The sequence below is a fragment of the Drosophila suzukii genome, chromosome 3, assembly GCF_043229965.1.
Source record: "Drosophila suzukii chromosome 3, CBGP_Dsuzu_IsoJpt1.0, whole genome shotgun sequence".
NCBI classification, from domain to species: Eukaryota; Metazoa; Arthropoda; class Insecta; order Diptera; family Drosophilidae; genus Drosophila; species Drosophila suzukii.
In genome coordinates this window covers 58,378,965-58,451,053 of record NC_092082.1, presented here as the reverse complement: position 1 = coordinate 58,451,053, position 72,089 = coordinate 58,378,965, and the positions used below count along the sequence as shown (strand labels likewise).

The window sequence follows — 72,089 nt, the reverse complement described above, 5'->3', positions numbered from 1 at the left end:
CCACCACCAACCTTCTGGAATTGTCATCTATTGTAATAAATGGATTTAAGAATAAAATGCAGACTGACGTTATATACACAGATTTTAGTAAAGCCTTTGACTCTGTCAACCACTCTCTTCTCTTATTCAAATTAAATCAGCTTGGGTTTCCATGTAATCTATTAACTTGGATTTCAAGTTATTTGAATGGTAGGACTCAGAGGGTTATATTCAAGAACGCTGCCTCAAAACTAATCTATGTGACATCTGGAGTGCCTCAGGGTAGTCATTTGGGCCCTTTGCTGTTTACTTTGTTTATTAACGGTCTTCCCTCTAACATAACACACTCTCGTGTACTAATGTATGCTGATAATGTTAAGCTTTGTTTATCACATAATGATATAGCGTCGGGTTTCAACTTACAGTTAGATATTGATTGTTTTCAGGGATGGTGACAGTATAACCTTTTAAATTTGAACTGCCTTAAATGCAACGTTATGACTTTTCATAGGGGTACTCATACTTTTGTTAGTTACTCTCTTCAAAATACGCCACTCGACCGTATATATTCAGTTAATGACTTAGGCGTTCGTCTGGACCCAAAACTTAAATTTGACTGCCACATAATGTCCACTGTCAGCAAGGCCATGAGTGTTCTTGGGTTTATAAAGCGTTGGTCAAAAGAATTTGATGACCCTTATACAACCAAATTATTATTTACCTCCCTTGTCCGTCCTATTTTGGAATATTGTTCTTCGGTTTGGAGTCCACAATATCAAGTGCATATTGACCGTATTGAGTCGGAACAAAAAAAATTTCTTCTTTTTGCCCTTCGTAGTTTGAACTGGGATCAAAACATAAGGCTACCTTCCTATCAGAGTAGATTACTATTGCTTAATTTACCTACCCTTGCAAATCGTAGAACAATGCTTGGTACTATTTTTATGCAAAATCTTATAAGAGGTGATATTGATTCTGTAGAACTTGTAAACCGCCTAACTTTCAATGTTCCTGTTAGACTAACACGAAATTATTATCCCCTAAATTTGCCACGATGTACATCTAATTTTTGTCTGCACGAGCCCTTTCGCGTTCTATGTAATAATTATAACAACCTTTATCATTTAATTTGCACTTCAACTTCTATCCCGGTATTAAAAACTAATATTTTAACTCATTTGCTTCATTCTTAGATGCTTCTTTTATTTTCATTTGTGTCCCGTCTCTATTTGTTTTTTGTATCTTCCTCGCGAACTCGAATTTTTTGCCCAAATTGATAAAAGGGCCCCGCGCGTAACAAGCACGTGCTTGGTGTCGTTGGGCCACTTGTTTGTACTGCTCGAAGTGCATCAACTTCCATCATTAAATATATCTTCTCAGATCTCAACGTTCATAAGGACGGTAAGACAGACGGACATGGCTAGATCGACTCGGCTAGAGATCCTGATCAAGAAATATATATGATTTATAGGGTCGGAAACGCTTTCTTCTACCGTTACATACTTTTCGACGAACCCTTATATATAATAATTTACACGATCATTTCGTGGCGTTATACAAAGATTTCATAGTTTGCGTTTATTTCATAAGTTTACGCGCGGTACGCTCTAATATAACACGATCGGTCATACCTAATAATAAACAAGGAAGAACGCTATAGTCGAGTACCTCGACTATCAGATACCCGTTACTCAGCTAAATGGAGATATGCAAGCAGCAAAACGAGATTAAAATGTGCCACCTACCGCCGGTAGACAGATTTAAGCGTTATGCGCGTTAGAATGGGCGTGGCAAACTTTTTTTGGATCAATCGATAGATATTGACGAGACCAAAACATTTCAATTAAAATTTTGTATCTAGCATGAAAATTGTGGGCGCCTCAGGTTAGGGCGGTTTGTGGGCCTTGGAGTGGGCGTGGCATGTTCGCGTGACAAAGTTGCGCTGCGTACAAGGCTACGGAATCTAAATCTGAAATCCCAATTCTCTATCTTTGATAGTTTCCAAGATATCCGCGTTCATATTTATGATTTTTTGAAGTTTGTGGGCGGTTTGGTATTGATGGATAGGTATTGATGAGAACAATACATTTGAATTAATATTTTTATTCTAGCATCAAAACTGTAGGAGCCACAGTTTTGGGCGTTTTGTGGGCAGGAATCTCAGAAATCTGCATGCCTAATCCCAGTATTTCAGATCTTATAGTTTCCGAGATCTCAGCGTTCATACGGACGGACGGACAGACGGATATGGCTAGATCGACTCGGCTAGTGATCCTGATCAAGAATATATATATACTTTATGGGGTCGAAAACGCTTCCTTCTGCCTGTTACATACTTTCCGACGAATCTAGTATACCCTTTTACTGACCGAGTAACGGTTATAAATACAGAAATTCGACTATCAAGAAATGCATCAAAAGCTGCCAGCACTTCCATCCCTATCCGAACTCCTCACAAACTCAAGCCAACAAAACCAACCTGGCTTATGGACATAAGAGTAATATACATCCAGTCAAGCAGTGTCAAACAATCGACCACTAATAAGGATGTCTATAATAAAAAAATCCTGGATATCAAGGATAATCTTATAAATAAGAAAACAAGAAACAATTGGTCTTGCAGTTACCACAGAAGAGCAGATTATCAAGCAAGCTGTTACTCATCAGTATACGCGGCAGAGGCAATTGCTATTTTGGAAGCTATAAAAATAGCCGCGAAGAAAACAGTTAAGTCCTGATGTCCTGAACTGCAAGAAAGCATAATTTTACATTCCAACGATCCGAGACTACTTATAAAACACACCCCAAAAATCATGTTGCTGGACCACAGTCACAATGAGATCTTAGGAAATTAATGCGCCGGTACAGAAGTTAAGGAAGCAACAATATCACACCTAAGTACCACCCCAAATCTAAAACGCACAGATATTAATAAATTTATAAAAACGAATCTACTAAGAAATAAAGCAAATCTACTTACCAAGAAGAGATATAACATGATCAGGTTTTGGCTAGGACACACTAGACTGACACACGAGTATAGATTTTACCAGCCAATAAAATGCCAGTGCTGATTCTACACCACCGACGCATATCGATCTCACGCATCCTTAGCGACTGCCCCGTACCTCAAGCACATAGAACAAGTAACTCAAAGACAACACTAACTGTCCTTTTAATTAACCCCTCCTTTAAAAATTCGCAGCAAATTATTTAAGTTGTCATGCTGTTTTCCTTCACATGTAAACACTAGTTACTAAGTAAATCTGTAAATATCAAGATAATCCGACCGAAAGTCCCAGCAATTATGGCCGGTTCCTCCTTGTACTATAGGTTTTGAACTTTTGGCTATAGTGTACAATAAATAAATAATCAGAGCCAATGCAGAGTGGATCCGCTTGTATGGAAGAGTGGCCAAAAATACTAATAATAGCGTGCTGAAATTTATAACAAAACAAGAAAGAACGCCAAAGTCGAGTACCTCGACTATCAGATACCCCTTACTCAGCTAATGGGACCAAAGGGAAATGGAGATATGCAAGAAGCAAAGCGAGATTGAAATGCGCCAATAAGTGCGTTTGTAATTTTTCCAAAAAGTTGCAATTTTTTTGCAGAGGTTCTCTAATTTTATGACACTTTGCTCAACTCTGGAATAATGTAGCCGTTGCTTTCAATGTTCACTTGCACATCGAAAATAAATTTCTTCAATTTTTCTGCGTTGGTTCCATTTTCTGTGCACCACATATTACAAATATAAAAGACGTGGGAACACACACTTTTGCGATGCACCTACTAAAATCAAATACGATTCAAAAGGGAAAAATAAACAAAATTTATATAGTAATTTATAAATTAATAGTTTTACAAAAACATAAACCACGACAGACGAAGACAAAGCAACAGCACAATAGGCAAAGAGTCACCTTTACTGCTTTGATATTTTTACTAGTAAACACACATCTTTAAGATTCTGCAGCTCATTTTAAAACATTTAACACCTTAAAAGTAAGACAAACGCAAGGCATACATACAAATTTCCGGATTTTCTTGAAACACAACTAAAACATTAACTAAACATAAATTAAACTCTCACAAATTACACAAAGAAGGCTTATTCGATCAAATTAGTTTTACGAAAAAACTTTGACAGGAAAGTTGACTATTAATATCTCAATTTAGAGTAAATACCTGCAATTTCAAAATTCATTTTAAATAATTAAATTTTGAGCACTCCAGCTAAAGTGTGATCTGTTTAAAGGGCGATTTGAGTTAGAGAAACCACTTCCTGAGCGCAGCTGCTTTGCGAAGACGAGCACGAGTTCATAATTGCAAAGCTATTTTAAGAAAGTACCGTTCGATTTCCAGTAAAGTCTGGTATGCCAAAGAGTAGCTTAGATTTTTAAGAGACAATTTCTTTAAATTTAGTTTAAATTATACGTCATCACATTTTTTGATTTTTGGCCTCTGACGGATACACTGTGCAATGGCCCTGATCCATTGCATTATGTTACAAACAAGAGGGAACGCTATAGTTGATGCCATCGACTATCAAATACCCGCTACTTAGCTAAGGGGGATAACAAGATAGAACGCTATATTTGACGGCTTTGACTATCAGATACCCGTTACTCGGCTTGGTGGACTGCGAGGGAGTTGGAGATATACAAGCAGCAAAGTGAATGTTCCCAAGATTGTACACTTGCGATGCGCAAGAACATCTGAATCATCATAGTTTCCGAGATCTCACAGACAGACACACGGAGAGACGGACATCGCTATTTCGAGTCGGCTAGTAATCCAAGAATAAATACAGTTTATAGGGTCGGTAACGCTTCCATCTACCTGTTACATACCTTTTGACGAATATAATATACCATTTAACACTGCGAGTAACGATTAAATTAACCTGTTAATATTTGCAAGGCAAATAAATAAATAAATATGTTAACAAAAAAAAAACAAGGGAGAACGCTTTAGTCGAGTACCTCGACTATCAGCTACCCGTTACTCAGCTAAAGGGACCAAACGGAAATGGAAACAACACATTTCAACACAACTGTTGGTGCCATAGTTTTGGGCGGCTTGTGGGCGTTAGAATGGGCGTGGCACCCTGCTGAAAAAAACTTGCGCTGCGCAGGAATCTCAGGTATCTGCAGGCCTAATCTCACTATTGTAGCTCCTATAGTTTTCGTGATCTCAGCGTTCATACGGACAGACGGACATGGGTAGATCGACTCGGCTAGTGATCCTGATCAAGAACATATATACTTTATGGGGTCGGAAACGCTTTCTTCTGCCTGTTACATACTTTCCGACAAATCTAGTATACCCTTTTACTCTACGAGTAATGGGTATAATAAACAAATCTAAATAATAGTCGGGGAACATATAAAATTAGTTAGTATCAAAATAATAATCATTCAAATTATTATCGCACTAACCAAAATAGAAAGCATACTGAAGCTCAAAATAGGGAACCGGATGGAATAGTAAATCAACCAGCCAATGAATATAATTTTTTAGACTAGACGCTTACAGGGGAAAGATTCTTTAAATATTCCACTCCACAAAAAAGTGCGAAGGTGGATGTCCAGACTTAAAGAGGGACTTCTAAATTGTCTGCAATTCCTAAAACATTTGAACGCATTATTAAATCTCATTTGCAACATATGTGCTCCTCTCTGATTTCAACGTGTCAACGTGGTTTTGTTAAGCGAAGATGGACCACCACTAACCTGATCGAATTGAAATCTTTTGTAATAGACGGATTAAAAAAAAAATTGCAGACAGATGTTACATGTACATATTATAGTAAGGTCTTTGACTCTGTCAACAACCCTTTTCTTTTATTCAAATTAGCGAGACCTTTGCATTAGTCGATGCAAAGTAATAGAACATGGTGGGAAGATAATGTGGGTACGCCGGCGAATGCCCGCAATTCGATTTACAGCAAAAATAATTAGGTTAAAACTTACAAAATCAGTGAATGACTTAAGCAAGTGCATAATTTATTTATTATAATGAATAAGTGCCACGCTAAAAAAGCTCAATGAGCAACGAACAAAATAAAGAGCGACTAAAAGACAAAAGATTTAGCGTCGCTTGTGAACGGTTGTGTTTACTCTTGTGCTCTGAATTTTTGTCTATTCTGTGATTTTTTGCGAGTGTTTTGTGTTTGTTTATTAACAAAGCTTAGTCTAACCGCTGGGTTAGTGTGTTTAGTGTTTATTTTTACTAGATCTCCCAGTGATTATAGTTATTTTAACATTTATATTAGATTTGTTTAATCTCCTAGCTTTGTTAGTGTAATTCTTATACTCACTAAACTTGCTAAAACTCTTTGATTCTCACTCTCTCTCCCGCTCTATATTACAACTGTAACTTAAACTCTCTCTGAACCTGCCAAATTTCTGGTAGACTTTTGGTGTGCTATTCTCTTGTCTCTCTCTCTCTCTCTCTCTCTCTCTCTTGCTTGCTTTACATTGTAACTGTTCCTGCGTAAAGTTGTCAGTGTCCCACAAGCAACGCTCAATCGATAGAAGATTTTTTCTCTCGTGCTCTCTTACATTTAAATTATTACGCGATCTCGCGCTCTTATTTTTTTAGTGTTTTGTGCCTTTGTGGTTTTGGAATTTGATCCCAGTGCCAAATTTACTCGAGGTATTTTTCATATATTATTTTATTTTATTTAATTTCCTTAAAATGGCTCCTGTCTGCTCTAAGAAAAATTGTACTCTTTCGTCTTCAACTAAAGACCCTTTTATTTTCTGCTGGCTCTGCGAGTCGATAATGCACGTTAAATGCGCAGGATTTACTGGTAGAGTCAAAGACTTCATTGATCAGAATTCTGGACTCATGTGGTCATGTGGATCCCGCAAGGAAATGGTTGTTGAGATGAGCAGCTTTATGAAGCAGACTCGAGACAGCCTTTTGAATCTCTCTGGTGCTTTTAAACAGCTCAATGAGGGGTTCAATTCCGTTTGTGCCCAATTAATTAACAAAAAATTACTAACTGAGTCGCCTAAACGTAAAAAAACCAGCTTAGCAGCAGTTAATACGGTCACGGTATCCACCCCAAATCCGAACTTGGTGGCTGCAGCAGTCTCTGTTGACACTGTGGTAAGTGAACCTACTGCGCCTATGGATACAGCTGTTTTAGGTGAAGTCACTGCTTCTCGAAGTCGGGTGGTAAAAAAACCTTCAGTGCCGGCTACGGTGCCGACCGTACCTATAGGTACAGAAGTTACCGTTTCTGGCTCTCAGCTTAGTGAGGTGCAATCTGCTGCTGGGGGACGTAAGAAATTATCAGTTGTTCCACATAGAAAACAATTATTTGTTTCGAGATTCACCCCAGAGGATGTTTTAGAATTTATTCGTGAAAAATTCCCATCCGAGAATATTTCAGTGGAACAATTTAGATTTTCATATGCTCGTAGTATATCGTCGTTTAAAATATTTGCTCCGCCTGATGTGTTTAAGGTACTACTTTCTGAAAGCTTTTGGCTTAATGATGATTTAGTAATAAAAGAATTTGTTCCCAATAAACCGAGAACAAATAACAGACCTTCCACTGCGCCAAAAAACTAAAAAGTTTATTTTTGGCTTATCAAAATGTTAGGGGACTAAATATGAAGCTACCCAAGCTTTATGCTGACTCCTCTGCATTTACTGCTGATATTTTGGCTTTTACGGAAACTTGGCTGAAACCAGAGATATTTGACAATGAAGTTCTGTCAAACAATTTTAATGCCTATAGGACCGATCGCTCCTCACGTAGGGGAGGCGGTGTGCTGATTGCCGTTAGCACTAGCCTAACATCCGAGAGAATTCACTCTGATACTCCTAATGAAATTGAATTTGTTAGTGCGAAAGTTTCCTTTCAATCATTCTCAATATTTGTTACATGTTCCTATATTCCACCTGGCTCTGATTTAATAATTTATGAGCCCCACCTGTCTGCGATTAAATCTGTTCTATCCCTTCTTTCTAACAGTGACCTTTTGATTGTTTTGGGTGACTTTAATCTCCCTGATATTTCTTGGTCTCCTCCTACTGACTCACTAGTCGCTGTACCTCTATCCGCCCATGATTTTGTTGATGGTCTTCTAGAATTATCGTTACAGCAAGTAAGCTTTATACGGAATTCATTAAATAGACAACTAGATCTTGTGTTTGTTTCAGACCCGTCTGAAGTCACGGTATCTAGAATTGACGCTCTTGTTGTACCTGAAGACCGATATCATCCAACAGTGGAATTGGCAATCTGCCTCCCATGCGTTGATACCCTCTCTCCTTTAGTTTCTCAAACTAAAGTGAGATGTTTCCGAAAATGTAACTATAAAAAACTTAACGACATGATTTCTGAATATAATTGGACAGAATTGTACAATTGTATGGATATTGAAAGTGCCACTGAACACTTCTATATAGTGTTAAATACCTTTTTTAATAAATGCGTTCCTGATAGGTTTCCTTCAAAGACAAACAGGCCACCTTGGTTTACCAATGCGGTTCAAAGACTTAAAAACCTTAAGACAAACACTTCTAAAAAGTATAAGAAATCGGGTGCGCCATCTGATTTTTCGAAATATGTGGTGGCTCGATCGGATTTTAATGTTCTCAATAGTCATTGCTATTCTATGTATTTAATTCGATGTAAATTTGAATTTTCAAATGATCCGAAGCAGTTTTATAACTTTGTCAATGCCAAGCGTAAGTCGTCAGCATTGCCTTCATCGGTACGTTTTAACTCAATGGAGGCATCGACGGATTCTGAAATTGCTGATTTATTTGCCGAGTTTTTCCAAACTACTTATAGTTCGGCTAGTTGGTCAAATTCTAACTACCCTAATCCCTTTAATAAGGCAAATTGTATCTTTACCCCTGAAATTACGGAAATTTCTCTCGTAAGAGACTTAGAAAAAACAACGCCAACTTATTCTCCCGGTCCTGATGGACTCCCCGGGTGTGTGCTTAAGTTTTGTGCGTCAACCATATGTAAACCGATTCTGAAACTTTTTAATTTGTCTATTTCATCGTCAGTTTTTCCTACATCTGGAAGGACTCTTTTATCATTCCACTTCACAAAAAGGGTGCGAAGGCGGATGCCCAGAATTACAGAGGTATTTCTAAATTGTCGGCAATTCCTAAAGCATTTGAACGTATTATTACTTCTCATTTGCAACATTTATGTTCCTCGCTAATATCACCGTGTCAGCATGGTTTTGTTAAGCGTAGATCGACCACCACCAACCTTCTGGAATTGTCATCTATTGTAATAAATGGATTTAAGAATAAAATGCAGACTGACGTTATATACATTGATTTTAGTAAGGCCTTTGACTCTGTCAACCACTCTCTTCTCTTATTCAAATAAAATCAGTTTGGGTTTCCATGTAATCTATTAACTTGGATTTCAAGTTATTTAAATGGTAGGTTTCAGAGGGTTATATTCAAGAACGCTGCCTCAAAACTGATCTATGTGACATCTGGAGTGCCTCAGGGTAGTCATTTGGGCCCTTTGCTGTTTACTTTGTTTATTAACGATCTTCCCTCTATCATAACACACTCTCGTGTACTAATGTATGCTGATGATGTTAAGCTTTGTTTATCACATAATGATATAGCGTCGGGTTTCAACTTACAGTCAGATATTGATTGTTTTCAGGGATGGTGTGAGTATACCTTTAAATTTTAAACTGCCTTAAATGTAACGTTATGACTTTTCATAGGGGTACTCCTACTTTTGTTAGTTACTCTCTTCAAAATACGCCACTCGACCGTATATATTCAGTTAATGACTTAGGCGTTCTTCTGGACCCAAAACTTAAATTTGACTGCCACATAATGTCCACTGTCAGCAAGGCCATGAGTGTTCTTGGGTTTATAAAGCGTTGGTCAAAAGAATTTGATGACCCTTATACAACCAAATTATTATTTACCTCCCTTGTCCGTCCTATTTTGGAATATTGTTCTTCGGTTTGGAGTCCACAATATCAAGTGTATATTGACCGTATTGAGTCGGAACAAAAAAAATTTCTTCTTTTTGCCCTTCGTAGTTTGAACTGGGATCAAAACATAAGGCTACCTTCCTATCAGAGTAGATTACTATTGCTTAATTTACCTACCCTTGCAAATCGTAGAACAATGCTTGGTAGTATTTTTATGCAAAATCTTATAAGAGGTGATATTGATTCTGTAGAACTTGTAAACCGCCTAACTTTCAATGTTCCTGTTAGACTAACACGAAATTATTATCCCCTAAATTTGCCACGATGTACATCTAATTTTTGTCTGCACGAGCCCTTTCGCGTTCTATGTAATAATTATAACAACCTTTATCATTTAATTTGCACTTCAACTTCTATCCCGGTATTAAAAACTAATATTTTAACTCATTTGCTTCATTCTTAGATGCTTCTTTTATTTTCATTTGTGTCCCGTCTCTATTTGTTTTTTGTATCTTCCTCGCGAACTCGTATTTTTTGCCCAAATTGATAAAAGGGCCCCGCGCGTAACAAGCACGTGCTTGGTGTCGTTGGGCCACTTGTTTGTACTGCTCGTAGTGCATCAACCTCCATCATATAAGCTCCGTGAGCCGAAGAGAAGGGTACTTCTCGTATGTCTCAACGCGTGATAGCGAAGTGCACAAATCGAAACTACTGACGGTCGATAGCCAAAAAGCACGATCTTGCTCACCATGCCTACTTAATGTTACTCTTACTAAGACGGCGTGGAGTTGTCAGTGCAAGACCCTCCCCCACCATTAGTTTCAACCCCTAGCGCACCAACAACATGCAGCGGTAAAAGTTCTGCAATCGCACTAAATGTATTGGCAACAACTACAGCTACGGCAACAAAACCAACAACATCCACAGCTTCGGCCGTTATTTCGAAATCGACTGCGATATCGTCGACCGAAGCGCTAAATACAACGGCAACAAAAACCACTACAACAAATCAAAATCAAAAAAAAATTCAGCAAGCGGGACCGGTGAATCAGACCGGATTAGATCTCTACATCCATATCAAGTTTAGCCCGCAAAACACCGCGGTATGTAACAAGTCAAAAATAAACCATGTCCACATAGACAATACGTTACCAGGGAGACCCAACAGTAATAGATTTGCGCTTTTAGCAGAAAATGAACCAGAACAGACCCAACCGAACCCTAAGCCCCCACCCGTTTACATTAGGAAGAAAATCTCGAATGTCCTGGTCAACAAAATTGTTGCGCTGACCGGGGACGGAAACTTTCACGTTGCTATGGTCACAATAGGGGATATACATAAAATCACGCTTCAGACCAAATCTGAAGAACATTTCCGAGCTGTATCCAATTACCTGGATGAAGCTAGGAAAAATTACTACACGTACCAACTAAAAAACAGCAAAGGGCTTGCAGTGGTACTTAAAGGAATCTAGCCCGACGTAACCCCCAAGGAAATCATCGATTCTCCCAAAGAAAACGGGTTTTCTGCAAAGAACGTCAGTAATATCGTCGAACTGGAGCCAGACAGCATAGTCTTGAAGAAAAATGATGTGCACCCCATTTATAACCTCCAATACTTATTGAACCGAAGAATCAACGTGGAAGAGTCATAAGAATACCCAAAATGAGTACACTTACTTGCGTACGACGACGGAAGTATTTTTCGGCACGGCTGCAAGATCCTTAGTTGGTCAACTAAATACCCAGAAGGGCTTCTCATACGCCGATGCCCTTCGATAAGGAACGGAAAACCCACTGCAGTCTTATCTAGGAAACGCTCAGCAGATCCACTCTGGAATCTATGATGGTCACCATGCAACAAAGTATGATGGAATTCATGTCATTCATGAAAACGACCATGCAAACGGTGGTTCAAAGCCAGAACATGGTGTTACAGCTACTTGCAGTTAAGCAGTCCAAATAATCAGATGGCAAATCAACGAATAACAATGTGGAACTCCAATGACGTTTCACGGCACAACCTTGAAGTAACACAGTTCCTGAATGAAAATCATATCGACATTATGCTACTGGTAGAGACGCACCTCACAAACAAATACAACGTCCAAATCAGAGGCTACACTTTCTACCGCACAGACCATCCAGATGGTAAAGCCCAAGGCGGAACCGGCATCCTAATCAGGGAACGCATCAAGCACCACTTTCACCAAAGGTTTTCAACTAATTACTTGCAAGCCACGTCTATCAAAGTGCAGTCAGGCAACGGAAACCTCACCATAGCCGCTGTCTACTGCCCGCCTCGTTTTACAATTTCTGAAGGACAATTCATGGACTTCTACAACTTTCTTGGAGATCGCTTTATAGCTGCAGGGACTATAATGCCAAACACACGCACTGGGGATCACGCCTTGTGACTCCCAAAGGAAGGCAATTATACAATGCAATCATAAAACCGAACAGCAACATAGACTATGTTTCCCCTGGCAGCCCCACATACTGGCCAACAGACCCCAGGAAAGTTCCAGACCTAATAGACTTTGCGGTGACAAAATACATTCGCCGCAATATAATAAGCGCCAAAGCGCTTTCGGACCTGTCGTCAGACCATTCGCCAGTGCTAATAACTCTTCTTCAAAGCACAAAAACCACAGATCACCCCCTCAGGCTGACGTCGCACAGAACCAACTGGTTAAAATATAAAAAGTATGTAAGCTCATCAAATTAACCCCTCACTTCAACATCGAAGCGTACATCGACTGCTCTACCGATGCTCTTGAAGAAGTATTTGTGGAGGCAGCCACTATCTCAACACCACAAGGCAGGGACGTGCAAACCAACCACTTCAAAACTAATCTGCAAATTGAACGGATAGTCCTAGAAAAGAGGAGCCTGCGTCGTGCCTGGCAAACCAACAGATCGCCGTCATCAAAACAACGTCTTAAGGAAGCCACTCGCACACTAAATCGAGCTCTAAAGCAAGAAACAAAAAATGCACAGCTGCAGTACATTGAAAAACTATCGCCAACCAGTACAAAACATCCTCTGTGGAGGGCTCACCCAAATCTGAGCTCTCCAATCGAAACAGTCACTCCGATAAGAAACTCATCTGGCATCTGGGCCCGCAGCGACGAAGATAGAGCCGAAGCTTTTTCTTTACATCTAAGAAACGTCTTCCAGCCGAACCCTGCCTCTGGTTCATTTTTCCTACCACAAATCGAATCTGAATCTATTTCCCTACCACCATTGTTTCAGCCAAAGGAGATCGCGAAAGTCATTGGGGAACTGAAACCGAAAAAGGCCCCTGGCGGTGACCAAATAACCCCAAAAATGTTCATTGAACTTCCAAACTCTGCCATTGAAGTTATTTGTAAGCTCTTCAATGGGATTATAACTCTCGGCTACTATCCGAAAAAATGGAAAAAATCTATTATCATTATTATACCGATCCTAAAGACCAATTAGTTTATTATCGTGTCTGTCTAAGCTGTTCGAAAAATGCCTTCTTACTCGCATAACACCATATCTAGGAGCACACAATGTTATCCCTGCTCATCAATTTGGATTTCTTCAAAACCATGGAACAATCGAACAAGTTAACAGAATAACATCAGAAATACGCACAGCCCTTGAGCATTGGGAATACTGCAGCGCAACATTCCTCGATGTATCTGAAGCCTTCGATCGAGTATGGCTAGATGGCCTCATGCACAAAATCAAAACACACTTACCTGATTAGACTCACAAGCTTCTTGAGTCGTATCTATACAACAGGACCTTCGCAGTAAGGTGCAATACAACAACATCCGACGACTACATACTACGACTATCCGGGACTCCACGCAAGGAAGCGCGCTAGGACCTACTCTGTTCCTCCTATTCACAGCGGATATTCCCACGAACGAGCAGCTAACAACATCTACGTTCGCTGACGACACCGCAATTTTAAGTCGCTCGAGGTGCCCAGGCCGAGCCACAAAACAGCTGGTTAACGGATTAAAATAAATGAACAAAAATGTAAACACATAACGTTTACTCTAAACAGGCAAACATGCCCTCCACTATTATTGAATAATACGCAGATTCCCCAAGTCAACGATGTAAAGTATCTCGGCGTCCACCTTGACAGATGACTAACCTGGAGAAGACACATCGAACGCAAGAAAGTACATCTAAAACTAAAGGCCAGCACCTTCCACCGGATTCTTAACGCTCGTTCGCCCCTGCGTCTGGACTACAAGGTTTTGCTCTACAACTCCACCTCAAGCCCATCTGGACATATGGCTCCCAGCTATGGGGGAACGCCAGCAGAAGCAACATAGACATTATACAGCGCGTTCAATCGAAAATCCTGCGAACTATCACTGGGGCACCATGGTATATTCGCAACCAAAACATCCAAAGGGACCTAAGCATTCTTACCGTAAAAGATGAAATAGACAAACAAAAAGCGTCCTATAACGAAAAACTCTCTGTGCACCCCAATCGCCTCGCAAGAGGCTTGACTTGGGTTTCCAGCCGATCCCGTCTACAACGCAACGACCTGCCAAGCCGGCAACAACTTCAGCACCCTTCAGCACAATATAAGTCATATGACTGTTAGTTAGATTAATTAGTTTAAGATTTTATACCCTTACTGTTAGTATCTAAAGGGAGAAGATTCTGTTTTGTGGTAACTGCCCAATTTGGTCCACTACCACTCTATCAAAAGCATTTATTGGTGTATATTAATGTTAATGGAGCTTAAGTATCAGTTCTCGCTTTTAATTTTTGGCATTTATTACTTTTACGTACACAGAAAGAAAAATTGATATGATATGATGGTCAATTTGATGAAATACAGTATCAATTCGGGCTTGATACGGCACATTTAAACTTGACATGTTTGAAATGGTAAAAACGATATTTTGGTATGATTGTAGATTTGATGTTATAGTTTCAAATGTACATTGTAGTAGGTTGGATATTAAAAATACCAAATTGATATTATTGTTAATTTGATATTATAAAAGATAAATTTAAATTAAAAACAAGGAAGAACGCTATAGTCGAGTACCTCGACTATCAGATACCCGTTACTCAGCTATATGGAGATATGCAAGCAGCAAAGAGAGATTAAAATGCGCCACCTACCGGCGGTATACAGATTTAAGCGTTATGGGCGTTAGAGTGGGCGTGGCAAATTTTTTTTTGGATCAATCGATAGGTATCGACGAGACCAATACATTTCAGTTAAAATTTTTATTCTAGCATCAAAACTGTAGGAGCCACAGTTTTGGGCGGTTTGTGGGCGTTAGAGTGGGCGTGGCACTGTGCTGAAACAAACTTGCGCTGCGTAAGAAGCTCAGGAATCTGCACGCCGAATAGCCTAGCTCCCATAGTTTCCGAGATCTCAGCGTTCATCCGGACAGACGGACATGGCTAGATCGACTCGGCTAGTGATCCTGATCAAGAATATATTTACTTTGTGGGGTCGGAAACGCTTCCTTCTGCCTGTTACATACTTTCCGACGAATCTAGTATACCCTTTTACTCTACGAGTAACGGGTATAATAATATACCAAATTTTTTTTATTATACCGAAGAATTATTATTGGAAGAGTCACATTAAAAGAACGGCCCACTTCAATGCACAAATTTTTAGGAGTATGGACACATTAGGGCATACTCTTCACTTCGAACAGTCTGTGTAGTTTGTGGAGACTTCCACAATTCCACTGCCCTGTCAAAAAGGAAGACCCCAAAAAGATGAAATGCGTATACTGCCAAGAAAACCACACGACAAACTACAGGGGCTGTCCGATCTACAAGGAGATGAAGGACCGCAGGCGACGTGGGACAGCAACGCGTTATCGGAATACCCAATCTGCGTACACTTACTCGCGTATGACGGCGGAAGTATTTTTCGGCAAGACTGCAAGATCCTCATTTCTTCAATTAAATACCTAGAAGGGCTTCTCATACGCCAATGCCCTACAATCAGGGACGGAAAACCCACTCCAGTCTAATCTAGGAAACGTTCAGCAGATCCAAGTACAGTCACAAGGCACTCTGGAAGCTATTATGGTCACCATGCAACAAAATGTGATGGAATTCATGTCATACATGAAAACGACCATGCAAGCACTGGCTCAAAACCAGAACATGGTGTTACAGCTCCTTGCAGCTAAGCAGTCAAATAATCGATGGCAAATCTACGAATAAGAATGTGGAACGCCAATGGTGTTTCAAAACACAAGCTTGAAGTAACACAGATCCTGAATGAAAATCATATCGACATTATGCTAATGGTAGAGACGCACCTCACAAGCAAATACAACTTCCAAATAAGAGGCTACACTTTCTACCACGCAGATCATCCAGATGGTAAATATCACGGCGAATCCGGCATCTTAATCAGGGAACGCATCAAGCACAACTTTCACTTTAATTGCAGGCCAAGTCTTTGAAAGTGCAATCAGGTAACGGAAACCTCTCCATAACCGTTGTTTACTGCCCGGCTCGCTTTACAATTTCTGTAGGACATTTCATGGACCTTTACAAATTACTTGGATATCGTTTTATAGCTGCAGGGGACTATAATGCCAAACACACGCACTGGGGTTCACGCCTCGTGACTCCCAAAATAAGGCAATTATATAATGCAATCATAAAACCAATCAACAAATTAGACTAGCCCCACATACTGGCTAACAGACCCCAAGACTTAATAGACTTTTTGGTGACAAAAAAAACTCCACGCAATATAATAAGCGCCGAAGCGATTTCGGACCTCTCATCAGACCACTTGACAGTGCTGATAACTTTTCTTCAAAGCCCAATAACTACCTTCACCCCCACAGGCTGACGTCGCACAGAACCAACTGCTTAAGATATAAAAAGTATGTAACTTCACACATCAAGTTAACCTTTCAGTTCAACATCGAAGCGGACATCGACTGCTCTACCGATGCTCTTGAAGATGTAGTCGTGGAGGCAGCCACTATCTCAACATCACAGGGAAGGGACGTGGAAACCAACCACTTTAAAACTAATCTGCAAATTAAACGGCTTGTCCTAGAAAAGAGGCGTCAACGACGTGCCTGGCAAGCAGATCGCCGTCAACTAAACAACGTCTTAAGGAAGCCACTCGCACACTAAACCCAGCACTAAAGCAAGATGCAGAAAAGCATTTAAAAACTTTCCCCAACCATTACAAAACGTCTTCTGTGGAGGGCTCACACAAGTCTGAGCTCGAAACAGTCACTTCGATAAGAAATTCATCAGGCAGCTAGGTCCGCAGCGACGAAGATAGAGCCGAAAGTTTTGCACCACATATCCGAAGCATCTTTCAGCCGAACCCTGCTACGGCTTTATTTGTCCTACCACAAATAGTATCTGAAACTATTTCCCTACCAACATTGTTGGTAGATCGTGAAAATTACCCCTAACCTAATTACCCCTAAAAATGATAATTGAACTTCCAAACTGTGCATTTAGGTTATTTGTAAGCTCTTCAATGGGATCATAAGTCTTGGCTGTTATCTGAGAAAATGGAAAAAATCTATTATCATAATGATACCGAAGCCCGGAAAAGACTACACAGTTTAAGTTTATTTTATTTTAAGTGCACACAATGTTAGCCCTGCTCATCAATTTGGGTTCCGCCAAACCATGAAAAAATCGAACAAGTTAACAGAATAACATCAGAAATACGCACAGCCCTTGAGCATCGGGAATAGTGCAGCGCAATATTCATCAATGTATCTCAAGCCTTCGATCGAGTATGGCTCGATGGCCTCATGCTCAAAATCAAAACACACTTGCCTGAATACACTCACAAGCTACTTGAGTCGTATCTCTACAACAGAGTCTTCGCAGTAAGGTGCAACACAACAACATCTGATGACTACGTTATCGAAACTGGAGTCCCGCAAGCGCGCTAGGGTCTACACGGTTCCTCCTATACACAGCGGATATCCCTACGAACGAGCAGCTAACAACATTTAAGTCGCTCGATGTGCCCAGGCCGAGCGACAGCACAGCTAGCCAATAACCTTCTCGTCGTAGAGATTGGCGAATTAAAATAAATGAACAAAAATGTAAACACATAACGTTTACTCTGAACAGGCAAACATGCCCGAGACATGCGCGAGCAGCAGCAACATAGACATTAATCAGCGCGCTCAATCAAAAATCCTACCGTAAAAGATGAAATAGACAAACAAAAAGCGTCCTACAATGAAAAACTCTCTGCGCGTCAAGAGGCTTGACTTGGGCTTCCAGCAGATCACGCCTACAACGCAACAACTTTCGGGGCCCCTTACCTCAATACCAGTCATATGACTGTTAGTTAGGTTGTTAGTATAAGATTTGATACAGCGAAGCGACTTTTCTCAAGGTTGCACACCCCGTGCAACTTTTTGATGGATAATTCGATTTGAAAATAAACATTTCGTAAGGCCTTTATCTCTGTAAACAATTCCCTTCTTTTATTCAAATTAGACTGTTCAAGTTTCCGAATAATCTGTTAACATAGATTTCAAGTTATTTAAATGGTAGAGCTAAGAACTATTTAAAAACGCTGTTTCCAAGTTGATCTGCGTGACATCTTGAGTGCCTCATGATAGTCATTTAGGCCCTTTGCTGTTTACTTTGTTTATAAATGATCTTCCCTTTATTGTAACTCACTTTCATGTACTAATGAATGCTGATGATGTTAAGCTTTCTATATCATATGATAGCAATGAGTCTGGTTTCTGCTTGCAGTATTAATAGATTCCAGGAACGGGGTAAGTAAAATCCTTTAAATTTAAACTATCTTAAATGCAACGTTATGACTTTCTATACGGTTACACCAACGTTTATGAGTAATTCTCTTCAGAATAGGTCCCTGGACCGAGTATTTTTAGTTAACGACTTAAATATTTTCCTGGATACAAAACTTAAATTTGACACCCACATAACGTGTACTGTAAATAAAGCTATTAGTGTTCTTGGGTTTATAAAGCTTTGGTCTAAAGAATTTGATGATCCATACACTACAAAATTATTATTTACCTCCCTTTTCCGTATTTGTTTGGAGTCCACAGTATCAAGTGCACATTGACCGTATAGAGTCCGTACAGAAACAATTTCTTCTTTTTGCCTTAAGTGGTTTGAATTGGGATCAAAACGTGAGGTTGCTTTCTTACTCGAGTAGATTACTCTAGTAAATCGTAGAATTATGCTTGGTTTTTTTTTTACGCATAATCTTATCAGATGCGATATAGATTCCGTAGATTTGGTAAGTCGCCAAACCTTTAATGTTCTTGAAACACTAACGCCAACCTACTATCCCATTAACTTGCCAAGATGGATATCTAATTTTAGTCAGCACGAGCCTTTTCGCGTACTTTCTAATAATTATAACACCCTATATCATTTAATTTGTTCCTAAACTTCTATCCCTGTTTTAAAAACTATAATCTTAACTCATTTGCTTCAGTTTTGTTGATCAATGTTTTGTCCTGTCTTTATTTGTTCTGTGTACTTGTATTTATTGATCATAGATCATATAGTTGCCAATCGCAAAATAAGTTTCAAACAAAATTCATTTCACGCCGAAGATTCTTTTCCCGTAGAGGTATATTTCTTTGATATTTATAAGCACCTGTATGACAAAGTAGTCCAATTTGTTTTACATTTTATTGAAAACTCTAAAATATTAAAAGAATGATTTACCCAAGAGAAGAAGTTAATAGGTCAAAAAAACTGAAGTTATATGTTTTTTATTTTTTAAAAAGTATTTTTTTGATCATTCTAATGGGAACAGTGGGATATAGTTGTAGGATCCGGCTCGCGCATTTTTACTGTCTAGGCTTCTCTTCCCTTCGATGACTTCATAGTCTGTGACTTGGCGAAAATCACCTCCGTCGAGCACCGTTGTCCAGGAGATGGTCAATGGTTGACCCCTTGAGAGCAGAACCCTCACTATGCCTTCCAGAGCCTCCTGTTCCGTGGTCACATTATTGCCAGCACTAACGCCTTTTACCACCGTTCGGTAGGCCCCGCCCCGCGGGTCGTTTTCCGCTTCGTCGCACAGCTTAAGAAAGCACTCTCTTTTGCTGTCCCTGATCGCCTTCTTGAAGGCCTACCTGTCAGTCCTGAACCTGCCCTTGAGTCTCGGAAAGTGACGAGCTCTTTGGACTTGACTTCTTGCTTGAAAATATCTAGCGCGAAGGATAACTATATCCTCGTTCCACAAAAAACAGGTTCGTTGTGCTTCCGATACCTTTTCCGCTGCTGTATGCTTTTATCGCAGGCATTCTCGACGTCGGCTGCCAGATTACTTGATCCTTCATTGGCGCTATCCACCCCGTTTAGGTTCAGGTCTTCCAGCGCAATCGCAAAGGCTGGAGCACTGAAGGTTTCCTGGCGATAAGCCTTCCTTGCTAAAGTCGGAGTGGGCATGAGCCTGGTTTCCTCTCCGAATAAGACCTGGATGGTCTCGTGGTCGCTTATTGTTTCGATGTCGATAATCCTACATCAGGCTTGACGTGCAAGTTCGCTACTCGCGATTCGTGAGTTCAATTAATGACGAGGGGATGGCTTGAGGCCAGGTAGCAGCTGTATACCCACACCCCGTCTATTCCCAAGCACGAAGCCGTCGGCAGCCCGGACTTCGCTCAATCGAGTTGCGTCCATAGCGCACAGCCACCTACACTCAGAGAAAAAAGTATTTTCGATCACAAAAGTGAGATTAATACTAAAAGTCCTTCTTGGTTTGCGAACGGGCTTTTGAGAATGGTCGATCTCGATTTCGACAAGAGCCGTTCTCGGATTCAACATCGCTTCAATCATGTTTTCGGTATAAGTCGTTCTCGGTTTCAACACCGCATCGATCTCGACTTCAAGAAGAACCGTTCTTGGTTTCAACATCGAATCGGTCTTGATTTCAGTATGAATCGTTCTTGGTTTCAACATTGCATCGATCTCGATTTCGAGAAGAACCGTTCTTGGATTCAACATCGCATCGATCTCGCTCCCAGAAGCTATTTAAATTTATAAATTTATAATATCATAATTAAATTTTTATCATGGCGGAAGGGCGTAACAAAGTTTCAATATAATAGTCCTTAAGACAAAAGCAGAATGTTTAAAAATAAAGTTAATGTAAGATAATTCTTTGTTAATATCTTAAACAACAACCAATATTTAAAATTAGATTATAAGATAAACATATAAACAAGATAGATTAAGTATTTATTGTAAAACTATGTACAGTATTAAAATACTACATTTAAGTATGCGATCTGGCAACGCAGAACGTAAAAAAATGTGTGGCAATCTTGAAACGCGGACAAAAAAAACACACTTTTCGTCGGATCTGTTCAAGAACACACGCATGTGAAGAACCAGGAAATAAAAATCATTTAAAACAATATAAAACAACAAATAAACCGTCTAAATTACTATTACATTAACATCATTTTTGATTATGGTTTAAGTATAACCTGGCTTTGCGCTTCGCAAGGAAAAATGTTAATGAGCTCGTCCAACGAATTACAAAATTCTGCGGCTTGAACAAAAATATTGTTTTTAAAATTTCTTCTATAATGATGTTAATTATGGAATTCCTTTGATTTTCCGTCAACACTTTATTGTTTAGTAAACCGCGGCCAACTTCAGCCGATTGCAGTACGAAAAGCAAGTTCTATGAAAAATATGAAATTTTTTGTTAGCTAATATTAAATAATTGGTTCTCGGAAAAAGTTAATTTGAATAAGATGAGATTACCTTTTTCAGCACTTTATTGGTCGTTTCATTTAAAAATGTGTTTAATTCTTTTTTCCTAACTGGAACTGGAGTCGGCACTTGAGACTGTAAGAATATTTTAAAGATACAAATTTAACTTTAAATATCTATATTTCTTACCTGGATTTCTGATACTCCGTCAACCTGACCCTAAAAAGCACACGGGGCCCAATCGGTGTGATGACCTCTTTAATTTAATCATTATTTATATATTGAAGGCACTCTTAAGAAACCCCAGCACCTAAAGCAAGAAACGATTTTTATTAATACTATACAAACATGTAACCTTTACATTTATGTCGTGCTTAAGATGGCTGCGAATAACAATCACAATATATTACATTTGTAAAATTATATATATTGCGCATGTATACACTTGTGGTTATGTTGTGTATCACTGTGCGCGCAAGTAATCCAACCCGTGAATCGGTTCCACTTATGGAACTTTTAAACAAATTTTTTAATTCAATCTCAGCTATATTGCCCTTGCCTTCAGCGACATTGCCTTTACCTTTGCTTAAAATTATGCTATGCTTTGCTTTTTCCATTAACTTCGTGGGCCGCGCTTGACCGTTCTGCTAACATAAATAAACCAATAAACTTGAGAAAGAAAAGCTTCTGGCCGAGGTTCGTTTAGAACTAAGAAGTCTGTATATTTCGGATTGAAGCCACGATCGGTCATACCTTATTAATAAACAAGGAAGAACGCTATAGTCGAGTACCTCGACTATCAGATACCCGTTACTCAGCTAAATGGAGATATGCAAGCAGCAAAGCGAGATTAAAATGCGCCACCTACCGGTGGTAGACAGATTTAAGCGTTATGGGCGTTAGAGTGGGCGCGGCAAATTAATAACTTTGGATCAATCGATAGGTATTGACGAGACCAATACATTTCAGTTAAGATTTTTTATCTAGCATGAAAATTGTGGGCTTCACAGAGTTGGGCAGTTTGTGGGCGTTATAGTGGGCGTGACAAACTTTTTTTAGGTCAATCGATAGGAATTGATGAGAACAATACATTTCAGTTAAAATTTTTATTTTAGCATCAAAACTGTAGGAGTCACAGTTTTAAGCGGTTTGTGGGCGTTAGAGTGGGCGTAGCACTCTGCTGCGTAAGAAGCTCAGGAATCTGCACGCCAAATCTCAATAGCCTAGCTTTTATAGTTTCCGAGATCTCAGCGTTCATCCGGACAGACAGACGGACAGACGGACATGGCTAGATAGATCCTAATCAAGAATATATGTACTTTATGGGGTCGGAAACGCTTCCTTCTGCCGGTTTCATACTTTCCGACGAATCTAGTATACCCTTTTACTCTACGAGTAACGGGTATAAAAATATATATGTGTTGATGTAATAGTGAGTTTGTGAATTAAGGTCAATCACCAATAAAATAAAATTTTAAAATAAAAGTTATATTTTTTTTAAATCAACGACAACGATTAAAATTAATCTGAATGCAAATTGCGCAGTTACAATTTGAGGATGTACTGAATTTAACTACAACATTTGGGAAAAAAGTCGTATTGAGAAATAATGGACTCTTTTTAGGAAAAAAAACATAAATTGATTACAAAATTCTCATTTTGAGGAAATGTTCTATTCAATTTCCAACTTAAGAAAAAGAGTCACATATTGAGTAATGAATAACTCAAAAAAGAATTGAATAGTCTCATAATGAGATCTAGATTACTTCTATTAAATCACTTAAGCAAACGAGACGGGAAATGAGCTGCCTTTAGTTCTTTGCGTATATGTTTGTCTCTTTCTCACTATTGGGTGTGTAAAGTGGTGCGCGCCGCATTTGTGTGACTGTCATTTGCCGTGTGATTTAGCAAAGTCAAGACGTGCGCTTAACACATAGCTAAAAACCATTTTTGTGAATCAGACATTCGTGCGAATCTAACGTACCTCGAGGAAGAGTTTTTTAATTTGAACTGTATTTATAATGTGCTAAATAATAATACAATAAACAAACACTGCAAAAATGTTGCCAAGGCGTGTATATCAATATGTATGTGTGATTGTAAGTGGCGTGAAGCACGTGTCGGGTGAACTTCCGCTTAGCTTCAACGCCTGATTTCGTCCAAACTTTCAAGATCCTTATTACGGGAAAAATAGTCAAAGTTGTCGCAAATAACGGGATCATGGAAAATAACTGTAAAAACTGTTTTTTGTGAATATCTTCAAATATATATACTTAACCAAAAAGTTTGCCAGGGAAAAATGAATGCTATTAAAGAATTCAGTAATTTATGTTTTATACATTTATTCCGTAAAACTAATAGTTTTCGTTAAAAACGCTTAATAAGATTATATTTTCACAAGGTTTGAAAATAAGAAACCGTTGAAACGCACTTGCGTCATTTTGCCCGATATATCGCCCGAAAGCTTGTTGTTATATCCAAACACATCCAAACAAACCAAAACACAAGAACGGTATTAACATTTTTAAGAACACGAAATTAAAATAATAAAGTCTAAATGAAAAGTATAAGCAAAATTTAAATGTTGGCAAAAGCATTTCAGTTATCGTACTTAAAAATAAAGTTAAAAAATCAAATTCAAATTCAAATTTTAACGCGAAAAAATGTATTATAAAAATTTATATAAAAAGCATTTCTAATGTCGTAAGCAAAATTGTTTGCCTGCGGCGTTTTACTTTCACGGGTCATAGTACTGTCTTCGGTTAGTATGTGTGTACCTGATTTTATTTTGTAACTTGGGAAAAAGGATATATCGTAATAAAAATCGAAAAAGGTCCATCACCTAAAATGCTGTTATCCATTAATCTACTCAATCTGAGGCCATTTTTATGGCGGGATATAGCAAAATTTTTTAAATGTTCCCCTCCTATCTAAAATATTTATTTAAGGTTTTTTTCGAAATTCATTAAGTTTTTGCAAAAAATAATTATAACAAAAAAGATCAGTGTTCGTACCCAAAGGTACTCAACATGACCACACCCAACAAATCAAGCAGTAGCCAAGTTTGGGAACAGTACCAGGCGCTCAGTAGCACCCACTGCATATGAGAATTGCTGATCAGCATATTATATGTCTCACTAACTCACCGTCTCACCGACTCAACGGCACACTGACCGGCCAATGCAGTCAGCACATTTTGCAGTGTCAGCCAACTACGCAAAGCCAACTACGCAAACTGCTACCATAATCATTATTCCCTGATCTACTTTAGAATATAGCTTACTTCACTAATCATTACACTAAACTTCCGTGTTCCAAGTAGTATATAAACATGTTCCAAATGAAGAATAAAACAGTTATCAACACACCTCTTAACTCCGCGGTTCTACTTCCTACATCTGGGAATAGGGCTCGTAATACACTATCTCAACTAGCAGCTAACCACGTTAGCTTACCCTCAGCGCAGCTCCAGCATCGCCTGTGGTCCGGCATCACAGTAACCTTCGTTACCATTGCCGCGACGCGATCGTCCTGCCAGCAAAGCGTCCCCGTGCCAGCGACAAGTGCTCATTACCCCCTTGTCCCGCGGTGTGACCCGGAAGTGTCTACTTCGGTTAGGCACAAACATTGGTGACCCCGACGTGATCCTTTAACAACAAAGGATCACACTCAAGCAACCCCCTTCCCACTGAAGGACTCACAGCTTTATCCAGCTCCACAGGATACGCTTCTTCTTCCAGCGTCACAGGAACTTCAGCTTAATCCAGCTTCACCGGATTCGCTTCTTCTTCCAGCGTCACAGGAACTTCAGCTTAATCCAGCTTCACAGGATACGCTTCGTCTTCCAGCGTCACAGGAACTTCAGCTTAATCCAGCTTCACAGGATACGCTTCTTCTTCCAGCGTCACAGGAACTTCAGCTTAATCCAGCTTCACAGGATACGCTTCTTCTTCCAGCGTCACAGGAACTTCAGCTTAATCCAGCTTCACAGGATACGCTTCTTCTTCCAGCGTCACAGGAACTTCAGCTTAATCCAGCTTCACAGGATTCGCTTCTTCTTCCAGCGTCACAGGAACTTCAGCTTCATCCAGCTTCACAGGATACGCTTCGTCTTCCAGCGTCACAGGAACTTCAGCTTCATCCAGCTTCACAGGATTCGCTTCTTCTTCCAGCGTCACAGGAACTTCAGCTTCATCCAGCTTCACAGGATACGCTTCTTCTTCCAGCGTCACAGGAACTTCAGCTTCATCCAGCTTCACAGGAACTTCATCTTCATCCAGCTTCGCAGGATACTCAGCTTCATCCAGCTTCACAGGATTCTTTGTTTCCAAGACACACAAAATGTCTACTTCATTCATAGAGGAAACAAGTCACACAAGAATCGATCTACACAATCGATTACTAGACACCCAAAACGAGCTGCAAGCGAAAATCCAACAGCTCATTAAGAATTATGGCAAGGATTCTGCCGACCGACGCCACCGAGACGGCTACTATTCCGGTAAGCTAAATCAGTTAAACGATCTCTGGCAGCAGTTTTGCGACCTAGATGAAGAAGTTCAGCAAGCGGCATTACCCACTGGAAGTGAGTACTCTTCACGATTAGTAGCACTTAAGGAGCTGGTCGAAAAATATCAGAATATCTTTCTGGACAACATGCCGAATGGAAGCGGGCTTCCGAAGGCCCCGAGACGAACGTCGGCCAACATCAAGATCACAACAAGAGATCAAGTCAAAGGAGATTCCGCAATTGACACGGTGATCCGACAGTTGCAGCGAAGATGCAACGAATTGGAGTCATCATTAACATTAGCCTCGAACGCCCCAACCGTCACCCCAGCCTTACAAAGGCACCTGGATCTCCATTGGGCGTTACTGAGGCAAGCCCACGACGAATTGGACAGCACACCTGGGGCCGCAGCCCTGGCAGAAGCAGAGCTAGCTCAATTCCACACATTATACGAGGAATACGAAATGAACCTGCTTCGAGAAAACGACGCGCCAATGAGCCTAAACTTGGCACTTCCGCCAATTAGCATTCCGGAGTTCAACGGCGAGTATCTAGACTGGCCACGGTTCCATGATCTCTTTGTGGAATTGGTACATAACAAACCATATTCGGCCAGTCAAAAACTACATATTCTACAGAGTTCGCTTCGTGGTGAAGCGAGGAACGTCTTGACAGACACAGCCTTCTCACAGGGTGGCTATGACGACACCTGGTTGCGGTTGAAGGCCAGGTACCAGAACGGCAAAATATTAGTATTCGCCGCCATAGCAAAAATTATTGACCATAGGCCTATAGACGGCTCCTCGCGCCAACTAAGGGCCTTACATGACACTATAAAAAACTCAATGAGTACTCTTAAAAACCTCGATATCAGCACAAAATCCTGGGATCCAATCCTGTGTTTTCTTATCAGAAGAAAACTAGACCAGCAATCTCTAGCTGCTCTAGAAAATTCAGCGGATGCACCAACGGAAATTCCAACGTTAAGGAGTGTACTAACGTTTATTGAACGGCGCGCTTGCATGCTGGAGACGATAAGCGCTCAACCTACAGCAACACTACGCCATCAGTCAGTTCACAACGAAGAGAGCTGTAAGATTTGTCACCTAGGACCACATAATCTTAGAGCATGTAGCCGGTTCCAGGAAATGGACCCCAAAACACGGCGCCAAGCCATTATTCAAATAGGAGCATGCACAAATTGTTTGTCTACAGCTCATATGGTTGAAAACTGTGGATCACCGACCAATTGTCGAGTCTGCCAGCAACGGCACCATTCACTGTTACACAAAGGACCAACTAGCAATCCAGTGGCCGGCGCAGTAACCATTGCAGGCTACGACAACGTAGGAGGATATACTCTGCTCGCGACCGCGAAGGTCTCATTACAAGGGCCAAACGGTCAGTTACAAACATGTCGCGCTGTAATAGATGGTGGATCACAGGTGAATCTTATCTCAAGGAGAATGGCAGATCTGCTATCTCTTAAGGAAGGTTCACCGATTGAAATATCTGGAATCGGAGGAAAGATATCAACAGCAATTAGATCAACACTAAAGCTCTCATCCTGTACATCAGGGTTTGAAAAACTATTAGAGGTATTTATTATGCCCACAGTCATTACAGACCAACCGTCAGTACCGATTACAACCGATCTTAATATTCCCGAGGGACTGCCATTAGCAGATCCTGACTTTCGGCAACCTGGACCCATTGACCTAACTTTAGGGTCTGAGGTGTATTCTCGTGTAATAACCGGTGAACTTCTTAAACTAGGACCTAATAAACCCTTGGCACAAGGCACTAGGCTTGGTTATGTAATCACAGGTTATCTCAATAAAGAAACCTCATCTGATACGGAAATCAACCCTATTTTGGTAGAAGGCAGAGGTGATTTTGCAGGACCGAACGCTGCTTATGAGCCAACAAAAGATAAAAATCCGATGAATATAGAACCGACTTCTCATCAATTTGAAACCTACAAGAAGGCTGACTTTGGTTCACCATTTCTAAACTTAACCAAGAAAGATCTTAGTTTTGTTGCAGAACGTCCACATACCATAGACGTGCCAAATGATCGAGTTCTACGAGGGCACAATTTCAGTCCCCACGGTAATGTCAATTTTATCGCAAAGGGGAGTGTTAAGCAGCATCAAGAAGATGTGAAGGACCTGAATCACAAACATGAACCTCAGTTGAAGGAACGATCCACCTTGGTCAATGATTTGTTAGGTGCTTCCGATACAATTCGGTCAAGGGCTGACCGACATCACGACCTAATTGAGGGTACCCCTCAATGGGGGGGAGAATGTTCGTACCCAAAGGTACTCAACATGACCACACCCAACAAATCAAGCAGTAGCCAAGTTTGGGAACAGTACCAGGCGCTCAGTAGCACCCACTGCATATGAGAATTGCTGATCAGCATATTATATGTCTCACTAACTCACCGTCTCACCGACTCAACGGCACACTGACCGGCCAATGCAGTCAGCACATTTTGCAGTGTCAGCCAACTACGCAAAGCCAACTACGCAAACTGCTACCATAATCATTATTCCCTGATCTACTTTAGAATATAGCTTACTTCACTAATCATTACACTAAACTTCCGTGTTCCAAGTAGTATATAAACATGTTCCAAATGAAGAATAAAACAGTTATCAACACACCTCTTAACTCCGCGGTTCTACTTCCTACATCTGGGAATAGGGCTCGTAATACACTATCTCAACTAGCAGCTAACCACGTTAGCTTACCCTCAGCGCAGCTCCAGCATCGCCTGTGGTCCGGCATCACAGTAACCTTCGTTACCATTGCCGCGACGCGATCGTCCTGCCAGCAAAGCGTCCCCGTGCCAGCGACAAGTGCTCATTACCCCCTTGTCCCGCGGTGTGACCCGGAAGTGTCTACTTCGGTTAGGCACAAACAATCAGTTTTATAAATATTTTTGTTTTTGTCTGAAACATTTTATGATTTTCGTTATATTTTCGGAAAAAGCAGCAAAAAATCAATAATTTTACGGTTTTCACCGTTATTTTCCGATCCCGTTATTTACGCCAACTTTTACTATTTTTCCCATAATCAGGACCCAAAAACATGTCGATATGGAAAGTTCGAACAAAGTCTGGAGCTAAACGGAAGTTTATCCCACGTGTCTAGTTTGGTACATTGTACATACATACATACACATATAATTTTCAAATTGCTTTCAAATGTACATTTAATATCACTCTAATTTTATTGTTTAATGCTTATCTTTCCATATATACTTACAATATTTGCTAACAATAACTGTTTCTTTTCAGCCTCTTTGCCCTTCGCTAGACCAGGCAGCTAGGAAAAAAAGTCACAACCTAGAACATGGAACACAAACATAAATAAAAAATATTATGTAGGAATATATGTAACTGTATTACATAATAAAATTAAAAACATAATAAATTAAAAGTAAGAGCACAAATGTTGACAAGCTAAGTACATACTTTTTGAGACATTTTGTACGGAAAGTGAGTATTTTCCACTCGAAGTAAACATTTTTGTTAAAGCTAAATTTTTGATTTAAAAAATTCTTCATTTTAGTGCAAAATACTTGAATAATTCTCTCTGTGTAGCTATACCAGCATACATACATATGTTCATAGAAAATTTGTGTTTGCTAATAGCATCCAATTTACTTTTGTGAGGAGTTGAATAACTCCCCACAAATAGAAACAGCAGCAGATGGCCGGCCGCTTGCCAGATACGCGGTGAATTCGCGTACTAACGGCGCGGCGAGGAGAGCGAGAGAGTTTGGAGACCAAGGAAGGAGAGCGAGAGAGTTTGGAGACCAATGAAGGAGAGCGAGAGAGTTTGGAGACCAAGGATGGAGATCGAGAGAGAGTGGAGACTTCGCGGGCAAGGCAAGAGTGCCGGAACTCCACCGGACTTTGGACTCTCCCGTGAACTTTGGACCGGGAGAGGAAGTGCCACATCTCGGTGGTGGAGCGGCACACAGGCGTGCCACAAGCATCACGGGAATCAGCGGGATGGCAGCAGTGGGCGGAGCATCGATTGGAAGCGGTACGGGAACGACAAGTGGGTCATCCAGGAGGCTCGGACTTTGGACCCAGAGTGGAGAGATCCAGCGGGCCGTGCGCAAAAGGGAAATAACGGTTCCCGGAGGCCCTATATAAGGCCGCAGAGCGCTGGCAGCTGGATCAGTCGATCACAAGGAGTCAAACCGTCAAGATCACTCAGATACCAAAGTGAACAATCAAACAACCAGATAATCTACAAGGGAGCAGCAGCAAGTCGAGTCGCCAGAGAAGCAGCGCCGTGGGAGCCTACAAGGAGCGAGATTGCTACGTCGAGACGTTCGGGATTGGGATACCAGGAATCTCCGAATTGAGACGCAGGTAGCTGAGATCCAGAGGGCATCACACGGCTAGGTCAAGGCGGTCGATTAACCCTGTCCACAAAGTCCTGGCGTTACGCCTGGAAAGAGTATAACAAGCCAGAAGGGAGAGCGGTCGATCGGTAAGGTCTCGAGTGAAATTGTCCAGGAGAGCCCTACGGATTCGACTTGCGAGGTCCCGGAGCGGCGTGCCCGAACCACGAGTATAACAAGCCAGAAGGGAGAGCGGTCGATCGGTACGGTCTCGAGTGGAATTATCCAGGAGAGCCCTACGGATTCGACTTGCGAGGTCCCGGAGCGGCGTGCCCGAACCCCGAGTACCAAAAGCCACACGGAAACGTCCCGGACAAAAGGCAAAAGGGTGAGGCTAGGGTGGAACGTTCGTTTACACTAGGCGTGGAAGCGAAGTAAGGCGCGAGGCAGCTTCCTGACGTTCCGCCTTGACTGTCCGCGCGGGCTGAGCAGAAACCCAGTGGGACCATCCGGGACAGAGCAAGGGACAGGCGGCGGTGTGTCGAAAGGAGCGATCCTGGAGAGCGCAGCTTCTGTTCACCCTAGTCTGAGAACGGTGACGCTTCCCTAAGCCCGTACGGCCGATACCCCTCGCGAGTCCGAGTCGTTACCAGCAGTCACCAAGTCACGCGTGAGAAGTGAACCGCGAGCGAGCATCTTCAGGGAGCTGCGAGGATCTTCAGGGAGCGGCGAGGATCTTCAGGGAGCTGCGAGTATCTTCAGGGAGCTACAGGACTGGAGCACCGAGTCATCAAGGCGAGAGGTCGTAGAGTCATCCAGGACCGTCGGAAGCACCGTAGGTCACAAGCAACGAGTCAAAGCCAACCAAGCGGCTAAGACACTTGTAATAATATACCCGCAATAAAACCCAATACGAACCCGTGAATTCTGTGCTTTCTCACTGAGCTACTGGGCGGTCACGTTAATATAAATTTGGTGGGACGAACACAAAATATACTGAGCTAGCCGCACGAATCTCGTAGCGAGCAGACAATAAAAAAATCAGTTCGTTACATCTGGCGCCCAACGTGATTGTCCCAACAGTGAGAACAGCACAGTAAAAATTGGAAAGAAGTGGATTTACCGCCTCAAGAAGGAAGACTTCGCCCATGTCGCACAGAGGCTCAATGTCGCCCTGGAGGGCAGGCTAGACGACATGAGGAAGGCACTATCGGAATACTACTCCGAAACAGAGAATGATCCACAACTCGTCGACATCTGGGCCGAGCTGGAGGCAACATACTACGACAGAGCTGGCCCAAGCATTACGCTAACGAACGCTGAAGGGGACAACTTCGTGGCAAGCCTGAGCATTGACAACATGCAAAAAGAGGCCCACAGGAGAGAATCAAGCCAAGAAAAGAAAGCAGCAGCGCTAACCCCGAGACCAAGCCAGTCGGACTATGCAAAGGTCGCTAAACAGGTCCGTGAATGGTCGTTCAGGTTCGACGGGGCGGAAAAACCATTCGAGTTCCTGGAGCAAGTAGAATGGTCCGCCAACACGTACGGTTTGGAGCTCGATATGATCCCTCGAGCGATGCCGGAGTTGCTAAAAGGAAGGGCTTTGAAATGGTTCATCGCCAACAATAAGCAGTGGAGAACTTGGGCAGAATTCATTGAAAGTTTCCACACATATTTCCTGCCAAGAGATTTCTTCACCAGGCTGGCGGACCAGGTCCGGCAAAGGAAGCAAGGCTTCAGCGAGTCGTTCAAGGACTACATGATCGACATACAGACGATGGTGAGGCCACTTAATTACTCCGCTATAGAGACCCTAAGAATCATCAAGGAGAACTGCACCCCCAGTCTAAGGATCTTCCTAAGGGCATACAAAGTGTCGGACCTGGACACGCTGATGATATTAGCAGACGAGTATGAAGAACTCGAAAAGGAGCGGGAAGCGTTCGCGCAGGAAAACAAATTCTCGAAGAACAAGTCGGCATCGCCAGCGCAGGTAACATGCAGAAGATGCGAAGAGACAGGAATCCAGGAGACGCGGGGAAACGACCAATGGTCGCCACCTAACCAAGTACCACGGCAGCAGGCAACAGGAGCACCACGCGGAGGCCAATGGACACCACCACAACAGCAACAGATGCAACCAGCAAACAATGTTTGGAGGCCACCAAGTACAACACAAAGGCCTCGTGAAACGACACACATCACAGACCCCCAGGAGGCCTGCCGAAAGTGCGGCGGTCATGGACACTGGGCGCGGGGATGTCGGCACCAACGCCTGTTGTTCTGCTGGGTGTGCGGGAGAGAAGGCGTCAGGAGCGTTGAATGCTGCCAGCAGGCGGGAAATGCCCAGCGATCTCAGCCGCAGAGAGGCGTGCGGGTCGCAAGATGCTACCTCTCCAAACTAACGGGAAAGCTGATCGAGGAGGAGCAGCAGTTGTCCGCAGCGGTGACGATTGGTGGGGGCACATACAAGGCCACAATCGACACCGGGGCAACAGCAAGCTTTATAAGCAAAGAGCTGGCGGACGACCTGGCTGCCCTCGGAAAGATTACGAGGATACGACGGCAAGTTAGGTTGGCAGACGGAAGATGTGGCGGAATCGATGAGCAGCTGGAGGTGGAAATCGCGTTCGGGAACAAGCGACTGAGCATGAGCCTGCTGATACTACCAGGAGTAGTGGATTCATTGGTGTTGGGATGGAACTTTCTAACGCAAGTCGGTACCGAAATTAAGTGCGCTGGACACGAAGTGATAATACCGGCCAGGAATCGTCACAAGGGATGGCTCGAGGAAAAGTTGTCGGTGGCAGTCGTACAACGGGCAAGCGAAGATGACGACACGACGAGATTCCTGGAGTCAGAGCTATCGACTTTCAGCAGCATGAAGGGAACATCAAACATGGCAGAGCATCAGATTACGATGAAAGACGACAAACCAATAAAGCAGCGATACTATCCCAAGAATCCGAAAGTTCAAGGGGAGATCAATGCGAGGGTGGACGAGCTTCTCCAAATGGGATACATAGAACACTCAACAAGCCCATACAGTTCTCCCATCGTGATGGTTAGAAAAAAGACGGGCAAATGGAGACTGTGCGCCGACTTTAGGCAAATAAACGCCAAATCTGTAAAGGATGCCTACCAGATGCCCCGAATAAATTATATTCTCGACCAACTGAGGGAAGCACGGTACATCAGCAGCTTGGACCTAAAGGATGGGTACTGGCAAATCCCACTGAAAGCGGACAGCAGGCAGTATACGGCATTTACAGTGCCGGGGAAAGGTTTGTTCCAATGGAAAGTAATGCCATTCGGACTTCATTCGGCGTCTGCGACCTTTCAACGGGTGCTGGACCGGGTGATCGGCCCAGAAATGTCGCCGCACGCATTTGCTTACCAGGACGACATCATAGTGATCGGGCGCTCGCTGGAAGAACATAAGGCCAACCTAAAGGAAGTATTCCGACGACTAAAGGAGGCAAATCTGAGATTAAACCCGGAGAAGTGTCAATTTTTCAAGAAAGAGCTGTTATATCTCGGTCATCGAGTGACTAGCGAAGGAATAGGCACGGATCCGGAAAAGGTAGCAGCCATCGCCGAACTAGAACCACCATCGACAGTAAGAGAGCTCCGACAGTACCTGGGCGTAGCATCATGGTACCGCCGGTTTGTACCTGACTTCGCAAAAATAGTCAAACCTCTCAACGATCTGCTACGCAAGGGCAATAAATGGGTGTGGACACAGGAACATCAGACGGCGTTCGAAGAGGTGAAGGCAAGACTCGTCGCAGACCCCGTACTGGCATGCCCGGACTTCGACAAACCATTCATCTTGCAAACTGACGCAAGCGACTACGGCATCGGGGCAATCTTGACCCAGGAAACTGAACGAGGCGAAAAGGTAATCTCTTACTCAAGCCGAGCACTCAACGGCGCTGAGAAGAATTACTCAACAACCGAGAAGGAGTGCTTGGCAATCGTCTGGGCAATCCGAAAGCTCAAGCCGTATCTGGAAGGTTACCACTTTAAAGTAGTAACCGACCACATGGCACTGAAGTGGCTCAACAGCATAGAGAGCCCTTCAGGGAGGATCGCCAGATGGGCCCTGGAGTTGCAGCAGTACGACTTCGAAATAGCGTACAGGAAAGGGCAACTCAACGTGGTGGCAGACGCTTTGTCAAGGCAGCCACTGCCGGAAACGCTTCGAGGGATCAAGGAGACGTCGGCGGCGGAAGCTTCTGCAGCATGCAGCTGGATTCTGGAAATGCGCGAAAAGATAAGGACCCAGCCGCAAAAGTATCCAGACTACGTGATGGAGGGTAACACCCTTTACAGGAATATACCTCATAGATCGGGCAGCGAAGATGTTGCAACATGAAAGATGTGCGTCCCGAAAGCTCTACGGGAAACGGTGCTGAAGGAGAACCACGACTCACCGGCGGCTGGCCATGTAGGAAGCCGAAAGACAATAGCACGTCTGGCAGCCCGGTACTACTGGCCAGGAATGCACAGAGACGCCCGAGCCCACGTGCGAGCATGCGAGACATGCATGAGGTTCAAGCCGAATCAGATGCAAATGGCTGGGAAAATGCTTACGCAGGTGCCAGAGGAACCATGGGCTACGGTATGTGCGGACTTCGTCGGACCCCTGCCGCGTTCGAAGCACGGCAACCAAATGCTGCTGGTATTGATAGACAGGTTCTCCAAGTGGACTGAGTTGGTGCCGCTGCGAAGCGCGACGGCCGAATCCCTAAAGAAAGCTTTCAAAGAACGCATAATCGCGAGGTATGGGGTCTCCAAAATAGTCATAACGGACAACGGAGTCCAGTTTACCAGCAAAACCTTCAAGAGTTTCCTGGCCGAAATGGGAGCCAGGCAACAGTTCACAGCTCCATACACCCCACAGGAGAACCCGACTGAGAGAGCCAATAGGACGGTGAAAACAATGATTGCGCAGTTCGCAGGGCAGAACCAAAGAGACTGGGACGAAAAATGGCCAGAAATCATGCTGGCAGTAAACACGAGCGTTTCAGAATCCACAGGTTACACACCGTCGTTCATTACCCAAGGCAGAGAACCAAGACTACCGAGCGCCCTATACGACAGAGAAACCGTAGGGACCGGACGACCGACAGAGACCCCGGAAGAGAATGCTAACAAACTCAGGGAAATCTTCGAGATTGTAAGGCGGAACCTGGAGAAAGCATCCCAGGACCAGGCTAGGCATTATAACCTAAGGAGGAGGCAATGGACGCCAAAGGTGGGTGACGTCGTGTGGGCCAAGGAACACCATTTATCAAAAGCGGCCGAGGGATTCGCAGCAAAATTGGCCCCAAGACACGACGGACCTTACCAAGTCATAGGGTCACCAGTAATCTGCAAAATAAGACACATAAACACAAAGAAAGAGCGGACCATCCACGTAAGCGAGCTGAAACAGCAACAAACGGAAAACACAGGCGAGCGGCTATAGCAAGCAGACACAACAGATGCAAAACAACATTAAAAGTCCAAGGATACCTACAAGGATGACCAAAGGATACTACGAAAGGATCCCAAGGATACCTCCAAGGATGGCCAAAGGATACTACGAAGGGTGTCCAAGGATACCTCCAAGGATGACCAAAGGACACTACGAAAGGATCCCAAGGATACCTCCAAGGATGCCCAAAGAATACTACGAAGGGTGTCCAAGGATACCTCCAAGGATGCCCAAAGGATACTACGAAGGGTGTCCAAGGATACCTCCAAGGATGACCAAAGGACACTACGAAAGGATCCCAAGGATACCTCCAAGGATGCCCAAAGGATACTACGAAAGGAGTCCAAGGATACCCCCAAGGATGCCCAAAGGGTATTACGAAAGGATTCCAAGGATACCTCCAAGGATGCCCAAAGGATCCTACGAAAGGAGTCAAAGGATACGTCCAAGGATTCCCAAAGGGTACTACGGAAAGAGTCCAAGGATACCTGCAAGGATTCCCAAAGGATACTACGAACAAATTCCAAGGATACCTCCAAGGATACTACAGGGCACCTACAAAGGCGCGATGAAACACATAAAGGACATCAGGAGAACGTTAAGAACACAAAGGGAGCGAACCAGAGCGTCTAAGGTCTCGATTGGGACTGATCGGAGGAAAAGAAAAAACACGCATCAAAAGTCTGCCGAAGGAAGGGGGAAGACGGCACAGAGCAGAGAGCTGTACCGTAGATCTGGGTAGTAAGAAGGAGAGGCCGATGGAAATAGCGGGATTGAGCAAAGAGGAAGGCTCGGAACCGAGGTGTCGTTAAAGGGAGCCCAGGCTCCAGCTGCACAATCAAAATCAACGAGCAATCATGAGCACACGTGTGACAAGAAGCGAAGCGCGCAGGATGATGGCTGCCCACCAGCCGTCCGGAGGATCTAGCCCGGGGCAAGGATGGTCGGCAGCCCGGCCTACCCGAACCTCGCGGCGGATCTCCGGGCGGGGCGTCCCCGATCCGGTAATCAGCTCCGACAGCGACGTCGAGTTGGTGGAGGACCCACGGGTGGAGCAACGGCGATGGCGGCTTCGCAAAGCGTTCAACCGGGCCGACGGACGCATCCCGACTGGCGCGGCGCAGGTGGAGTGGGCCAGTGAAGAGCCGCCCCAGGACCAGCCGGCTCCCGTTAGCCATGCCGAGGCTGTGGGAGTTCCGGCGCAAGTGCGAGGCGCGAAGGCGAGACGAGGAGCGGCGGTTGAAGGAGATGGAGGAGACGCCGGAGTGGCAGGCCCAACTACGGATAGCCGAGGAGGAGGAGACGCAGCTGTGGGAAAACCCGGGGTACCCACCTACGCCGAGGTATGCGCCCGAACCCTGCACCACGCCGCAAGAAGTGGCAGACGATTGGGCGCCCTCGCCTCCGCGGTGGCTGCCCGAAATCCCGCCCACACCGCGGTACGAGGGGTCACCACGGTGGACGCCAGCGCGACCGCCCACGCCGAGGCACGAGCAGCAGCCACCGCAGCAGCAGCCACCGCAGCAGCAGCCACCGCAGCAGCAGCAGCCACCGCAGCAGCAGCCACCACCGCAGCAGCCACCACCGCAGCAGCAGCCACCGCAGCAGCAGCCACCGCAGCAGCAGCAGCCACCGCAGCAGCAGCCACCACAGCAGCAGCCACCACCGCAGCAGCAGCCACCGCAGCAGCAGCCACCACCGCAGCAGCAGCCACCACAGCAGCAGCAGCCACCGCAGCAGCAACACATCCGGACAGACATACCGGCGGCCCACGTGAGCCACAGCACCCGGACGTTCGTGGCCGAAGGGGTAAGGTGGCGACAGCAGACGGTTGTCTGGACCTGGCCGGAGGGACCCGCGGAGGAGACGGCAGCGACGGAAGAACCCCGGATCTGGGAAGAATGTGGTCCCCGGGTGAGCCTGCTGGACCCCAGGACCCGTGGCAGACCGGAGCAGTGGGCACCACCGACGCCGAGCACCGGACCAACGATGCCAAGGACAGGACCATCGACGCCAACGCCTACCGGGAGCGCAGTAACCGCGGAGCCTCTGGAGCGAGGACCCTGGGTGTGGCCTGAGCCCGTGGAAAACGGCCGTCCTCCGCTCAAGCGGCAGCACTCGGCGCCCGAAGTGTCCGAGGTGGTGGCCCGGCCGAAGTTGTCGCGGACGGTGTCGGCGCCGGAGGGCCAGCGATGGCGAGAAATCGCGGAGCCGGAGTGGCCCGAAGGGATCGCGGAGGCACCGGTGGTACAGGAGGCTCGCATCCTGGGCGGCAGGCGCAGCGTGCGCGTATGGAGAGAGGGGCGCGCGTTCCGCGTCCGGTTGGGGCTGGCGGGCATGAGAGTGTTCGAGGAGCAGAAATAAAAGTTAAATGAAACGAAAAACAGAGTTTAAAAAAAAAAACCGGCATAGAACGGGAAACGCGGCTGAAACAGGGGCCAGAAGTAAGGGGCATACATGGCAGCTTCAGCGTCCTGAAATCAATATTGGGTTAATACAGGAAGCAGCCAAGCGACACCAAAATTCTTACCTGCAGCGAAGCAAATGCGAAGTCCTCTCCGCACCAGCTTTCGAGTGTTGCCAGCGTAAAGCCAGGCTCAGCCGGCCGAGGGCGATTGAAGGGCGAGAGAGAGAGACGAGAGGCGAGAGAGGTCGTGTGGAGAGAGAAAGGATGAAATAGAAAGGAGTGAGGAAATGCGAAAACTTACCTAGAAAGTTGCAAAATCACCATGAGCCAGGGAAGGGGGCGCCTCGATAGGCGATCGATTGGCACTAGATGAAAGTGCGATCGAGTTGAATAACTCCCCACAAATAGAAACAGCAGCAGATGGCCGGTTGCTTGCCAGATACGCGGCGAATTCGCGTACTAACGGCGCGGCGAGGAGAGCGAGAGAGTTCGGAGACCAACGAAGGAGAGCGAGAGAGTTTGGAGACCAATGAAGGAGAGCGAGAGAGTTTGGAGACCAAGGATGGAGATTGAGAGAGAGTGGAGACTTCGCGGGCAAGGCAAGAGTGCCGTGTGCAAAAGCGTGTAACGGAACTCCACCGGACTTTGGACTCTCCCGTGAACTTTGGACCGGGAGAGGAAGTGCCACATCTCGGCGGTGGAGCGGCACACAGGCGTGCCACAAGCATCACGGGAATCAGCGGGATGGCAGCAGTGGGCGGAGCATCGATTGGAAGCGGTACGGGAACGACAAGTGGGTCATCCAGGAGGCACGGACTTTGGACCCAGAGTGGAGAGATTCAGCGGGCCGTGCGCAAAAGGGAAATAACGGTTCCCGGAGGCCCTATATAAGGCCGCAGAGCGCTGGCAGCTGGATCAGTCGATCACAAGGAGTCAAACCGTCAAGATCACTCAGATACCAAAGTGAACAATCAAACAACCAGATAATCTACAAGGGAGCAGCAACAAGTCGAGTCGCCAGAGAAGCAGCGCCGTGGGAGCCTACAAGGAGCGAGATTGCTACGTCGAGACGTTCGGGATTGGGATACCAGGAATCTCCGAATTGAGACGCAGGTAGCTGAGATCCAGAGGGCATCACACGGCTAGGTCAAGGCGGTCGATTAACCCTGTCCACAAAGTCCTGGCGTTACGCCTGGAAAGAGTATAACAAGCCAGAAGGGAGAGCGGTCGATCGGTAAGGTCTCGAGTGGAATTGTCCAGGAGAGCCCTACGGATTTGACTTGCGAGGTCCCGGAGCGGCGTGCCCGAACCACGAGTATAACAAGCCAGAAGGGAGAGCGGTCGATCGGTACGGTCTCGAGTGGAATTATCCAGGAGAGCCCTACGGATTCGACTTGCGAGGTCCGAGCGGCGTGCCCGAACCCCGAGTACCAAAAGCCACACGGAAACGTCCCGGACAAAAGGCAAAAGGGTGAGGCTAGGGTGGAACGTTCGTTTACACTAGGCGTGGAAGCGAAGTAAGGCGCGAGGCAGCTTCCTGGCGTTCCGCCTTGACTGTCCGCGCGGGCTGAGCAGAAACCCAGTGGGACCATCCGGGACAGAGCAAGGGACAGGCGGCGGTGTGTCGAAAGGAGCGATCCTGTAGAGCGCAGCTTCTGTTCACCCTAGTCTGAGAACGGTGACGCTTCCCTAAGCCCGTACGGCCGATACCCCTCGCGATTCCGAGTCGTTACCAGCAGTCACCAAGTCAAGCGTGACAAGTGAGCAGCGAGCGAGCGTCTTCAGGGAGCTGCGAGGATCTTCAGGGAGCGGCGAGGATCTTCAGGGAGCTGCGAGTATCTTCAGGGAGCTACAGGACTGGAGCACCGAGTCGTCAAGGCGAGAGGTCGTCGAGTCAATCAGGGCCGTCGGAAGCACCGAGGGTCACAAGCAACGAGTCAAGGCCAACCAAGCGACTAAGACACTTGTAATAATATACCCGCAATAAAACCCAATACGAACCCGTGAATTCTATGCTTTCTCACTGAGCTACTGGGCGATGTGCCGCCGAAGTGGCACATTTATTCCCGACGGAAGTCACTTCCGCGATCCGAATGCGATATCGCCGAAGTCACTTCTGGAAGTGTCGCCGAAGTCACTCTTAGAAGTGCCGCCGAAGTGGCACATTTCTTCCCGACGGGAGTCACTTCCGCGATCCGATTGCGATATCGCCGACGTAACTTCTAAAAGTGTCACCGTAGTCACTTCTGGAAGTTACTCCGAGGTGACTTTACATTTGCTTGTAGAAGACATCTAGAAGAGTCTTTCCCAATTGGAAAAACTTGAATAAAAACATATTTCAGGGGTTGTTTGTTGTTAAGCACCAATATCGGGAAGCTGCTAGAAAATTTTCAGAACGACAAAGAAAGTAAGCAGATGCGCAGCTTACTGGAGAACTTCGCCGATGTTTTCTCGACAGGATTGGAAGGCATAGGAAAGACAAGCGTGGTCAAAGCAGACATCATCGTCGAAAGCAATCAGGTAGTAGCACAAGCCCCATACCGAGTATCCGAGCCAAGGAAAGAAATCGTAAGCAGCATGGTCGACGAGCTGCTAAAGCAGGACATCATCACGTTGTCCACATCAGAGTACGCCAGCCCGGTGGTGCTCATCAAGAAGCCGAATGGTAGCGATCGAATGTGCGTCGATTACCGCCGCCTAAACAAGCTGATCAAGAAGGAGAATTTTCCAGTGCCGAACATCGAAGAACGTCTGCAGCAGGCGAAAAGATTTAAGTACTTCTCATCCCTAGACCTCAACAGTGGATACTATCAGATAGAGATAGCCCCAGAGAGCCGAAAGTTTACTGCATTCATCACCACAGATGGATTATTCGAATTTAAGCGACTTCCGTTCGGATTGAAGAACGCGGTTTTCAATAGTCTCATGGCAGAGTTACAAAAGAGAGTGCAGAAAGCGACATGATACACTACATGGACGACATCCTAATTGGCAGTCAAACATATGATGAGATGTACGAGAAGCTTGAGAGGATCCTAAATGTTTTAAAGGAGTGCGGATTAACGCTAAACCTGGACAAATGTGAGTTATATAAGCAGTCAATAACATTCCTTGGTCACCAGATACACGCAGAAGGAATCAGTCCTGGAGAAATTAAGACGAACGCCATCAGAATGTTCCCGAAACCAGCCAATGTTACCGATGTGAGAAAGTTTTTGGGTCTCACTGGTTATTTCCGCAAATTCGTTGCTGGATATGCCACCATTTCAGCGCCATTAAGAATCCTATTGCGCAAGGATCAGCCGTTTTCGTGGAAAGCGCCACAAGAAGAAGCCTTCGACGAATTAAAAAAATGTCTAATGTCAAATCCAGTTGTCACCAGCTATCGTCTAGACGCAGAACATACCGATGCCAGCGCCGTTGGTTTAGCCGGAGTTTTGCTACAACGTGAGGAGGACCAGCTGAAACCAATCGCTTATTATAGCCGAGCTACTTCTAAGCCAGAGAAAAATTACCACAGCTACGAACTTGAGGCTCTAGCCGTCGTGGAATCGCTGGAGCGATTCAAATACTACATTTATGGCAAAAAGATAAAGGTTATCACCGACTGCAATGCCCTAAAGACGTCGATGGAGAAACGAGAACTGATACCCCGGATTGCAAGATGGTGGTTACGCATTCAAGAATTCGACATAGACATCGTTCACAGAGCAGGAACACAGATGAAACACGTAGACGCACTCAGTCGAGCTCCGTTCGAAGACGCTCGAGAGATGGATACCCCAAGTCTGAAAATAGCAAAAACGATAATCGACGAAGAGGATTGGCTATTTTCTATACAGCTACAGGACGAGAAAGTACAGAAAATTGTCTCCGACATGAAATTGGAAAAGAAATCTGAGACCGACGAGTATGTGATCGAGCAAGATCGCTTGTTTCGAAAACATGGTAACAATTTGCTATGGGTTGTGCCGAGGCAGTTGAGATTCCACATTTTACATGAATGTCATATAAGCACGGATTACATATAAGCACGGATAAGACTATGGCACGAATTCTAAACTTATTTTGGTTTCCCCGAATGCGAAACTATGTCAAAAGCAACATAAAATCCTGTGTGGGCTGTGCGTTTTATAAAACACCAGGTCGACGTCAGGAAGGTCAGTACCACTACGATGACATCAAGCCGATTCCCTTTTCCACGATACACATGGACCACCTGGGGCCATTTCCAAAGAGTTCCAAGAGAAACGAGCATATTTTGGTAATAGTCGATGCATTCACCAAATTCACCATTGTACGAGCGGTGAAAAGTACAGCCACTAAACACGTCCTTGATGTCCTGCAAGATGTAACCAGCTACCTGGGAATGCCAGATCGAATTGTAACAGATCGTGGTACAGCATTTACATCAAAAGATTTCGAGAAGTACTGCAAGTCAAACAATGTGAAGCACATTTTAAATGCTGTAAGAACACCCAGAGCCAATGGTCACGCAGAGCGCACAAATCGCATCATTTTGTCAATGTTGTTACCTTCCATTGACATCGATAAGCGTTGGGATGACAATATCCGATCAATCCAGTGGAGCATTAATACCATGGTAAATAGTACTACTAAATGCTCTCCCTTTCAGCTCCTGTATGCGTATGAACCTCGAGATATCCTAAAGAACGCGATAACCAACATTATTCAAAGCCAAGACCAAAAGATGCTAACCGATGCGGAATTGGATCAACTTAGAGCAGATGCTACGAGAACTGTCAACGATCACCGAGCTGCCGCCAAGAAACGCTACGATGCCAAACATGCGAAGCCAACTGTTTACAGCCTTGGAGACCTTGTGCTGGTCGAGAATGAGCCATTCAGCACGGGCACATCAGGCAAATTGGAGCCGCACTACAAAGGACCTTTTATAATCACCAAGGTCCTGCCGAACGACAGATATCTTGTAGAAGATATCCCTCACGCACAACGAAAGCAGAGACACTACAAGTCGGTGTATTCGTCCGACAAGATGAAGCGCTGGTGTGAGCTGCCACCGGAGGAGCCCGATGAAGATGACGACTTTGAAGATGATCCACCCCATGAATCCTGCGAGGACGCAGAGATTTGTCAGGAGAGGCCGAATGTGAACAGCGCCTAATATAGTATATACCAAACCTTCGATATTACCGTAGAATAAGTCCCTTTTTATAATGTTATTAGACTCTGAAAATGTAAGGTAGTCGAGACAGAGATAGACTCCAGAGCAGAACGTGCGCAGAACACTTATAGTTATAATTTCTATATGTAACCTTATATCCAACACAACTATCCTAAATAAAACATACACCACTCGAAAAGCTACCCTTCTCACATGGCTGCCGCTATAATTGCATTAAATATTACATGTAATAGTAACCTATAGTCAAATTTTACTTTTTTTTATGACAGAGATTATAAGACAAAGAAAGAGAGAGAACCTCCGAATACCTGCTTTTTTTTGTTGCACGATCGTTTTTGTAGGCAGTCTTCTACGCTGCGCCGACTTCTCTGCTGACGTCAACAGCGGCACAGCGTTTTAGCCACAAAAAAAAGCAAAAAAGCGTTTTGCCTTAAGCCATGTCACCGTGTCCCTACTGCAGAACTAAAGGGTAATTATTTGTTTACGTTACGTTACGTTTATATTTGTGAATATACAAGGTGAGTTCCAAAGCAAACAGGACTTTTTTAATCTAGCGCCCTCTAGTTTCGCCATCTATATGTCAAATGATGCGTTAGAATCTGCTATCGTTTATCGACTTCCAGTAAAAATTTCATGACATTTCATCTATTGGAAGTGAGGTTATTGCGTTTTAAGGGTCAATATGTTTTTGTCATCGGTGCGAAAATGAGCTTCGAACAAAGAGCCAACATTAAATGATGTTTTAAAATTGGTAAAACTTTTACCGAAACGTTTCAATTAATGAAACAAGCTTATGGCGATGATTGCCTATCCCGTAGCAGAGTGCACGAGTGGTTTCAACGTTTTCAAAGTGGTCGTGAGGACACAAATGACGATGAACATGTGGGCCAACCAAAATCCGTGATCACCGAAAATTCCATCGAAACTGTGCATGAATTCATAAAAAATCAGCCGAAATCATCATTAAAATTCATGGAAATAGAACTGAACATCTCCAAAACATCGATTTATCGCATTTTGACCGCACATTTGGGCCTACAAAAGGTGTGTGCACGGTTTGTTCCGCACAAATTGACTGACGTCCAAAAATTGCTAAGAATTCAACATTCGAAGGACATCATTAAAGAGGCAAAAAAAGACCCGAACTTCCTTAACAAGATTGTGACTGGTGACGAAACGTGGTGTTTTCAATATGATCCCGAAACGAAACGCCAGAGCGCTGAATGGAAGGCGCCGGACAAGCCGAATCCCAAAAAAGCGCGCCAGGAGAAGTCAAAAGTGAAGACAATGCTGATTTGTTTTTATGATTCCAAGGGTATTGTCCACAAAGAATTTGTTCCACCCGGCCAAAACGTTAATGCGGTAATATATCTTGGAGTTTGAAACGTTTGGTGCGCCGTACTTGACGTGTTCGGACCGAATATCGCGAAGATGGAAGTTGGCGTTTGTTGCACGATAATGCGCCGTCTCATCGATCGACGCTTGTGTCCGACTATTTGACCAAAAATCACATTTTAACCATCAACCACTCCCCATATGCACCTGCTACTGCACCGTGCGACTTCTACCTTTTCGGAAAAATGCATTTGCCGATGAAAGGAAAGCGTAAAGGCCATTCAAAAGTCTTGCACCGGCATACTGGCGAACATACCGGGCAACGAGCTAAAACACTCGTTCGACATGCTTTTGGACCGTGAATAAAATAAATTGATTTTGCGAAAAAACTATTTGTTCTGTCTTTTTTTTAAAAGTCCTGTTTACTTTGGAACTCACCTTGTATGTATAAATTAAATACAGATATTACAACTCATTGCCGATTTCGTTTTCTGAAGAAAAATGTGCTGCAATATAAATCAAAGATAATTATTTTACTTACGCCGTAAATAAGGAAGGGCTTTTATAAGGTTGAATTCCTGGAAAAGGTCCTCCAATTTTTGGTCGTCTTCATTGTCACCCATTAAACACATCGCACAGTTCGACGCCGCTTATTTCGATAACTTCGCTCTCATTTTTTGCTACGTCTTCCTCGTCAACAACAGCAAAACCGAGATTGATTTTAGGTCGGAATACTTAAATCGACATCGCTTCCGTCATGAAACGGAGAACAAAAAGGTGAGAAGACATATAACTAAAACCGAGAAAAACCGATCACAGTGCCGAACTTAAGTGCTGGCACACTTAGTATCTTGAACTTTAAGTGCGCTATATTTAAAATTTTAATAAAATGTAACAAAATTATTTTGGATAATGGGAATATTTAACAATCAAATTAATTTTGTTTCATTGAACTATCTCTTAAAACTAAATTTTAAAAATTAAAAAACCAAAGTATGAGCACATATAAGTTAGCAACAGCAATATTTCCGCATATTTTTCTCCGAAAATATTGCATCATTGTCAAGCACAAAGTTGCAGCCCAAGTTCAATAACATAAACACGAGCATCCGGTCAGCCGCAACTAAGTACGGAATACGAATTCTGCAGACCCTGCAGATTCTGCAACCAAGCAATTTTGTCAACGCTACCAACGCCGCTGCAGCGCCGCTGCCGCCGAAGCCAACGTCGCTGCCCCAACCCACAGCTTTAAATAGGGATCGCTATATAGAGTAGGGCAGTTCCGATTTGTATCTCGAATAAATAAGACATCTTAATCCAATTTTTGAAGTTTTAATTATTTGGAAATTAACTTATAGCTGCACAAAAGTTTTTGCACATTTGTGGTTTTAATAACTATTTCGTTAAAGCAACCGATTTGGTTGCTTTTTTTGTCAAATCCGCATTTTACCTATATTTTAAGTGGTATCATAAAATCGATTTAATACCTTAACTTACATTAAAAATGGTATTATATAAAAATAAATACCTTTATCTCTGCGAAAAATAATAATGTATTTTCAGAATCAGGTTCAGTTGTATCCTAACATTTTTGAATGGGTGCCCTGAAGACGTTTTAATCGTTGGGAGCCTTTTATGGCGTTCTAAAGGGCTTTAACCATGCAAAAATGCATGGCTCATAGGTCCGCACAAAGCTTTGAGTGGCCAGGGAGGCGAAAGGATCACATAACAGGATAGTGACAGATCTACTCAGATCTACTCAGCACTGATCTAAGTTTAGGGTAGGGAGGTCTTTGGCAAGGATATTTACCCAGAAGCCTTCCGATAGGCCATGTCAAGTGCTAAGTACAAGTTTTTTGCAATTAGAAAAAAAACAATTTATTTGTTTGTATAACTTACCGAACCTTTAGCCACTTGACATTATTATTATGTCTTATGAGTAGATAAAAAGGACCCAGAAGCCGTTTGGGATACTTAGATACCGTTTTTCGACCCATAAATGGTTATATTCTTGACCTTTATAATCAATTGGTTTGTCCTAGTTGCAAAAAACTTGTACTTAGCACGTGAAGGAAGGCTACTGGGTAAATATCCTTGCCAAAGACCTTTTTACCCAAAACTTAGATCAGTGCTGAGTAGATCTGAGGGCTGTCATTATCCCATTATGGGATCCTTTCGCCTCATGGCCACTCAAAGCTTTGTATCGTCCTATGAGCCATGCATTTTTGCATGGTTAGAGTCCCTAGAACCCCATAAAAGGCTCCCAACAACAAAAACAGGTTCATGGGCTCCCATTCACAAATATTAGTATACAACTGACCCTGATCCTGAAAAAAATTATTATTTTTCGCAGAGATAAAGGTATTTATTTTTTTATTTTTATATATAACCATTTTTAATGTAATTTAAGGTACTAAATCGATTTTATGATACTAATTTAGCATTACACCACTTAAGATATAGAGAGAAAGCGGATTTGGCAAAAAAAAAGCAACCAAATCGGTTAAGTTTTAACGAAATAGTTATTAAAAACACAAGTGTGCCAAGACTTTTGTGCAGCTATTTCTGCTCATACTTTTGTTTTTATTCCCGTTACTCGTAGAGTAAAAGGGTATACTAGATTCGTCGGAAAGTATGTAACAGGCAGAAGAAAGCGTTTGCGACCCCATAAAGTATATGTTTGTGCCTAACCGAAGTAGACACTTCCGGGTCACACCGCGGGACAAGGGGGTAATGAGCACTTGTCGCTGGCACGGGGATGCTATGATGGCAGGACGATCGCGTCGCGGCAATGGTAACGATGGTTACTACGATGCCGGACCATGCTAGAGCTGCGCTGAGGGTGAGCTGACGTGGTTAGCTGTTAGTTGAGATAGTGTATTACGAGCCCTATTCCCAGATGTAGGAAGTAGAACCGCGGAGTTAAGAGGTGTGTTGATAACTGATTTATTCTTCATTTGGTACATGTTTATATACTACTTGGAACCCGGAAGTTTAGTGTAATGATTAGTGAAGTAGGCTATATTCTAAAGTAGGTCAGGGAATTATGATTATGGTAGCAGTTTGCGTAGTTGACTTTGCGTAGTTGGCTGACACTGCAAAATGTGCTGACTGCATTGGGGGGTCAGTGTGCCGTTGAGTCGGTGAGACGGTGAGTTAGTGAGACATATAATATGCTGACCAGCCATTCTCATATGCAGTGGGTGCTACTGAGTGCCTGGTACTGTTCCCAAATTGGCTTCTGCTTGATTTGTTGGGTGTGGTCATGTTGAGTACCTTTGGGTACGAACATTCTCCCCCCCATTGATGGGTACCCTCAATTAAGTCGTGATGTCGGTCAGCCCTTGACCGAATTGTATAGGAAGCACCTAACAAATCATTGACCAAGGTGGATCTTTCCTTCAACTGCGGTTCCTGTTTGTGATTCAGGTCCTTCACATCTTCTTGATGCTGCTTAACACTCCCCTTTGCGATAAAATTGACATTATCGTGGGGACTGAAATTGTGCTCTCGTAGATCTTGATCATTTGGCACGTCTATGGTATGTGGACATTCTGCAACAAAACTAAGATATTTCTTGGTTAGGTTTAGAAATGTTGAACCAAAGTCAGCCTTCTTGTAGGTTTTAAATTGATGAGAAGTCGGTTCTATATTCATCGGATTTTTATCTTTTGTTGGCTCATAAGCAGCGTTCGGTCCTGCAAAATCACCTCTGCCTTCTACCAGAATAGGGTTGATTTCCGTATCAGATGAGGTTTCCTTATTGAGATAACCTGTGATTACATAACCAAGCCTAGTGCCTTGTGCCAAAGGTTTATTAGGTCCTAGTTCAAGAAGTTCACCGGTTATAACACGAGAATACACCTCAGACCCTAGGGTTAGGTCAATGGGTCCAGGTTGCCGAAAGTCCGGATCTGCTAACGGCAGTCCCTCGGGAATATTAAGATCGGTTGTAATCGGTACTGACGGTTGGTCTGTAATGACTGTGGGAATAATAAATACCTCTAATAGTTTTTCAAACCCTGATGTACATGATGAGAGCTTTAGTGTTGATCTAATTGCTGTAGATATCTTTCCTCCGATTCCAGATATTTCAATCGGTGACCTTTCCTTAAGAGATAGCAGATCTGCCATTCTCCTTGAGATAAGATTCACCTGTGATCCACCATCTATTACAGCGCGACATGTTTGTAATTGACCGTTTGGCCCTTGTAATGAGACCTTGGCAGTCGCGAGCAGAGTATATCCTCCTACGTTGTCGTAGCCTGCAATGGTTACTGCGCCGGCCACTGGATTGCTAGTCGGTCCTTTGTGTAACAGTGAATGATGCCGTTGCTGGCAGACTCGACAATTGGTCGGTGATCCACAGTTTTCAACCATATGAGCTGTAGACAAACAATTTGTGCATGCTCCTATTTGAATAATGGCTTGGCGCCGTGTTTTGGGGTCCATTTCCTGGAAACGGCTACATGCTCTAAGATTATGTGGTCCTAGGTGACAAATCTTACAGCTCTCTTCGTTGTAAACTGACTGATGGCGTAGTGTTGCTGTAGGTTGAGCGCTTATCGTCTCCAGCATGCAAGCGCGCCGTTCAATAAACGTTAGTACACTCCTTAACGTTGGAATTTCCGTTGGTGCATCCGCTGAATTTTCTAGAGCAGCTAGAGACTGCTGGTCTAGTTTTCTTCTGATAAGAAAACACAAGATTGGATCCCAGGATTTTGTGCTGATATCGAGGTTTTGAAGAGTACTCATTGAGTTTTTTATAGTGTCATGTAAGGCCCTTAGTTGGCGCGAGGAACCGTCTATAGGCGTATGGTCAATAATTTTTGCTATGGCGGCGAATACTAGTATTTTGCCGTTCTGGTACCTGGCCTTCAACCGCAACCAGGTGTCGTCATAGCCACCCTGTGAGAAGGCTGTGTCTGTCAAGACGTTCCTCGCTTCACCACGAAGCGAACTCTGTAGAATATGTAGTTTTTGACTGGCCGAATATGGTTTGTTATGTACCAATTCCACAAAGAGATCATGGAACCGTGGCCAGTCTAGATACTCGCCGTTGAACTCCGGAATGCTAATTGGCGGAAGTGCCAAGTTTAGGCTCATTGGCGCGTCGTTTTCTCGTAGCAGGTTCATTTCGTATTCCTCGTATAATGTGTGGAATTGGGCTAGCTCTGCTTCTGCCAGAGCTGCGGCCCCTGGTGTGCTATCCAATTCGTCGTGGGCTTGCCTCAGTAACGCCCAATGGAGATCCAGGTGCCTTTGTAAGGCTGGGGTGACAGTTGGGGCGTTCGAGGCTAATGTTAATGATGACTCCAATTCGTTGCATCTTCTCTGCAACTGTCGGATCACCGTGTCAATTGCGGAATCTCCTTTGACTTGATCTTTTGTTGTGAGCTTGATGTTGGCCGAAGTTCGTCTGGGGGCCTTCGGAAGCCCGCTTCCAGTCGGCATGTTGTCCAGAAAGATATTCTGATATTTTTCGACCAGCTCTTTAAGTGCTACTAGTCGTGAAGAGTACTCACTTCCAGTGGGTAGTGCCGCTTGCTGGACTTCTTCATCTAGGTCGCAAAACTGCCGCCAGAGATCGTTTAACTGATTTAGCTTACCAGAATAATAGCCGTCTCGGTGGCGTCGGTCGGCAGAATCCTTGCCATAATTCTTAATGAGCTGTTGGATTTTCCCTTGCAGCTCGTTTTGGGTGTCTAGTAATCGATTGTGTAAATCGATTCTTGTGTGACTTGTTTCCTCAATGAATGAAGTAGACATATTGTGTGTCTTGGAAACAAAGAATCTTGTGAAGCTGGATGCAGCTGAGTATCCTGTGAAGCTGGATGAAGCTGAAGTTCCTGTGACGCTGGAAGAAGAAGCGTATCCTGTGAAGCTGGATGAAGCTGAAGTTCCTGTGACGCTGGAAGAAGAAGCGAATCCTGTGAAGCTGGATGAAGCTGAAGTTCCTGTGACGCTGGAAGACGAAGCGTATCCTGTGAAGCTGGATGGAGCTGAAGTTCCTGTGACGCTGGAAGACGATGCGTATCCTGTGAAGCTGGATTAAGCTGAAGTTCCTGTGACGCTGGAAGACGAAGCGTATCCTGTGAAGCTGGATTAAGCTGAAGTTCCTGTGACGCTGAAAGAAGAAGCGTATCCTGTGAAGCTGGATTAAGCTGAAGTTCCTGTGACGCTGGAAGAGGAAGCGTATCCTGTGAAGCTGGATAAAGCTGTGAGTCCTTTAGTGGGAAGGGGGTTGCTTGAGTGTGATCCTTTGTTGTTAAAGGATCACGTCGGGGTCACCAATGTTTGTGCCTAACCGAAGTAGACACTTCCGGGTCACACCGCGGGACAAGGGGGTAATGAGCACTTGTCGCTGGCACGGGGATGCTATGATGGCAGGACGATCGCGTCGCGGCAATGGTAACGATGGTTACTACGATGCCGGACCATGCTAGAGCTGCGCTGAGGGTGAGCTAACGTGGTTAGCTGTTAGTTGAGATAGTGTATTACGAGCCCTATTCCCAGATGTAGGAAGTAGAACCGCGGAGTTAAGAGGTGTGTTAATAACTGATTTATTCTTCATTTGGTACATGTTTATATACTACTTGGAACCCGGAAGTTTAGTGTAATGATTAGTGAAGTAGGCTATATTCTAAAGTAGGTCAGGGAATTATGATTATGGTAGCAGTTTGCGTAGTTGACTTTGCGTAGTTGGCTGACACTGCAAAATGTGCTGACTGCATTGGGGGGTCAGTGTGCCGTTGAGTCGGTGAGACGGTGAGTTAGTGAGACATATAATATGCTGATCAGTCATTCTCATATGCAGTGGGTGCTACTGAGCGCGTGGTACTGTTCCCAACTTGGCTACTGCTTGATTTGTTGGGTGTGGTCATGTTGAGTACCTTTGGGTACGAACAGTATATATAGGTGGCGCATTTTAATCTCGCTTTGCTGCTTGCATATCTCCATTTTCCTTTGGTCCCTTGTAGCGCTCAACTCGAATCCTACCGATTCTCAAGTCACCACTCGGTATGCTAGTCGTAGAAGTCGTGCACTTCTAGCGATGCTCTGCGCTATGCTCGTCGGACTGGCGTGGTTTCTTTCTACTTCCGCTATACCACAACATAAAACAAGAAAATAAGTGCACTATCTGAAACTATTAAGATGTACCTAAATTGTTGTAATCGGCTGTACCCACTGCTTAGTTACGCCAACAGGAACAGATCTCCAATCGATCAAGGGTTAGGGAGACTTGGACGTTGTTTGCCCCCTATTCTTTACCCACCCTTCCATGGTAACCTTGACATCTACTAGATTACCCCCTATCTGACATCAGATCATATTCTAATAGCCCTCAAACATAATGTAGCTCCGGTGACGATCCATTTAAAAAAAAAATAAAATTTACACGATCATTTCTTGGCGTTATACAAAGAATTCATAGTTTCCATTTCTTTCATAAGTTTACGCGCGGTACGATCTAATAAACCCTTCAAAGGTCGTTTTAGATAATCTAAGCACAGGCTGGTGCCGTTTACTTATTGGCTATACTCCAAGATTTATATCCCTCATAAATTATATACATATATATATATATGGCAAATCATTGCAAATTCAAAAGCGGTACGTAATTCAAGTTAACTAGGTAAATTCTTATTTACATATTTACGCCAGAGGTGATAGCTATCGCGGGATTCGCATCGACAATAATTAAGGCTCAAACATTTTCATACAACATTCATTAAGGGTTTACTCACGATCGGTACTTTATAGGAAAATCCATCGAAGCGTTCGTTGGGTCCAATGAAGCTCTCGTTGATTCCTTGAGGGTGGATTAGAACATGATGTATATGTATATGTGTGATGTTTACAACATTAACTTTGATGCACTTCCCGTTTACATAAGAAGCTTTTACCTAATGGACGTATTTAAAACTATCGTTAGAAATGTCGTACAAGTACACTTATGCAAAAACTACTCAAATACAGCGAAAAGAAAAAGGAAAACTAAGAACTACGCAAGGTTACCGCCGCTGAGCATACAGCAGCCGAATCGCATCTGGCAACGCCGTGCGGCCGATGTCTCCTGTTACTTAGGCCTCATGCTCTAGTCTCTGATGTGTAGGTCTTGGGTAGGTCTGCGTTGCTTAATTGCTCATGAAGGCGCCTTCGCTGCCGGTACGTAAGCCGAGATGCGGGCGCTGGATGGGTGATCCGACTTCCATGGTCAAGTCGAAGAAAATTCCCTTCTGACTGTTTATGAATACGCTCGCAGAAAATTGACGGCAACCGACCAGGGTCCTAAAAGCCACCCCCCGCTCTGCAATCGTTCGACGATATCAGCGCCAGCATACACTGAGTGGCAGGGACTTAGCGCCTGTTAAGAGATCGATTGCGGGGGGGTGGGTTCTGAAACAAAACCACTTCCGATATTATATGACCGGTCCTCGAGAAAAATTTTGACTGATATTCACCTCAGACTATGGTTTTGCACTATTCACTTTAGCTATTACTGTACAGGTTGCACCTTGTCGCACTTCTGTACCGTTGTCGGTCAGTTTTCACGTGGACTTGTTTCGAATTATATCTTGACTGTGGGTTTTGGCGCACGTCTGCTAACCTTAGCGGGAGAAACTCAAGTGCTCGAGCTGTGCACAGAAGTTGGCCTACGTGGCTGACTACGCTTCCAGGAATCTAAGTAGGGAGCGCAAAGACGGAAATTAACGGCGATATGGCGTGATATTTTCCGTCGTCTCGTCGCTCACACTGATTTTCGCCAGATGTTCAGTCGCCGCGGCGCAGATCGTGCGAGCGAGATGGCAGACGTACAGTGCAGAGGGGTGGTCCAGCAAATTCGGGAATTATGCCGCTATTTACGTTGTTATACATGCGAGCGATGAACGACTTACAGCCAAAACTTTAACCCTTATGCGTGCGTGCATTGTACCCTACACCCTTTAGCTGAGTAACGGGTATCTGATAGTCGAGGTACTCGACTATAGCGTTCTTCCTTGTTTAATTTTAAAAATTTAGTTTACAGAGATAATTCAATGAAGCAAGACTGATTTGATTCCCATTATTTTATATATTATTCCCATTATCCAAAATAATTTTGTTGAAGTTTATAACACATTTATAAAGGTAAAAAAGCGCACTTAAAGTTCAAGATACCAAGTGTGCCAACACTTAATTTCGGCACTATGTTTTTCCGCTCTCATTTTTTCACACACTCGTTACTGCAAGTACAGTCATACATGTGTGAACAGCGCCTAATATAGTATATACCAAACCTTCGATATTACCGTAGAATAAGTCCCTTTTTATAATGTTACCAGACTCTGAAAATGTAAGGTAGTCGAGACAGAGATAGACTCCAGAGCAGAACGTGCCCAGAACACTTATAGTTATAATTTCTATATGTAACCTTATATCCAACACAACTATCCTAAATAAAACCTACACCACTCGAAAAGCTACCCTTCTCAGTTCAGAAGTGGGATCAGTGTGGTTGGATATGTGTGAAGCGGAGGAGTTGTGCCAAGAACTCTAAGAAAGCAGCAAGAATCGTCGGCGTGGAAAGTTTGCAATGGGATGTGTTCCCAGGTCTATGTGACAGCTTAAATTGCAAATTACGGATGTGTTCCAGTTCTACGTGGCAGGCGGATTCAAGGAAAGCAGATCGGGAATCTTAGTGAACCCGTGGAGTCAAGCACATCAGTTAGATCAGGATTCTTAGTGAGCCTGTGGCCGCAGAAGTCTCAAGAGAAGCCAAAGCACATACACACAAAGCGGTTGTGAGTATTGGTGAATTTTTCAAGTCGATGCAAGTCAGAATTTTCTAGAAGCCGGAGCACATACATGCATACAAGGAGTTTGTGTGTATTGGTCAAGGGAGAAAGCAGATGCAGAACTTTGTGAGGTACATATAGTTGTCTCGCTCGCAAAGAGAACTGCCAGCCTAGTCGCTAAAACAACATTAAAATGCCGAAGATAGCAGATCTTAAAGGCGACGTGTTAAGATTCCTGCTGAGATCTAGAAACGTGTCAGTTTCGGGCACCAGAGCCGAATTGGTTCAAAGACTAATACAGTTTGAACAATCGGAGGACGTAGAACTGCCAGCAGCAGTCGGTATCAACATGCAGCAAGAAGAAGCGATGTCAGCACAGTCAGCGGCAATTTCACAATTGCAAAACGAGATGAAGGAACTAAAGGACATGTTCGCTCAATTAGTTACCGTTCAAATGGGAAACGCAGCACCAGCACATGCAGGAAATCAGCAACAGCACCAAATAATCGATTTGGATATCAACGAGGTCAACAACGAGAGCATTCCTGTACAGGCTACTAGCAACGTGAGGCAAGCTTCAGTCAAGGAAATTGCCAACACCTTGCCAGAATTTGATCCCAACGACGACAACGCCATTTCAGTCAATCAGTTTATCGATCGTGTCAACAAAGTGGTTGATGCCTAAGAGTGGGACGAGAAGTTCCTGTTACTCGCCATTTATTCAAAGCTTAAAGGTCCAGCCAAGATGTGGCTTGATTCATCACCCATTCTACACACTACGTGGAAAAACTTCGCCGAAGCTATAAAGGACGAGTTTGGCGATAATCCAGACGAAGCAGAAGTGCATTTCAACATGGCCAATGCAACCAGGCGACCAAAGGAGACGGTAAAGGAGTACTGTTTCAGGATGTCAGCCCTTGGGGTGCGCTACAAGCTCAGCGAGGCAGCGATCATCAGATATGTACGCGCAGGTCTACAGCAATTGCAGCAATTCATTTCGCCACAATGAAACAGCTTCGTGATGCAGCCGAATCGTATTTCGTTAATCGATGTCGGCCAAATACGAGCAAGAAAGAGTATTCACCGAAAGCCAGCAACTTCGAGCAGAAACCAGACAGCGATGTTAAACCACCAAGGACAAAGGAATCCGTTATATGCTATAACTGCGGAGAAAAAGGACACTTTGCCAATTCGTGTCCAAAGGAGAAGAAAAAGTCACGCTGTACCAAATGCAACAAGTTCCACGAGCCAAATGGAAGTTGCCAAGCCACCAATGTCATGCGTTTAGGAGCCGCAAATCAGGATAAACTTTTCACGAGGAAAATCTGCGTACACTCGCACGATTACAGCGCCTTCATCGACACAGGTAGTCAAGCCAGTCTCATCCGACAATCAGTTGCCGAGCAAATTAACGCCAAGCGCCACATATGCTCTATGAAGATTAGAGGCATTTGCGGAGGTTCGTATCCTCACAGAAGCGATGACTGTGGATATGGATATCGATGGGAAGACGATTACAGCGAAAGTGTATATAGCAGACAACGATCTATTGCAGGAGGACTTTCTGTTGGGACAGGACGTCATCATCTCCGCTCATCTTGAGCTCAACTTTGAGTCAAAGGTTCTAAAATCAAAATCCCACGGCGGGAACTTTTTCGCCCTTAACTTTCTACCGCATACACTGCCATATATGGCTTCTCACTTGCAATAATTTTTTTTTTGAAAAATGGTATATAGGCTAAACCTCTTCCTATCAATTATTTTTCTTGCACTATTTTCCGTTCGAATTATATATTCGGAACTTCTTTCTTTTGTCCTATCATAAGTTTTAATCAGTTTGGTGCTAGCCGCCACTTAAGCAGATGAACGAAAGTGAATTTTGCTGTATTCGAAATTTAGTTTGATCTACTAAAAAATACCTCTATCGCTAAAAAGTGATTTTATTCTATTAGAATATAAAGTTTTCTGTCATAAAAAAAAGTAAAATTTGACTATAGGTTACTATTACATGTAATATTTAATGCAATTATAGCGGCAGCCATGTATGACTGTACTTGCAGAAACGAGTGTGTGAAAAAATGAGAACGGAAAAACATAGTGCCGAAATTAAGTGTTGGCACACTTGGTATCTTGAACTTTAAGTGCGCTTTTCTACCTTTATAAATGTGTTATAAACTTCAACAAAATTATTTTGGATAATGGGAATACTTAACAATCAAATCAGTCTTGCTTCATTGAATTATCTCTTAAAACTAAATTTTTAAAATTAAACAAGGAAGAACGCTATAGTCGAGTACCTCGACTATCAGATACCCGTTACTCAGCTAAAGGGTGTAGGGTACAATGCACGCACGCATAAGGGTTAAAGTTTTGGCTGTAAGTCGTTCATCGCTCGCATGTATAACAACGTAAATAGCGGCATAATTCCCGAATTTGCTGGACCACCCCTCTGCACTGTACGTCTGCCATCTCGCTCGCACGATCTGCGCCGCGGCGACTGAACATCTGGCGAAAATCAGTGTGAGCGACGAGACGACGGAAAATATCACGCCATAACGCCGTTAATTTCCGTCTTTGCGCTCCCTACTTAGATTCCTGGAAGCGTAGTCAGCCACGTAGGCCAACTTCTGTGCACAGCTCGAGCACTTGAGTTTCTCCCGCTAAGGTTAGCAGACGTGCGCCAAAACCCACAGTCAAGATATAATTCGAAACAAGTCCACGTGAAAACTGACCGACAACGGTACAGAAGTGCGACAAGGTGCAACCTGTACAGTAATAGCTAAAGTGAATAGTGCAAAACCATAGTCTGAGGTGAATATCAGTCAAAATTTTTCTCGAGGACCGGTCATATAATATCGGAAGTGGTTTTGTTTCAGAACCCACCCCCCCGCAATCGATCTCTTAACAGGCGCTAAGTCCCTGCCACTCAGTGTATGCTGGCGCTGATATCGTCGAACGATTGCAGAGCGGGGGGTGGCTTTTAGGACCCTGGTCGGTTGCCGTCAATTTTCTGCGAGCGTATTCATAAACAGTCAGAAGGGAATTTTCTTCGACTTGACCATGGAAGTCGGATCACCCATCCAGCGCCCGCATCTCGGCTTACGTACCGGCAGCGAAGGCGCCTTCATGAGCAATTAAGCAACGCAGACCTACCCAAGACCTACACATCAGAGACTAGAGCATGAGGCCTAAGTAACAGGAGACATCGGCCGCACGGCGTTGCCAGATGCGATTCGGCTGCTGTATGCTCAGCGGCGGTAACCTTGCGTAGTTCTTAGTTTTCCTTTTTCTATTCGCTGTATTTGAGTAGTTTTTGCATAAGTGTACTTGTACGACATTTCTAACGATAGTTTTAAATACGTCCATTAGGTAAAAGCTTCTTATGTAAACGGGAAGTGCATCAAAGTTAATGTTGTAAACATCACACATATACATATACATCATGTTCTAATCCACCCTCAAGGAATCAACGAGAGCTTCATTGGACCCAACGAACGCTTCGATGGATTTTCCTATAAAGTACCGATCGTGAGTAAACCCTTAATGAATGTTGTATGAAAATGTTTGAGCCTTAATTATTGTCGATGCGAATCCCGCGATAGCTATCACCTCTGGCGTAAATATGTAAATAAGAATTTACCTAGTTAACTTGAATTACGTACCGCTTTTGAATTTGCAATGATTTGCCATATATATATATATGTATATAATTTATGAGGGATATAAATCTTGGAGTATAGCCAATAAGTAAACGGCACCAGCCTGTGCTTAGATTATCTAAAACGACCTTTGAAGGGTTTATTAGATCGTACCGCGCGTAAACTTATGAAAGAAATGGAAACTATGAATTCTTTGTATAACGCCAAGAAATGATCGTGTAAATTTTATTTTTTTTTTAAATGGATCGTCACCGGAGCTACATGATGTTTGAGGGCTATTAGAATATGATCTGATGTCAAATAAGGGGTAATCTAGTAGATGTCAAGGTTACCATGGAAGGGTGGGTAAAGAATAGGGGGCAAACAACGTCCAAGTCTCCCTAACCCTTGATCGATTGGAGATCTGTTCCTGTTGGCGTAACTAAGCAGTGGGTACAGCCGATTACAATTTAGGTACATCTTAATAGTTTCAGATAGTGCACTTATTTTCTTGTTTTATGTTGTGGTATAGTGGAAGTAGAAAGAACCCACGCCAGTCCGACGAGCATAGCGCAGAGCATCGCTAGAAGTGCACGACCTCTACGACTAGCATACCGAGTGGTGACTTGAGAATCGGTAGGATTCGAGTTGAACGCCACTCTCTATATCTTAAGTGGTGTAATGCTAAATTAGTATCATAAAATCGATTTAGTACCTTAAATTACATTAAAAATGGTTATATATAAAAATAAAAAAATAAATACCCTTATCTCTGCGAAAAATAATAATTTTTTTCAAGATCAGGGTCAGTTGTATACAAATATTTGTGAATGGGAGCCCATGAACCTGTTTTTGTTGTTGGGAGCCTTTTATGGGGTTCTAGGGACTCTAACCATGCAAAAATGCATGGCTCATAGGACGATACAAAGCTTTGAGTGGCCATGAGGCGAAAGGATCCCATAATGGGATAATGACAGCCCTCAGATCTACTCAGCACTGATCTAAGTTTTGGGTAAAAAGGTCTTTGGCAAGGATATTTACCCAGTAGCCTTCCTTCACGTGCTAAGTACAAGTTTTTTGCAACTAGGACAAACCAATTGATTATAAAGGTCAAGAATATAACCATTTATGGGTCGAAAAACGGTATCTAAGTATCCCAAACGGCTTCTGGGTCCTTTTTATCTACTCATAAGACATAATAATAATGTCAAGTGGCTAAAGGTTCGGTAAGTTATACAAACAAATAAATTGTTTTTTTTCTAATTGCAAAAAACTTGTACTTAGCACTTGACATGGCCTATCGGAAGGCTTCTGGGTAAATATCCTTGCCAAAGACCTCCCTCCCCTAAACTTAGATCAGTGCTGAGTAGATCTGAGTAGATCTGTCACTATCCTGTTATGTGATCCTTTCGCCTCCCTGGCCACTCAAAGCTTTGTGCGGACCTATGAGCCATGCATTTTTGCATGGTTAAAGCCCTTTAGAACGCCATAAAAGGCTCCCAACGATTAAAACGTCTTCAGGGCACCCATTCAAAAATGTTAGGATACAACTGAACCTGATTCTGAAAATACATTATTATTTTTCGCAGAGATAAAGGTATTTATTTTTATATAATACCATTTTTAATGTAAGTTAAGGTATTAAATCGATTTTATGATACCACTTAAAATATAGGTAAAATGCGGATTTGACAAAAAAAGCAACCAAATCGGTTGCTTTAACGAAATAGTTATTAAAAACACAAATGTGCAAAAACTTTTGTGCAGCTATAAGTTAATTTCCAAATAATTAAAACTTCAAAAATTGGATTAAGATGTCTTATTTATTCGAGATACAAATCGGAACTGCCCTACTCTATATAGCGATCCCTATTTAAAGCTGTGGGTTGGGGCAGCGACGTTGGCTTCGGCGGCAGCGGCGCTGCAGCGGCGTTGGTAGCGTTGACAAAATTGCTTGGTTGCAGAATCTGCAGGGTCTGCAGAATTCGTATTCCGTACTTAGTTGCGGCTGACCGGATGCTCGTGTTTATGTTATTGAACTTTATGTTACTGAACTTGGGCTGCAACTTTGTGCTTGACAATGATGCAATATTTTCGGAGAAAAATATGCGGAAATATTGCTGTTGCTAACTTATATGTGCTCATACTTTGGTTTTTTAATTTTTAAAATTTAGTTTTAAGAGATAGTTCAATGAAACAAAATTAATTTGATTGTTAAATATTCCCATTATCCAAAATAATTTTGTTACATTTTATTAAAATTTTAAATATAGCGCACTTAAAGTTCAAGATACTAAGTGTGCCAGCACTTAAGTTCGGCACTGTGATCGGTTTTTCTCGGTTTTAGTTATATGTCTTCTCACCTTTTTGTTCTCCGTTTCATGACGGAAGCGATGTCGATTTAAGTATTCCGACCTAAAATCAATCTCGGTTTTGCTGTTGTTGACGAGGAAGACGTAGCAAAAAATGAGAGCGAAGTTATCGAAATAAGCGGCGTCGAACTGTGCGATGTGTTTAATGGGTGACAATGAAGACGACCAAAAATTGGAGGACCTTTTCCAGGAATTCAACCTTATAAAAGCCCTTCCTTATTTACGGCGTAAGTAAAATAATTATCTTTGATTTATATTGCAGCACATTTTTCTTCAGAAAACGAAATCGGCAATGAGTTGTAATATCTGTATTTAATTTATACATACAAGGTGAGTTCCAAAGTAAACAGGACTTTTAAAAAAAAGACAGAACAAATAGTTTTTTCGCAAAATCAATTTATTTTATTCACGGTCCAAAAGCATGTCGAACGAGTGTTTTAGCTCGTTGCCCGGTATGTTCGCCAGTATGCCGGTGCAAGACTTTTGAATGGCCTTTACGCTTTCCTTTCATCGGCAAATGCATTTTTCCGAAAAGGTAGAAGTCGCACGGTGCAGTAGCAGGTGCATATGGGGAGTGGTTGATGGTTAAAATGTGATTTTTGGTCAAATAGTCGGACACAAGCGTCGATCGATGAGACGGCGCATTATCGTGCAACAAACGCCAACTTCCATCTTCGCGATATTCGGTCCGAACACGTCAAGTACGGCGCACCAAACGTTTCAAAGATATATTACCGCATTAACGTTTTGGCCGGGTGGAACAAATTCTTTGTGGACAATACCCTTGGAATCATAAAAACAAATCAGCATTGTCTTCACTTTTGACTTCTCCTGGCGCGCTTTTTTGGGTTTCGGCTTGTCCGGCGCCTTCCATTCAGCGCTCTGGCGTTTCGTTTCGGGATCATATTGAAAACACCACGTTTCGCCACCAGTCACAATCTTGTTAAGGAAGTTCGGGTCATTTTTTACCTCTTTAATGATGTCCTTCGAATGTTGAATTCTTAGCAATTTTTGGACGTCAGTCAATTTGTGCGGAACAAACCGTGCACACACCTTTTGTAGGCCCAAATGTGCGGTCAAAATGCGATAAATCGATGTTTTGGAGATGTTCAGTTCTATTTCCATGAATTTTAATGATGATTTCGGCTGATTTTTTATGAATTCATGCACAGTTTCGATGGAATTTTCGGTGATCACGGATTTTGGTTGGCCCACATGTTCATCGTCATTTGTGTCCTCACGACCACTTTGAAAACGTTGAAACCACTCGTGCACTCTGCTACGGGATAGGCAATCATCGCCATAAGCTTGTTTCATTAATTGAAACGTTTCGGTAAAAGTTTTACCAATTTTAAAACAACATTTAATGTTGGCTCTTTGTTCGAAGCTCATTTTCGCACCGATGACAAAAACATATTGACACTTAAAACGCAATAGCCTCACTTCCAATAGATGAAATGTCATGAAATTTTTACTGGAAGTCGATAAACGATAGCAGATTCTAACGCATCAGTTGACATATAGATGGCGAAACTAGAGGGCGCTAGATTAAAAAAGTCATGTTTGCTTTGGAACTCACCTTGTATATTCACAAATATAAACGTAACGTAACGTAAACCAATAATTACCCTTTAGTTCTGCAGTAGGGACACGGTGACATGGCTTAAGGCAAAACGCTTTTTTGCTTTTTTTTGTGGCTAAAACGCTGTGCCGCTGTTGACGTCAGCAGAGAAGTCGGCGCAGCGTAGAAGACTGCCTACAAAAACGATCGTGCAACAAAAAAAAAGCAGATATTCGGAGGTTCTCTCTCTTTCTTTGTCTTATAATCTCTGTCATAAAAAAAAGTAAAATTTGACTATAGGTTACTATTACATGTAATATTTAATGCAATTATAGCGGCAGCCATGTGAGAAGGGTAGCTTTTCGAGTGGTGTAGGTTTTATTTAGGATAGTTGTGTTGGATATAAGGTTACATATAGAAATTATAACTATAAGTGTTCTGCGCACGTTCTGCTCTGGAGTCTATCTCTGTCTCGACTACCTTACATTTTCAGAGTCTAATAACATTATAAAAAGGGACTTATTCTACGGTAATATCGAAGGTTTGGTATATACTATATTAGGCGCTGTTCACATTCGGCCTCTCCTGACAAATCTCTGCGTCCTCGCAGGATTCATGGGGTGGATCATCTTCAAAGTCGTCATCTTCATCGGGCTCCTCCGGTGGCAGCTCACACCAGCGCTTCATCTTGTCGGACGAATACACCGACTTGTAGTGTCTCTGCTTTCGTTGTGCGTGAGGGATATCTTCTACAAGATATCTGTCGTTCGGCAGGACCTTGGTGATTATAAAAGGTCCTTTGTAGTGCGGCTCCAATTTGCCTGATGTGCCCGTGCTGAATGGCTCATTCTCGACCAGCACAAGGTCTCCAAGGCTGTAAACAGTTGGCTTCGCATGTTTGGCATCGTAGCGTTTCTTGGCGGCAGCTCGGTGATCGTTGACAGTTCTCGTAGCATCTGCTCTAAGTTGATCCAATTCCGCATCGGTTAGCATCTTTTGGTCTTGGCTTTGAATAATGTTGGTTATCGCGTTCTTTAGGATATCTCGAGGTTCATACCCATACAGGAGCTGAAAGGGAGAGCATTTAGTAGTACTATTTACCATGGTATTAATGCTCCACTGGATTGATCGGATATTGTCATCCCAACGCTTATCGATGTCAATGGAAGGTAACAACATTGACAAAATGATGCGATTTGTGCGCTCTGCGTGACCATTGGCTCTGGGTGTTCTTACAGCATTTAAAATGTGCTTCACATTGTTTGACTTGCAGTACTTCTCGAAATCTTTTGATGTAAATGCTGTACCACGATCTGTTACAATTCGATCTGGCATTCCCAGGTAGCTGGTTACATCTTGCAGGACATCCAGGACGTGTTTAGTGGCTGTACTTTTCACCGCTCGTACAATGGTGAATTTGGTGAATGCATCGACTATTACCAAAATATGCTCGTTTCTCTTGGAACTCTTTGGAAATGGCCCCAGGTGGTCCATGTGTATCGTGGAAAAGGGAATCGGCTTGATGTCATCGTAGTGGTACTGACCTTCCTGACGTCGACCTGGTGTTTTATAAAACGCACAGCCCACACAGGATTTTATGTTGCTTTTGACATAGTTTCGCATTCGGGGAAACCAAAATAAGTTTAGAATTCGTGCCATAGTCTTATCCGTGCTTATATGTCCGGCCTTATCGTGACATTCATGTAAAATGTGGAATCTCAACTGCCTCGGCACAACCCATAGCAAATTGTTACCATGTTTTCGAAACAAGCGATCTTGCTCGATCACATACTCGTCGGTCTCAGATTTCTTTTCCAATTTCATGTCGGAGACAATTTTCTGTACTTTCTCGTCCTGTAGCTGTATAGAAAATAGCCAATCCTCTTCGTCGATTATCGTTTTTGCTATTTTCAGACTTGGGGTATCCATCTCTCGAGCGTCTTCGAACGGAGCTCGACTGAGTGCGTCTACGTGTTTCATCTGTGTTCCTGCTCTGTGAACGATGTCTATGTCGAATTCTTGAATGCGTAACCACCATCTTGCAATCCGGGGTATCAGTTCTCGTTTCTCCATCGACGTCTTTAGGGCATTGCAGTCGGTGATAACCTTTATCTTTTTGCCATAAATGTAGTATTTGAATCGCTCCAGCGATTCCACGACGGCTAGAGCCTCAAGTTCGTAGCTGTGGTAATTTTTCTCCGGCTTAGAAGTAGCTCGGCTATAATAAGCGATTGGTTTCAGCTGGTCCTCCTCACGTTGTAGCAAAACTCCGGCTAAACCAACGGCGCTGGCATCGGTATGTTCTGCGTCTAGACGACAGCTGGTGACAACTGGATTTGATATTAGACATTTTTTTAATTCGTCGAAGGCTTCTTCTTGTGGCGCTTTCCACGAAAACGGCTGATCCTTGCGCAATAGGATTCTTAATGGCGCTGAAATGGTGGCATATCCAGCAACGAATTTGCGGAAATAACCAGTGAGACCCAAAAACTTTCTCACATCGGTAACATTGGCTGGTTTCGGGAACATTCTGATGGCGTTCGTCTTAATTTCTCCAGGACTGATTCCTTCTGCGTGTATCTGGTGACCAAGGAATGTTATTGACTGCTTATATAACTCACATTTGTCCAGGTTTAGCGTTAATCCGCACTCCTTTAAAACATTTAGGATCCTCTCAAGCTTCTCGTACATCTCATCAAATGTTTGACTGCCAATTAGGATGTCGTCCATGTAGTGTATCATGTCGCTTTCTGCACTCTCTTTTGTAACTCTGCCATGAGACTATTGAAAACCGCGTTCTTCAATCCGAACGGAAGTCGCTTAAATTCGAATAATCCATCTGTGGTGATGAATGCAGTAAACTTTCGGCTCTCTGGGGCTATCTCTATCTGATAGTATCCACTGTTGAGGTCTAGGGATGAGAAGTACTTAAATCTTTTCGCCTGCTGCAGACGTTCTTCGATGTTCGGCACTGGAAAATTCTCCTTCTTGATCAGCTTGTTTAGGCGGCGGTAATCGACGCACATTCGATCGCTACCATTCGGCTTCTTGATGAGCACCACCGGGCTGGCGTACTCTGATGTGGACAACGTGATGATGTCCTGCTTTAGCAGCTCGTCGACCATGCTGCTTACGATTTCTTTCCTCGGCTCGGATACTCGGTATGGGGCTTGTGCTACTACCTGATTGCTTTCGACGATGATGTCTGCTTTGACCACGCTTGTCTTTCCTATGCCTTCCAATCCTGTCGAGAAAACATCGGCGAAGTTCTCCAGTAAGCTGCGCATCTGCTTACTTTCTTTGTCGTTCTGAAAATTTTCTAGCAGCTTCCCGATATTGGTGCTTAACAACAAACAACCCCTGTAAGCACCAATATCGGGAAGCTGCTAGAAAATTTTCAGAACGACAAAGAAAGTAAGCAGATGCGCAGCTTACTGGAGAACTTCGCCGATGTTTTCTCGACAGGATTGGAAGGCATAGGAAAGACAAGCGTGGTCAAAGCAGACATCATCGTCGAAAGCAATCAGGTAGTAGCACAAGCCCCATACCGAGTATCCGAGCCAAGGAAAGAAATCGTAAGCAGCATGGTCGACGAGCTGCTAAAGCAGGACATCATCACGTTGTCCACATCAGAGTACGCCAGCCCGGTGGTGCTCATCAAGAAGCCGAATGGTAGCGATCGAATGTGCGTCGATTACCGCCGCCTAAACAAGCTGATCAAGAAGGAGAATTTTCCAGTGCCGAACATCGAAGAACGTCTGCAGCAGGCGAAAAGATTTAAGTACTTCTCATCCCTAGACCTCAACAGTGGATACTATCAGATAGAGATAGCCCCAGAGAGCCGAAAGTTTACTGCATTCATCACCACAGATGGATTATTCGAATTTAAGCGACTTCCGTTCGGATTGAAGAACGCGGTTTTCAATAGTCTCATGGCAGAGTTACAAAAGAGAGTGCAGAAAGCGACATGATACACTACATGGACGACATCCTAATTGGCAGTCAAACATTTGATGAGATGTACGAGAAGCTTGAGAGGATCCTAAATGTTTTAAAGGAGTGCGGATTAACGCTAAACCTGGACAAATGTGAGTTATATAAGCAGTCAATAACATTCCTTGGTCACCAGATACACGCAGAAGGAATCAGTCCTGGAGAAATTAAGACGAACGCCATCAGAATGTTCCCGAAACCAGCCAATGTTACCGATGTGAGAAAGTTTTTGGGTCTCACTGGTTATTTCCGCAAATTCGTTGCTGGATATGCCACCATTTCAGCGCCATTAAGAATCCTATTGCGCAAGGATCAGCCGTTTTCGTGGAAAGCGCCACAAGAAGAAGCCTTCGACGAATTAAAAAAATGTCTAATATCAAATCCAGTTGTCACCAGCTATCGTCTAGACGCAGAACATACCGATGCCAGCGCCGTTGGTTTAGCCGGAGTTTTGCTACAACGTGAGGAGGACCAGCTGAAACCAATCGCTTATTATAGCCGAGCTACTTCTAAGCCGGAGAAAAATTACCACAGCTACGAACTTGAGGCTCTAGCCGTCGTGGAATCGCTGGAGCGATTCAAATACTACATTTATGGCAAAAAGATAAAGGTTATCACCGACTGCAATGCCCTAAAGACGTCGATGGAGAAACGAGAACTGATACCCCGGATTGCAAGATGGTGGTTACGCATTCAAGAATTCGACATAGACATCGTTCACAGAGCAGGAACACAGATGAAACACGTAGACGCACTCAGTCGAGCTCCGTTCGAAGACGCTCGAGAGATGGATACCCCAAGTCTGAAAATAGCAAAAACGATAATCGACGAAGAGGATTGGCTATTTTCTATACAGCTACAGGACGAGAAAGTACAGAAAATTGTCTCCGACATGAAATTGGAAAAGAAATCTGAGACCGACGAGTATGTGATCGAGCAAGATCGCTTGTTTCGAAAACATGGTAACAATTTGCTATGGGTTGTGCCGAGGCAGTTGAGATTCCACATTTTACATGAATGTCACGATAAGGCCGGACATATAAGCACGGATAAGACTATGGCACGAATTCTAAACTTATTTTGGTTTCCCCGAATGCGAAACTATGTCAAAAGCAACATAAAATCCTGTGTGGGCTGTGTGTTTTATAAAACACCAGGTCGACGTCAGGAAGGTCAGTACCACTACGATGACATCAAGCCGATTCCCTTTTCCACGATACACATGGACCACCTGGGGCCATTTCCAAAGAGTTCCAAGAGAAACGAGCATATTTTGGTAATAGTCGATGCATTCACCAAATTCACCATTGTACGAGCGGTGAAAAGTACAGCCACTAAACACGTCCTGGATGTCCTGCAAGATGTAACCAGCTACCTGGGAATGCCAGATCGAATTGTAACAGATCGTGGTACAGCATTTACATCAAAAGATTTCGAGAAGTACTGCAAGTCAAACAATGTGAAGCACATTTTAAATGCTGTAAGAACACCCAGAGCCAATGGTCACGCAGAGCGCACAAATCGCATCATTTTGTCAATGTTGTTACCTTCCATTGACATCGATAAGCGTTGGGATGACAATATCCGATCAATCCAGTGGAGCATTAATACCATGGTAAATAGTACTACTAAATGCTCTCCCTTTCAGCTCCTGTATGGGTATGAACCTCGAGATATCCTAAAGAACGCGATAACCAACATTATTCAAAGCCAAGACCAAAAGATGCTAACCGATGCGGAATTGGATCAACTTAGAGCAGATGCTACGAGAACTGTCAACGATCACCGAGCTGCCGCCAAGAAACGCTACGATGCCAAACATGCGAAGCCAACTGTTTACAGCCTTGGAGACCTTGTGCTGGTCGAGAATGAGCCATTCAGCACGGGCACATCAGGCAAATTGGAGCCGCACTACAAAGGACCTTTTATAATCACCAAGGTCCTGCCGAACGACAGATATCTTGTAGAAGATATCCCTCACGCACAACGAAAGCAGAGACACTACAAGTCGGTGTATTCGTCCGACAAGATGAAGCGCTGGTGTGAGCTGCCACCGGAGGAGCCCGATGAAGATGACGACTTTGAAGATGATCCACCCCATGAATCCTGCGAGGACGCAGAGATTTGTCAGGAGAGGCCGAATGTGAACAGCGCCTAATATAGTATATACCAAACCTTCGATATTACCGTAGAATAAGTCCCTTTTTATAATGTTATTAGACTCTGAAAATGTAAGGTAGTCGAGACAGAGATAGACTCCAGAGCAGAACGTGCGCAGAACACTTATAGTTATAATTTCTATATGTAACCTTATATCCAACACAACTATCCTAAATAAAACCTACACCACTCGAAAAGCTACCCTTCTCACATGGCTGCCGCTATAATTGCATTAAATATTACATGTAATAGTAACCTATAGTCAAATTTTACTTTTTTTTATGACAGAGATTATAAGACAAAGAAAGAGAGAGAACCTCCGAATATCTGCTTTTTTTTTGTTGCACGATCGTTTTTGTAGGCAGTCTTCTACGCTGCGCCGACTTCTCTGCTGACGTCAACAGCGGCACAGCGTTTTAGCCACAAAAAAAAGCAAAAAAGCGTTTTGCCTTAAGCCATGTCACCGTGTCCCTACTGCAGAACTAAAGGGTAATTATTGGTTTACGTTACGTTACGTTTATATTTGTGAATATACAAGGTGAGTTCCAAAGCAAACAGGACTTTTTTAATCTAGCGCCCTCTAGTTTCGCCATCTATATGTCAACTGATGCGTTAGAATCTGCTATCGTTTATCGACTTCCAGTAAAAATTTCATGACATTTCATCTATTGGAAGTGAGGTTATTGCGTTTTAAGTGTCAATATGTTTTTGTCATCGGTGCGAAAATGAGCTTCGAACAAAGAGCCAACATTAAATGTTGTTTTAAAATTGGTAAAACTTTTACCGAAACGTTTCAATTAATGAAACAAGCTTATGGCGATGATTGCCTATCCCGTAGCAGAGTGCACGAGTGGTTTCAACGTTTTCAAAGTGGTCGTGAGGACACAAATGACGATGAACATGTGGGCCAACCAAAATCCGTGATCACCGAAAATTCCATCGAAACTGTGCATGAATTCATAAAAAATCAGCCGAAATCATCATTAAAATTCATGGAAATAGAACTGAACATCTCCAAAACATCGATTTATCGCATTTTGACCGCACATTTGGGCCTCCAAAAGGTGTGTGCACGGTTTGTTCCGCACAAATTGACTGACGTCCAAAAATTGCTAAGAATTCAACATTCGAAGGACATCATTAAAGAGGCAAAAAAAGACCCGAACTTCCTTAACAAGATTGTGACTGGTGGCGAAACGTGGTGTTTTCAATATGATCCCGAAACGAAACGCCAGAGCGCTGAATGGAAGGCGCCGGACAAGCCGAAACCCAAAAAAGCGCGCCAGGAGAAGTCAAAAGTGAAGACAATGCTGATTTGTTTTTATGATTCCAAGGGTATTGTCCACAAAGAATTTGTTCCACCCGGCCAAAACGTTAATGCGGTAATATATCTTGGAGTTTGAAACGTTTGGTGCGCCGTACTTGACGTTTTCGGACCGAATATCGCGAAGATGGAAGTTGGCGTTTGTTGCACGATAATGCGCCGTCTCATCGATCGACGCTTGTGTCCGACTATTTGACCAAAAATCACATTTTAACCATCAACCACTCCCCATATGCACCTGCTACTGCACCGTGCGACTTCTACCTTTTCGGAAAAATGCATTTGCCGATGAAAGGAAAGCGTAAAGGCCATTCAAAAGTCTTGCACCGGCATACTGGCGAACATACCGGGCAACGAGCTAAAACACTCGTTCGACATGCTTTTGGACCGTGAATAAAATAAATTGATTTTGCGAAAAAACTATTTGTTCTGTCTTTTTTTTAAAAGTCCTGTTTACTTTGGAACTCACCTTGTATGTATAAATGAAATACAGATATTACAACTCATTGCCGATTTCGTTTTCTGAAGAAAAATGTGCTGCAATATAAATCAAAGATAATTATTTTACTTACGCCGTAAATAAGGAAGGGCTTTTATAAGGTTGAATTCCTGGAAAAGGTCCTCCAATTTTTGGTCGTCTTCATTGTCACCCATTAAACACATCGCACAGTTCGACGCCGCTTATTTCGATAACTTCGCTCTCATTTTTTGCTACGTCTTCCTCGTCAACAACAGCAAAACCGAGATTGATTTTAGGTCGGAATACTTAAATCGACATCGCTTCCGTCATGAAACGGAGAACAAAAAGGTGAGAAGACATATAACTAAAACCGAGAAAAACCGATCACAGTGCCGAACTTAAGTGCTGGCACACTTAGTATCTTGAACTTTAAGTGCGCTATATTTAAAATTTTAATAAAATGTAACAAAATTATTTTGGATAATGGGAATATTTAACAATCAAATTAATTTTGTTTCATTGAACTATCTCTTAAAACTAAATTTTAAAAATTAAAAAACCAAAGTATGAGCACATATAAGTTAGCAACAGCAATATTTCCGCATATTTTTCTCCGAAAATATTGCATCATTGTCAAGCACAAAGTTGCAGCCCAAGTTCAATAACATAAACACGAGCATCCGGTCAGCCGCAACTAAGTACGGAATACGAATTCTGCAGACCCTGCAGATTCTGCAACCAAGCAATTTTGTCAACGCTACCAACGCCGCTGCAGCGCCGCTGCCGCCGAAGCCAACGTCGCTGCCCCAACCCACAGCTTTAAATAGGGATCGCTATATAGAGTAGGGCAGTTCCGATTTGTATCTCGAATAAATAAGACATCTTAATCCAATTTTTGAAGTTTTAATTATTTGGAAATTAACTTATAGCTGCACAAAAGTTTTTGCACATTTGTGTTTTTAATAACTATTTCGTTAAAGCAACCGATTTGGTTGCTTTTTTTGTCAAATCCGCATTTTACCTATATTTTAAGTGGTATCATAAAATCGATTTAATACCTTAACTTACATTAAAAATGGTATTATATAAAAATAAATACCTTTATCTCTGCGAAAAATAATAATGTATTTTCAGAATCAGGTTCAGTTGTATCCTAACATTTTTGAATGGGTGCCCTGAAGACGTTTTAATCGTTGGGAGCCTTTTATGGCGTTCTAAAGGGCTTTAACCATGCAAAAATGCATGGCTTATAGGTCCGCACAAAGCTTTGAGTGGCCAGGGAGGCGAAAGGATCACATAACAGGATAGTGACAGATCTACTCAGATCTACTCAGCACTGATCTAAGTTTAGGGTAGGGAGGTCTTTGGCAAGGATATTTACCCAGAAGCCTTCCGATAGGCCATGTCAAGTGCTAAGTACAAGTTTTTTGCAATTAGAAAAAAAACAATTTATTTGTTTGTATAACTTACCGAACCTTTAGCCACTTGACATTATTATTATGTCTTATGAGTAGATAAAAAGGACCCACAAGCCGTTTGGGATACTTAGATACCGTTTTTCGACCCATAAATGGTTATATTCTTGACCTTTATAATCAATTGGTTTGTCCTAGTTGCAAAAAACTTGTACTTAGCACGTGAAGGAAGGCTACTGGGTAAATATCCTTGCCAAAGACCTTTTTACCCAAAACTTAGATCAGTGCTGAGTAGATCTGAGGGCTGTCATTATCCCATTATGGGATCCTTTCGCCTCATGGCCACTCAAAGCTTTGTATCGTCCTATGAGCCATGCATTTTTGCATGGTTAGAGTCCCTAGAACCCCATAAAAGGCTCCCAACAACAAAAACAGGTTCATGGGCTCCCATTCACAAATATTAGTATACAACTGACCCTGAT

The 72,089-nt window shown here is 43.3% G+C and overlaps 2 long non-coding RNA genes across 5 annotated transcripts; one reads left to right on the top strand and one right to left on the bottom strand.

Annotated features, from left to right (window-relative positions):
- Positions 1–21,152: 21,152 nt before the first annotated feature.
- On the bottom strand, positions 21,153–53,639 carry LOC118879682 (uncharacterized). Of its 2 annotated transcripts, XR_011604088.1 has the most exons (7): positions 53,371–53,639; positions 52,925–53,305; positions 52,654–52,812; positions 29,422–29,501; positions 21,825–21,945; positions 21,687–21,770; positions 21,153–21,603 (listed from the first exon to the last, which is right to left on the bottom strand). It is a non-coding gene; the product is annotated as an uncharacterized lncRNA (long non-coding RNA). The 2 variants fall into 2 exon arrangements; XR_010655241.2 differs by having other exon boundaries at positions 21,154–21,603; positions 52,654–53,305.
- A 2,453-nt stretch (positions 53,640–56,092) lies between these two features.
- On the top strand, positions 56,093–58,338 carry LOC136117678 (uncharacterized). Of its 3 annotated transcripts, none has more exons than XR_011604090.1 (3): positions 56,132–57,204; positions 57,276–57,495; positions 57,561–58,338. It is a non-coding gene; the product is annotated as an uncharacterized lncRNA (long non-coding RNA). The 3 variants fall into 3 exon arrangements; XR_010655242.2 differs by having other exon boundaries at positions 56,310–57,495; positions 57,561–57,941; positions 58,054–58,338; XR_011604089.1 differs by having other exon boundaries at positions 56,093–57,495.
- Positions 58,339–72,089: the final 13,751 nt, after the last annotated feature.